The sequence below is a fragment of the Ammospiza caudacuta genome, chromosome 3 (genome assembly GCF_027887145.1).
Source record: "Ammospiza caudacuta isolate bAmmCau1 chromosome 3, bAmmCau1.pri, whole genome shotgun sequence".
Lineage (NCBI taxonomy): Eukaryota > Metazoa > Chordata > Aves > Passeriformes > Passerellidae > Ammospiza > Ammospiza caudacuta.
In genome coordinates, this window is record NC_080595.1 from 21,824,913 (window position 1) to 21,897,001 (window position 72,089).

At 42.2% G+C, this 72,089-nt stretch overlaps 1 long non-coding RNA gene across 1 annotated transcript; it reads left to right on the forward strand.

Annotated features, from left to right (window-relative positions):
- Window positions 1-31,092: 31,092 nt before the first annotated feature.
- LOC131555789 (uncharacterized) lies at window positions 31,093-58,204 on the forward strand. The gene is made up of 3 exons (XR_009274552.1): window positions 31,093-31,174; window positions 32,090-32,195; window positions 58,138-58,204. It is a non-coding gene; the product is annotated as an uncharacterized LOC131555789 (long non-coding RNA).
- The last annotated feature ends 13,885 nt before the right edge of the window (window positions 58,205-72,089 follow it).

The following is a 72,089-nucleotide window of genomic DNA, read 5'->3' on the forward strand; positions in this document are numbered from 1 at the left end:
AAATATCAACAAAAAACTCCCCTTAAAAGCATCACATTCATAATAGGATCAATTCAAACTTCATTTTTAACTTCTTGTCTTCACTTAGTGATTTTCACTTTCTCTGATGATGTGATTGTGTGTGTTTCTGGATGCTCAAGCATTTTGGAGTTGTTCAGGATGAGGCTTGGGTGCCGAGACTGGTATGGACTCTCAGTGGCCATTGTGGAGGCAGCTGTGTGATCAGGGAAAAGGTGACTGGGTTCAGATCCTTAATCTACTGAGGTTTTATTCTCAGGAATGATGCTGTGGTCAACGCTGGTAAGTTTTAAGAGTAATTTCAGACTGTTACACATAAGGTCAATACATGGTCTGGAGTGCACGGCTGAGTCATAAAAGAAAGAAAAATATTTCAAACCTTGTTTGTTTCTGGGTTAGTGCTTTTTGGTTGTGCAGAACTGCTGTTTCTTGGACACATCTCCATCTTCTCTCCAGATTCCTGTTGAGCTGTACTCACAGGATGATGTGAATGGGTTTTTCTGCCACTCTGCCTTTCTGAGCAAGTCCCGTAGTTGTCTGCTCTCTCCCCCTCTTTTTCTTTTATACCCACATGTAAGCAAAAAGTAACATATTTCATAAGTAGTGAGATTTCTGCTCTCACAGACCTTCCTCTGCACTCATCTTCTGTCTGAACTGCAGTTTGGTCACCCAGGGAAACAAGGCATTAAGGCGAGCTTCATTTATGTGGAGCTTCTAATTTTCCTCTGCAAGCCCTTGAGTTTGTATCCCACTTTGGGTTTGATCCCTCTGCAGGGCACTGCCTTTTTGTCCATCAGTGGGATTTGTGAGCAGAATTGCTTCTGATCAGGCTGGATGTGACCAAACACTTTGGGAAGTAGCAATGTTAAGAGAATTGTTTTGGTTGTTACCCTGCAAATTCTGTGACTTTTCAGGAGCAAGTCCTTTGTTCAGTCTTTCAGTGATGAAAATCCAATGGAAACCAGTAAGGCTGGGTAAGGACTGCATAACAACTCCAATTTCTTCCTTTGTGTCTATTTGTTTTACTGTAATTTTTCTGCACTTTCTGGAGTGCTAAGCAACCTCAGCTCCTTTAGATTTAGCATTTTACAAGATTCTTTTCCCTCCTTCCAGCTTGACCTCACGATCATTTAGAAGAAGGGAAAATGGCGCCAGAATGAGATATGAAATGCAAAGTCTTTGTATTATTCTATAAAATAAATAATTTTATTTTAGCAAGGCTAAGAATCAGTAGAGTTGTTCTTATAATTATTTAGGTAATTTCTCCTATTAGACATTTAGAGTGCTGAAATGCTGTATTAGTGCTAAGCACTAATGATAACTCTGCTCTGGTTCTTTGGACCTGGAAAATCATTTGGAGGCTAATTTGTAAGGGTATGGTGATGTTACAGTCTCCTAATCCGAAAAGTCACTGCAGGCTCTGCATTTGCAGAAGCAAGATGGGAACGTGCATTTTCATTTTTTTCCAGAGAGGATGACTAGCAATGCAGTTTTCTCTTTTAACACTCATTACTAATCCAGAATGACTGTCCCATAGGGAAGAGGGTTTCTTGCCATTTCCCTGCTTCCCTTTCCTTCCATTACACCAGCAAATGTTTGCCCTTCAAGCAACTGGGCTACATGGATTCATGAACTTGAGTGGCTCACAAATGCTTTTAAGGTCATGGAACTGTTGGCTTGTCAGGAGCAAAATGCTGGACAGCAACAGCGAGATGTGTAAAATCCTTAATGGCAAGTATGTGTTTTGATGCCACTCCCTGGCATCTCAGACTGTACTAAAGCTTGTTTACTATGCCTGAAAGAGGAGACTTCCTACCTTGGACAGTCTTTGGGTCTGGCAGTCTGCACTGTGCTACCATTCTCAGGGCCTAATCCCACAAACTGTGTTCCTTATCTCTTTCTCTGGCTATTCCCAGGCAAATGAAGTTTACAGTGATGCTCAGCACCTTGCAGCCTAGGATTCTTAATGTAGGTATACAGTTTGTAGTCATTGAGAGTGGGGCTGTGGCCGAGCCTCGTTCCTAATGGGCTACATCTGTGAGAAGCAGGTGAGCAGCACTGAAAGCAATGAGACCTGGAGTGCCAGGTGCACTGACCAACCACCAAAGGGAACACAGGGCACACAGGTGCAATGCATGAGCATGAGGGGTATAAAAGGCTGGGCTAAAGAACAAGAAGGGCAGATGCTTGCAGCCTTCTGAAGTGATGTTGCTCTGTATGGGCAGATGCCTGAAGCCTTCTGATGTGGCATGGTGTTACTCTGTTTAAAGTAACAGATGGGATGCTTAAAGTCTTCTGAAATTTTATGGTGATTCTTTGTGTATTGTGCCATCTCAACTGTGACATGTGCTGAGACAAAAAAACCTGTAAAATCCCAGGGAATTTGAGTTTTGGTAATTAACATAACTTCTTCCATAATTTCCACACTAACCATCACTCTTGTTTTGTTACAGCAGGCACCCCAAATGCTTGTCTTTATCTTTTCATTGTTCAGATCAATCTAGTCAGAGCTGAAGAAAATGTCTATGGCATCTTTAAAGTAAGCAAGGAAAAAGGCATGTGTGCTTATTCTATTTTTGTTATCCTTCATCAGCAAGTGGATTATGAAAGCCTCATCTTTACCAAAGAGGGGGTTGTTTGTATGGATAAGAGAGAGGCTGTAGAGGGGAAGGCAGGGTGAACTATATGTCAGGATAAGACACAGATGTGATGAGAGAGGAAGGCTTGCAAGATTCATTCAGTTTTTCTAGAACTGTGCCCACTTATTGCTGTAGAGGCTGTCAAGAGGCACTTGGATGTTGTAGCACAGGATTTTGGAGGATCTGCCTTTGGGAAGGTGTGAAACTGGGGACACTTCCACAGCAATAACCAGCAGATGTGTTGTGTGACATCAGCTCTGGAAGTAAAGGCTGATAATGTGCCTGTAGAAGCTAGAAATGGGCATGACAGCTGGAGCTGATAGAGACTTAGGTTTGATTATTAAAGAAATTGAATTCACATGCTGCCTGTGTATCATTGAAGATCTGTGTGGATTTAGTTTCCTTGGGAGGCAGCTTGAGAGCCAGGCCTTGTAACTGAGATGTCTGTAAGCAGTACATAAATCTGTAGGATTTATCTGGAGAACTGCAGGCTGACTGCAGTTCCCTCTGTGTGTGTACATATATATATATATATATATATATATATATTTCCCTGTGGCCTGTATCTTGATCTTTACTTTTCTTTTTTATTATTTGAATAATTTCAGTCTGTGATTCATTTCATGGAAGAATTCCTCACCTCCTACTGACTTGGAGTATTTTGTTTGACCTCCAGACAAGATGTCAGCGAATGTTGATATTTTTGCTTTCAACCCAAAACAATGATGAAACTGAGAACAGGGCTGTCAGCTGAGGACATTTGTATTCCCAGCAGCTGTGGTCAATGAGCCAAACTTGTGCAAGCTCAGTGGTTAATCAGTTGGGGGGAATCTGTATATCTTATTTACCTGAGTCAGCTACCTAAATGATTTGCTAATGGCTAAAAGTTTGCCTAAATCATTGGGCTGCTGGGTGCAGTAAGCATCTGTTCACATCCTGGCTGCTGTAATTAAAGAGACAGGGATGTGCTACTTAAAAAAAAAAAAAAAAAAAGAGGAGATGGCAGTGCACGGCTGGACTGTGGGTAATTTTTTTTCCAATGTTGTTAGTGTTGTCTCTTGTTAGTCCTAGTGTCAAGGCTATTAGCTGTGACTGCCCATGATGTATAGAGCCATGTTTGGGGATTTTTAGCTCTCAACACTTCCTCCTCGGTTCTTAATGAACAGAGGACTAATAAACTGATGGATAATGATTCTGTCAGCAGTGCCATCTAAAACGCCAGGAACAGGGCCATCCGAGATGAACCTGAAGGGTAACAATCATCCCTCAGGAGGGGCTGCTCTGAACTGCGAACCATCAGCTTGGGGCACCGGTGAATGAAGTTCAAATTACAGCAATTTGTAGACCTCAGGTGTCTTTAGGTTCATCAGTCATGTCATGCTGCCCAAGTGCCTTACTTGTAAACTAGGAATGATGGAATATCCCAGTCTCAAGGAGAGGAGTTCTACAGTGAGATTTCTGAGCTCCTTGGGTATTGCAGTCCAGGAACTACAGCTTGACAGATGGAAGCTGCAGGATAAAGTGGCCTCTTCTCTGAGTGTAGGTATAATATGCAGGTATTTGGGTGTTAATGGAAGTTTCTGCTGCTGATAAACTCAGCAGATGGACTACTTATTGTTGGGGGAAAAACAGTTAAACCAGACACATTGTATATTGTCTTATTTGAAAGCTCTAAAAAGACATTTGATTCATAAACGTAAAAACAATGGATAGCTCTGAGTTTCCATGGGAAGCAAATTTTTTTTCTGAAGTATAAATAGCATGGCGAATCTTCTAGAGTGTGGTTCCACCTGTTGTCTCCTTTCTAACAGGAAACGTGCTCACGAAGTCAGATTTTCAGTGTTGGTAAAACACTAAGTTAATAAGAAGATAGTGTTTTTGTAGCATTGATAGCCTAAGGATATGAGGCAGATAAAGTTTTATTAGATCCACTGATCCTCCTACAACAAAATAGATCCTGTAGTGTCGGGTCCTCTAGCTGGTCAGAGTGACCCCAAGAAAAGTTAGAAAGTCTCTTTTCCCTGCCCGGTGCTTGAGGAAGGAGTCAGGGCTCTTCATTTGTCAGTCTCAAGGTTGTTTATTGTATCTCATCTATAAAATTCTTTCTCCTGTCCTGTCGAGGTCCGCTCAGTACAGCAATCAGAGGTATTCTGCCTGCCCCTGGGGTGGTATTACATCTTTATACTAAAAACTATGTATACAATGTTTGCAATTACTTTCCAATACCTATCACCTATGTGAGACAGTGAGCTTCTACTCTAAACCAATCTAAAAGTGCCAACAACACAGCAGAAGATGGAGGCCAAGAAGAAGAAAGGCTGGACATGCCCTGATCCCTCCATCTTGCCCACTGAATCCCCATTCTAAAAGCCCCAAAATCTACTTTTTCATCTTGTGATAAATTCACTATCATTCTACTTAATTTGTCACGGCTTGCAAATCTTCATCTAAGGTTGCTAACTTGCTCCACAGGTCATAATCAAAACCATAGGCATTTTGGGCTCTGTGCCAGGGTCTCTGAGACTGCTGGCAGGGGTCTCGGCTGCTCAGGACAGCCAGAGGGATGTCCTGGGTCCCGACACTGTAGAAGGTCTAAAGCTTTTCTGAGTTTTCCTGACTGCCATTTGGCCTTATGTAAGCCTTGAAATCTCCCTACTCTGAGCTATTCAGAATACCATTGTCAGTGCTGAATAAAAGCTTTAACCAGCATCAAAACTTTTTAAAATTCCCTTGGGAATATTCTTATGATACTTCTCATTGCTTCTTTCATACTGAGATATGAAAAACCACAATGGACTGGGGCTTGTGGTTTTGTGCTGGCTTGCCAATGCTTTGCTGTGGCTGCACATGGAGCAGCCCTGACAAACGCCCAGATGCTGTGACGGCCTCAGACTGGGGCCCGATCCAGTTGTTCTCAGTAGAGAAACCCATCCACAGGCTGCAGTGCTGCAGCGGTCCAGCTGGAGAAGAATTGTCCTTCTCGGATGTCCCGGCTAGCTATCCAGCACCGCTAGCAGTACAGGGGCACTGTCCCAATCTCTGTGGCTCGGGACAGCACCTAAGGCAAACGCCCTGTGCTACGACAGCAGTGCTTCCTTGTGGTAGGACGTGGCTGGGCTTACGGCTACAGTCAGCAGAAATAAGAAGAGAGTGCTCTCCAGCTGTGGCGAATGCAGGTTTATTGAGTCCCAGGGGAAACTGACAGCCGAACAGAAAGAGCGGGAAGTTACAACAGCTTATAAGGAGGGAGGGACACAGGGGAGGAGTCAGCCCTTGGATGAACAGGGTTTCAGAGGGGAGTGGGATACAAATGATTGACTTAGGGAGAACACCAATGGGGATAACTTGAGGGTGGGGCCCCGGCCACTGAGCCAATCACTCAATGCTCTAGCTGAAATCTTTTAGAGAGTTCCAGAGAGAAGGGCGGGAGCACTGAGTGACAGACAGGGCACTGGGGAGGGATTTGAGAAAGGGTACATTAATCTCCAAGGCAACTGGGGAGGAGTTGGGATAACTGGCAGCACAAGGGAGGCAAGGGAGAACCAGGGCAGAGGCTTTACGTGATAGGGGGGAACAGAACAGTCCAACTTATACAGACACAACACAGTGCCTTTTGGATGAAGGCAATTTGTTTTCTTTTGAACTGACTCCAGAGCATGTGTGAGACTAGGGGATGACACATGACCTAATCCAGCTACCATGTGGGTGTCTTGAGAGAGGTGGCACTTACATGGAAATGATCTGCAGATTCCAGTTTGTCTCAGCATGGCTATAACCTATTTATCTGTGTCTTAGGCAAAGAAGTAGCCTGAACTGTGAGCACACACAGCTGGCAGATAGCTGGGTCTGTATGTGAGTGTCTGAAACTTTTGAAATTTGAAGCAGCAGCTTGCTGGCTGCAGTTGGTATTACTCAGTTGTAAATTCTGAGACTATGCAGGGTAAAGTAGAGTGGCACATCCCAAATCCTCCAATTAAGAACCCAAACACTACCATTAATAAGCAGGCCTGAGAAAGAACCAAGGAGGCTGATCAGATGTGCTTCTGCCGTAGCCTGTGTCCTGGTTTAGACTGGGAGGAACACACACTTTGGTGCTGCAAGGAAGAGGAAGCCAGGAAAGTGACTTCCCAAAAAGAAGTGACCTTGAAAAGAAGATTACATGAAAAGGCAGCGGGGGAGATTCCGGTTGGAGCACAGATCCTGGACTGTTGAAGTGAAGGGGAGACGACCATCCTTTAATGCATCGAACTCCGATTTATTGATCGATCAGTCACTTTAAATAACAGTGTTAATTAACTTCATGCATATTCCAAAATCCAAGCTCATAATAGGCTAACAGAGAAAACTCTAACCACTCCTTTTGTTTTACAATACCTATGATTGTTTATTAAAAACAGAACCAGTGTTCCCACTGTGATATGAAAGGTTCCCAAAACTTCCATATCTGTTCCCAGGGTGCCATCTTTTCCCAGAGAGGGTGATTCACTTGTTATGGGAAGACTGTCTGAGAACCTTATTGTTTATAACGTGATGCATGAGAGAGCCTAATTGTTTATAGAAATCAGCCTGGGAACTGCTTTGCAACTACCTTTTACTGTTCTCTCAATGTTATGCCTTCATGGCCTTTTTCTTTAAGCCATGCTTGAAATAAACTCTCCACACTGGGCATGTGCACAGATTCTGGAAATTGATGAGCTGCATGGAGACAAATGCTTGGGGGCAGGGACCCTAGCCACTTGTGTCTGAGGCTAGTGGCTGCAACAGCTGCTTAGCAAGAACTGAAAGTTCTTTCTGCCTACTATGCTCAGGCTAGCAATGATCTTCCTCTGGGGAGGGGGCAATCAGGTCATAGTGAACCTATAAAGCTTGGAGGAGAGCAAGTGAATGCATGAGAAATAGTCAGACTGGTAAAAGCTCTTAAATAAACCCCAGTGTCTATTGCTTGTTCTTGTTTACTGTTGTGCCAAGGACAATCTGCTATGCTCCATGTGTAGTGGGAAAGAAGTGGTCCCCTCACGGAATGAGGACAGGCACCATTCAGGTTTGGCATTTGTTCCTGTCACTGTAATGTTTTTAAGAAATAAATGTATGCAGTTAATTTTAATGTCTGTGCAATGTGCTTGACAGTTCAAAGGGAACAGCCTCTGTTTTTCAAACAGTTACCATTGTAATTGGGAAAACCTAGCAAAATCCATAGAATTAACTTTAGGATGGTTAACAAGGATGTTATTTGGTATAAATGGTATTCTTTGCAATGAAAAACTCTTTTCTCAAAATAAGCAGGACAGAGCTCTCAGAGTTTTTGGAGAGACATTCAGTATGACTCACCTGGTAGGAATTTGAAGTGAGAAGCTGGAGAAGAGAGCAGAAAAGAGAATGTATTCAGGTAGTTTCTTCAAACCCTTTCAGTTTTTAGGGTAGGATTCTAATTTGCAAAATGCTGAGGATCTTCAGAAATGCTATGATGCACCCCCTGTACGTGGGGGAAAAACCCTACTCTTCCTGTACATAGTAGGTCTTCTTAGCAACCTGGAATTCTTTTACATCACTCCACAGCTCTTAAATACCATTTCTCTGTATCTAGGCATGGCATTAAGGCTGAAGCCAGAGCCCAGCTCAGCTGTATTGGATGTGATCAGAAGACCAGGATTCATTAAACCACTTTGGTCAGTGGGAGCCCTGGGAACTAGGAATAACATTGGTAGTTCACTGCTCCCAGCTTCAGCCTGGTTTGACCTGTCCTTGCCTCTGTCACAGTGGAATACTTCTTGCAGGTGGCAGCTTTTGCTGGACTCACCTTTTTCAAGCAATTCTTCATCCATAGCTGTGTATTTTGGACCGTAATATGGGCATGTACTCAGGGCTGATATTGACTGTTGGAATAAAGTTATCAAACACAGCTTTGAGAGCTGCTAATTAGAGTTTAGATGCAGATGACAATCCATTTTGGAACCTATGCAAGGTTGGATATTGAAGCGTAACTTGCTGCTGGCAACCATCCCTCAGGCTTTGGCCTTTGTTGAAGATCACAGTGAAATAGGTTTGCTGGTGCAGAAGATGAATATTGCTTAAAATGGCTTGCAGCATTCATTGAAAAATTTCAAAATCTTTACAGAAGTGAGCTTGCCATATGTTTTCCACTCTCCCCTCTCCACTGAAAAAGGGGGCTGAGATGAAGTTCACTGGATTGCCCGCATTTCTGCAGTTGGCCAGCAAGAAAACCAGTAAAGTAATCAAAGAGTCTTAGATTTTAATGAGGTGTTTGTTTGTTTCACATATAATTTAAGAAATGCAAGCCATTTTTATAGGCTATTTTTCAACATCACTGTTTTGATGGGACCTTCTCCAAATGTCTCCCTCAGACCTCAGTGGTAAAACCTTCATTCCTTGTGCACAAGAAGACATGGTAGACATCCTTTTCTGTTTCTTTCCTGTTATCCTGGTCTTTGACTTTCTAGACAAAATAATTAAAGACGCATTAATCCATCTGGTTTTCAAAGGAATATTTCATTTCCTGCCTCTCTACAAACTGATAGTGAACAGTGAAAATGAAAAGAAAAATAGAAAAATCTCCAAAGTGGGCAAGCAGTTGGATGAAGAACATGCACAAAATGTGGCACTTGAAAGAGGAACATCTAGCTGGAGTTTGTTGAGGGAGTACATCAATCATTAGTTTATTTCTGATCTTGTTTATCACTTTCATTAGCCACCTTGGCATAAAAAATGGATAGTGCTAATGAAGTTTCCTGATGATGCTCCACTGGGACACAAGTCACAACTCCAGCCTATCTTAGTGGCATAATTTAAAACTCACCTGCCCTTTCTGAATACATATTTGTATCTGCTTTTAAAAATTTCAATGGGAAAAAAACAGTCCTTGTGTAACTCCATTTTTTCTCTCCCTGGACTTATTAAAGGCTTAGTTTGGTTCAGCTACTTGAAAAATTTATAATTCTTTAAGGTGTGTATCAAGCTGGAATTCATTAATTTCTCCTGCCAAAACCCAAATGAATAATGTAACTTAATGAAGGAGCTCTAAGTGAGGGTTACAGATAATTATTGATTCTCAAGACTTTGGCTGTGAATCTTTTCTACTGTGCAGTCCATCTGCTTATGTAGCACCACCAGCTTCATATTTCTTTGTTTCTGATGTAAATAATTTTCAACAATATAAATTGTAAGAGGGAATATATTTGACCAAAAGACATGAAAATCTTTCAAAAGCCTATAAAACGAGAGTTAGAGGGGCATCTAAGTAGCAATTAGAATCCTTTAAAAATTGATTCAGATTTAGTGAAACATTGCTGACAGTTATTCATAAAAATAATTGCCCTGTGCACATGAAAAATTTAAATGTGGTAATTTAGTAATGAATCTGAGCTGTCAGAAGGCATTTTATGGGTAATCAGACATTCCTGAAAGCACAACAGTGACTGAAGAAAATTGAAAAATAACTTTGTGGAGGCAAGATTATCTAAAATAAGTGTTTTTTCTGGAAGCAAACAAACCTATGATTTTTAGAAATGTACACTGTAAGTCGATAAGGACAACCACTGGAAGCAAAGAAAGAATCAATTGTGGAGTTACATTGGTTCAGATGAATAATTTCAAGTAGCAGTCTTTGAGAAGTGGATACTTCTAGATTCCCAGATACTCTCCCGATAATTCAGATGCATTATCCAGCCCCCAAGAAGGGGAAGCCGGAACTCTCCCTTACAGTTTGCAAATCACGTTTTCAGTTCTGAAAGAGAAAGCTCAGTTCTCCTTTCATTTTACTTGGATGAAACTGCTGACTGTACTGCATTTGAGTTCTGTTTCCTCTGGAATAAGGGAGAGTGTAGCTGGCTGTGTGTTTTTGCATATTGGGGACATTCTGGAAGTTTAGTGGGAGCTGCTGATGCATAAGGAATGCAAACCCGTGCCTTTGGATGTGGTAACAGTTCACTCCCACCCCGTGCAGGTGTTAATGGCCTGAAAATGGAGAAGACCACCTTTAAATCTCTTACATCACTCTGGGTCAAAGATCTTGTGGTGTTTGTCTCGGTTGTGTTGCTGCTGTTGTTTTTGATCTTATCTAGGTGTTTCTGGGGGATTTTGAGGTTGGGAAGAAAACTTTTCCAAAGATCAGATCTGATTGGGATTGCTGCACTGTTCAAATATCTGTTTGTCAGAACTGATTTGCCAACTTACCAAAAAGAAAGATTCTTGTATTCTAGTTCATAGAATTGTTATGAATTCAAACGAGGCCAGATTTTGTTTTAATAAACAAGAATCTTTTTCCTTCTCAAACTGTTATAAACAAAAATTCAGTTGATTTTTTTCTGTGAGAAAAAAAGTTACCACTACTGCTGGGCTGCTGGCTGTGTTATGCTAATTACGGGTCGTTGTCGTTAATGGTTGTTTTTGTATTAGTAAAAGCCCTGGCTGGGGCGAGTTAATGGCCCTTCTCCTGAGACTGTAACGGGTGGGGACCTTCCCGAACAGTGAGGAGAAGAGACCTGGAGGGGGGGTTATGCAAAGTGACTTCCAGGACCAGAATGCTTTGTGGGACCCCCGACTCCAAACTCACGGAGAAAACCCCAAAAACAACGAGCCAAATAAGAGTTGAGAGACTGGAGTGACGTCTGGACATGAGGAGCCGAGTGCTGAGCCTGCAGAGATGAGGAACACCTTCGGAGCCTCTTGCCCTGACCACGGGAGTTGTCCCCGGAGATGAGGGCCTGCTAAGACAGCCAGCAAAAGCAACTGGAAGGGATCACCATGTTCTAAATGCGCGCACGGGGATCTGATCCCCAGCCCTGCCCCTAGTGGACAAAGCTGCGAATATCCTCCTCCTCTGAGTCGTCCTGGGACACAGGACGGGGACTACAGCCCTGCCGAGCTGCCCAATCGTGAGCTGATCACTTTTAATAAAGGCATTAAAAAGGAGAAGAAGTCTCCTGGCCCTGTTTATTTCACAAACTACAGAGGACAGGGGGTTTGAGATAAGCACAAACTCCCACGCAACAACCCAAAGATAACGTGTCCCAAACATGCTGGGTTCTCCCCCAAAAAGTAGGTCCCTCAGAAGGAGAAGAACCCCAAACCCAACCAAAACCCTCATTTTTTAACCCCTCTCAGGTCCAGGATTGGTGGGTTTTGGATCTGCGCGTTGATTTACTGTTTTCTGGTGTTCTCCTTGGTCCTTATCAATATTCATTCCGGACCAATAATTTTCTCAGGGCGTCAAATGATTGGTCAAGTCTCCTGTCCTATCACCTCCCGCCCGCCTTTGACTATTGCCCCCACCAAACCCTGGACCTTCCCTCCCCAGGACCCACAACAGACACCCATCAACTCACCCCAAAACAACAATTCCCAACATAAACTGAACACCGTTTATAACAGAGAGATTGTTTAAAAATGCTCATCTCAGATGCTATTCCAAGTATTTAAATAAATACCATGTCAATTTTACTTTCTGTTTTTTATGCATGTGGTGTTCCTTTTCCTAATTTCTGCTGTTTACTGAGTTTATTGAATGCTAAATGGGGCTAGCTCAACTCATATTTCTGGTCCACTTTAATTTATGATTTAATGAAAGGAAGTTTTCAGACAAAACAATAATTTGGGGTTTTTTTCAGAACAGAAAATAAAGCGTATTTCTGTTAAAGTATGGATTTTTTAATCACAACCTGGTTGTGTTCTCTTTATTTGTTACATGACAGTTTCTTTGTAGTGCTGTGAGAATGAGTGTAAAATCTTTTGGAAAATTTCTACCATTAAAAAATCATTAGACATAATTAGCAAAATAGTATCTCTCATGAGAAATGATAAGGTGAAATATATAATTTGGCAAGAAGTAGCTCACTCTAGTGTTAAAGCTTTTCAATACTGCCTCCTTTTCCTATAGATCATCTAGAAGACTGATCACCTCTTGGAAGGAGCTGTGATACTGAGTCTGTTATTCTGCACTCTGGAATGGGGCCCTGCTCTTTCACCTGGCTCTCTGGTATGTCTTCCCACCCCAGGCAAGAAAATAAGGATAGTGCTGAGAGAAAGCACCTTGAAGATAATTTCTTTTCATCTACAACTTCAGTGTTTGGCTGTTCCAAGGTTTGCAGAGCTATAAAACATTTGATAATCCTAAGGGTGGGGGCTAAACTGAAGGATGTCTCTTGAATTTGATGAAGCACTGAGGAAAAACAACAGTGAAAACAAGGACGATACTTGCCAAATCAAAACTCAAGTTTTAATTGCATCTGTATGCACTGTAGCCATGTTTAATAAAGACTTAAATGCAGTATTATTTAGCTATTTGATTTGTTAGCATTTTGCCTTTTTTGTGCAAAACCTGGCTCATGTTGATGTGATCAGCTATGAGTAAGAGGATGATTTGAGGCTGAAAATCACTCAAGGACATTTTCTCATCTAACAGAGCCCTTTTAAATTTGTTGTGGTACTGTCTGCTTGTGAGGCATTCTCTGATGGTAACAGACTGTTTTGTGTCGTCTGACTGCCATGGTCAGACAGGAAGACCTGGTATTTAAAGGGAGTAGGGAGTGAGCAGAAGCCCTTTGGTGTGTATGGGAATTGAGGGGGTGCTCTTGGTGTATTTTGTTGTGCTTGGGGTTTAATTTCTGTCCATTTAGGCAGAATGATCAACATTAGCACTTTACCAATCCAGTTGAACCTTGTAAGTAATCTTGTCATTTCAACAGAGACTCCAAGGAAGTCATGCTGGGCTTGAATTCCTGCCTCTTTTAGATGCTGTTTGTCTAGGTCAGGGTTGAAGTTCTTGCTCAGAGAACTTCCCTCTCATTGCTGTTGGATTGACAGAGACAGTTTTCAGTTTCTAGCCCTCAAATGCTGCAAAACAGTGGCACCTTTAGGATTTATCTAAGGTCAGGGCAGGAGCCTCTGGTCCTGCTTTCAGTCCCTGTACATGAAGTTTAAGAGGCAAATTTTTGCTACAGACTTAGGCCTTTCATTTTTACACTCCTTTCTGTCAACATTCAGCGTTCAATAGGTTTCTCTTTGACCTCATGTCTCCTCTCCACCCCTGCAATTCATTTTGGTAATTTGAAATCCTGTGCCACTTGGTGCATTGCTGTGCTGAGAATGACTTGTGGCTCCCTGGATGGCAGCCCTCACAACTGTGCTTATGGAACAAACAGCTGGTGCAGGTGTTCAGGTAAGGAGGATGGGATGAGAGACATCCATTTTTGTTCTCCCTTGGACACAGGTGGCTAAATAGGGACCAAAGGGAGTCAGAGCCCTGAAAATATACAACCTTTCTTACCGTGCAAGTCCAGTCAACGTCTGAATTTGAATGGTCTGCAAATTCCCTTTCTTTTCTATGTTGGCTGATTGCAGCACGTTTTAGAGCAGAAGGATGCACATTCTGTTCCATGGCTGTTTGCTGTTCAGTCACTGTCATCTGGAAAACAGCCAGGGCATTGACAGGGGTGCTGCTTTCCTAAAGTTCACCAAGGTCTGTACCCCGGTTTCTGGGAGCAAATAGTCAATGCAGTTTTCAAACTCATTTAGGAATTACAGCCTGTATTCTATAATGAGGACCAAATGAATGCTGTTTAAAATTGGAGCTGCATTGTGTTGCTTTCCTCAGAGAAATATGTCTGCTCTGGATTGGTGTTTTTTCTGAAACTGGCACATTTTTTTGTGTTGCACAGGGAATTGGGTATGTTTTGAAGCTAAATCTTCCCTACCAAGCAGCAGCTCTGGCTCAGCTTTGGTGGTTATTTAGAATCTCAGAAGAGAATCGTCAGCTGCTCCAATTGTACATTCAAACACACAAGGTGATATGCTAATTGGGCTTTCATTAGTGTCTGGCTGACGTCACCAACAGAGTAAAAGGGGCTAAGCAGATGAAGTACTTTTCCACTCTTGAGCTGGTACTGATGCAGCTATGTACTACAGCTTCTTCTTTTTTTTTTTTTTTTGGAGAGTTCTAATTTTCTGTGTGACTGCATCTGTGCACTGTAGCATTCAAATATTGCCCTGGTGTATTATAGTCAGAGCTGAGCTTTTTATGAAAAAGGGAACAGAGGCTGTGAAATTCCTTTTTTGTCTTTAGTGTTATTACTGTCTGAGGTACACTCAATTAAGTTAGACAAGTCAAATTATGAAATTTTACTTATCACTGCTGTTCACATATGAGTTCATATCTGCATAGTTAGGCAGTTTGTGTCCTCTGCGAAACACAGATACCTTGGAAAATAAACAGCTGGGTGTCATTTAATGAGCAAGTGAGAGGCACAGCCCTGTTTTTCCAGGAGGGTGTCCACCATGTGAGCTCAAGCAGAAACTGGAGATTAATTTAAACAGAATCTCTTCTTTTTTTCAGAGCTGCCAGTAGAAACCTTTGCAAACTGAGCTTTCACATAGCAAGGAGCTTTAGCAATAGAGTACACGATGGATCGATATTCACCATGTGATCTATGTGGGGTATGGTACAGCATCAGAGTCCATCAGAAGGGCTGTGTTCCTATTTTCATCTTCAGAGGTGAAGTACTGCATCTCTTTGTGCCTCTGCTACCCCATTACCTGGACAATAAGGACAGTATGTGTACCTCCCTTTGTAAAATAATTTGCTATGACAAGCCTAAGATGAGCTAAGTCTACATCTTCAGGAATTGAAAAATTGCATTTTGGTCATGATAACTACTACAGGTAGCTTAATGAGGAGTAGATTTGCTTCATACTATTTTTACTCAGCTCTAAATGAAATAAGTTGATATTATTAAATGTAATCAAATACAGTTACTATTGAAAGTGGATGCTTGTGAGTTGGATAAATATTTTTGTCTTGTAATTAACTCAAATGTAATGAAAAGGATAAGGACAGAAGGGAACTATGATGTCAGAAAGGCCATAGCAATACTGTTAGGATTGTTGTTGGTTTTTTTTTAACCAGAAATTGAGAATGCAGAACTACTTATTGCTATAACTTCAGTAAAAAAGTAGTGACAGCAGGGATCTTGTTAAACTAGGACACATATTTCAGTGACTAGAAACCTACTGTAATCACAATTACAGAGATGTGATCTTAGGCTTTGGTCCATGTGTCTGTCTTAAAGAGGGTTATTAATGCTGTTGGTTTGCATCCAGCTTGCAGACAAAGATACTTAACTAAATATTTTCTTTTTGCTTCTGTTGTTAGCTGGGGTGCATAGATGAAATGGCTGGGGCTGTCTTGCTTAGTTCAATTACTAGACCTGTGCTGTTTCTCATGTGTAAAAAAAATCTGACAATACAGGATGAAGAATTATTCCAAAGCCTATCACTGGGATGAACAAACAAAATCCATCATGAATTTAAATGCAGCCATGTATTATAACCTCCTGCTTTTCACTGGGCCTTTTTCCTATGTAAATGCTGTATTTTTTTGAAAGGTGTAGGCAAAGACAAATTCAAGGAGTTGCTGAATTCTTTGTCATGAGCTCCTATTGTAGTTCATTTACTTCTCATCCATCTTGCTGGGGAAGAGCTAGGTAAGTTCTTTATTGAGGAAACATGCACAGTGGGAGGGCAATTTATAACTCCTTCCATTCTTCCAAGCAGAACCATATCCCTGGGTAATGAATGCAGGGAGTGAACCCAGTGATTGCTGTGGTTGTGCTCAGCAGTAAGAGCAGACAGTTCTCATGCAGGTGTTGTGTTTGCTCCACTTCTGCCTAGGAGCTGTTCAGGAATTGCTTTGTGATTGCTGTCACTGGGGTACTCAGGGTCTCAGGAGAAGTGACTGTTCTTTGGGACTGTAGTTTCCAATTGTCTGGGACCTGTGAAAGTAAACACAGGTCTGTATATGAAATATGAATAGAAAGAGATCCATAGGAAATTACTCCAGCCAGCAGTGATGTGTTTTAATCTTTATAAATGGAATTCTTCCCAGGAGAAGCAAGAATTGCTGTTAATGAAGATGGTCTTCCTTAATCTCTTCTCATAAAAACCACCGACAATTATAAGGGGAATGGCTGTCTGTGAGCCAGGAGCAGCTTGCCTGCCCACCAGATGGAGCTAAGAAATTCTCTCCAGGCTGGCCGGGAGCTAGTGAGTGCTCCAAGATTTCCTGTCCTTGGGTCCTGCAGTGTGCTTAATGCCAGAGTTTTTTGCCCCTTTCGAGCGCCTCCCTCCCTGCTCGAGGGTGAGGGCAGCCATGCTGGGCTCTGCCAGCAGCTGCTGCAGGGACACACAGGCTCTGCTGTGCTTTAGTCACTGTTTCCATGTCAGTTTATGCTGGGTTTTTCTTCATAACGCTGGTATTAGCTGTACAATTTGCTGAGGGAATGGGTGTGGGAGGTTCACTTAATACAACAGAGGAAAGGTGCTGTGTCAAGGGTATTGGAGGTTTATGAAACCTTGGTGGTCCTTGGAGGTGTGCCATGTCTCCTCTGAGGTGACAGCTGTTAAAAATGATCAAATCGGAAACCAAATTTATATGAAAATATAGCAATGATTTATTAGATTGTTAACAAGATAGAATTTCGAGAAAAACCACCACCGCCAAGGCAGCGTCAACCCCAGGTGTCGGCCGCTGGGTGAACCTGGATCAGACCGACAAAGTGTCAGCGTCTCCCTGCTGGTTCACACCGACTGCTTCATGCAGCCAGCTTATATACAGTTTATTCTGCCTGAGGCAGAGATATCTGAATGTTCCTTTGTGTCCCTTCACATGTGGAACTGGGACCATACATGTGCAGGGCCATACATGTACAAAAGTGAGTCCAGGTGTGTAGATGGTTGTCTGAACACTACGGAAGAGTCTGCATTCACATGTAGCAGAGTGATGCCGGTGCTTGAGTGAGGTAGATGCAATCTCCCAGGTGCAGGTCCCTCATGAGTGGCCCTGACATTCCAGGGAAGTCAGCAATCATGGCCCGGGAAGGTTTCATTGATACGTTAACAGACTTGGTATTATCTTAATGTTGTCCGGGAACTAATTGAATAAACATAAGACTCTGCTCCCAGCCGGGTGGTCAAAGACATAGCTTGGATTTTGCAATATTATATACAAAAATAGCATGAATTATCTCTACCATATACTACAGTGGGATGAAAAGTTTTAAAAGAAACCACCTTTAATATGATGAGGTGTGAATACAGCCAAATGTGTTAAACCATGGCAACAATCTCAATTTCCTTCCACGTTAGAATAGCAGACAATTTCAATAAGGAAGTGGCAACTTGTGTTTTCTCTGCAGGAGAGCTTCTTGATACTATTTAGAGTAATATTTGCTTTTCCTAAGTTACATAATGAGAGAAGTCTTATGAGAAGAGGCTCTAAGAGTAGTTATCTGTGAGTTTCTGTGAAATGGGGAGGATGCAGAGAAATGCAGGAGTGCATGGTGGGTCTGACGCCTGTCAGTTCAAGAGAACAATAATTTTTGTGAGGAAGTAGAAAACGTGTACTGCATTTCTAGGCCATGAACAGCAGGAAAGGCTGGAAGCACTTTGATGAAAGGATTAACAGTTAAAACAATCCTGACAATTAGAAGAATTCATTTGAATTAAGTGGGATTCAGTTCAAGGACAGGCACAGAGTCCTGTGATGGGTTATAAATTTTGTGTGACATGAGTAGATGAATGAAGAGCTAGGGGAAATCTCTCAAGGAAGGACATGGGGTTATGGTGAATGACAAACTGAGCAGCAGCTGAGAACATCATAGTGGGGCAAGGTAACATGAACAAGAACAAAACACCAGAAACAACTTTGCTGCTGTGATTGGCACTGGTACACCTGCAGCATTCCAGACCCCAGACAGAGGTGTGGAGTGAGTGGAGGTCAGAGACCTGGAGAGCACAGGCAGCGAGGAAAGGCTGGAAGAATTAATACATTTAATCTAGAGATAAGACAGCTGCGGAGCTGTGAGAGTTTGTAAAATAAAATAAAACGGCTGCCTCAGAGAAGTGTGTGGCACACATAGCACAAGAATGGTAGGCTTAAACTCCCCTGGAGGAATATTGTATTAGTAGGAAAAGATTCCTATCACCAGGGCTGCATAAATTACTGACATAGGGCTTTTTATATGGACAGGGTAAATAAATTTCTGAGAAAAAATTTATGTGTACCATTGCTATTGGAATGGGACAGAGAATGAGTAAAACTGCCCTTGATGCTTTTCATGAACTTGTTTTCTTTAGGTATTCCAAAAAAGAGCCACAGGCACCAGTCTGGGCACCACAGACACGTGAAAATACCCAGTTCTTGTGTTTGGTTTTGGGCAAAAAAAGCAGTACCAACACCGGCTCCTTCTGTCCCTAAGCCGGTGGGAGACATTCAGCCAGCCTGTGAAACTTATTTTAGTAAAGGGGTGACAAGAAAAACAAGAGAATGAGATTTTTCTCCTGCTGATAGTTGGCCTATGCATGCACCAAGTGAATCTGCCAGTCTTTTGCTGCTCCAGTCATGGTGATTGCTTGTTTTTTCATAAGAAGATCTTAAATCCAGGTGCTGCTTTGCAGGGTCAGCTCCAGAGTTCTGCAGGGCACTGTGCATGGCATGTGAAAAGCAAGCTGAAAACAAATGTCCAACATGTAAGTTGTGATACTTCAAGTCAAAGCATGCCCCTGTGCTGGATTTCTAGATGTTGAAAAGGTAGGATCTTCTGCTTGAAATCACAGAAAATCCCATTACGACCCCAAAATTCACTATTGTTTTCGAAAGTACAGGGTATTCAGTAGTTATGAGATAAGAGATCACCTTGACTGCAATTATATTAATCAAAATTAGATTAATCAAATAGTTCCTTATGATCCTTGTAGGTAAGATGCTAACAATCACAAAGCTCTAACAAATGTAAAGAGTAATTTAACTGATCATAATGATGTATTCCAGTGTGACTATACCTTTTTAGAGGCGATACGTTATACTTTGCTTCTGTGTTGAAAGAGTTCAATCAGCTCAGAGAGAGCAGCTGAGAGTGCCAGCCCTGTGTGCTGCTGGACTCTACCTGTAGCTTACCCTGCGTGTTTGGAAAGCAATCTGTCTTTTTTTTTCCCTTTTGAAAAATGAGGTACAAACAGTAGAAATTGAAGTTGAGTATATTTAATAATTGGAGTAGTCTGAGAATCTTGGATTAAAAATGCTGTGGAAGCTATGGAAGCCAGTTTTCTTCCTCCTGGTTTGTGGGAAGTGTGTATATATATATATATATATATATATATATATTTATTTATTTATTTATATGTGTACTTTTTCTATATCCTATGTCTGAAGGGGGAAAAAATGATGTGTGGATAGCTCAGGTAGATGGTCTGGTAAAATGGAGAATGATTTCCACTTAAAAGAACTGACTAAAGATGTTTCTTAATATAGGGCCATCATGTTGGATTAGTCTTTTGTACTTTATAATGGCTTCTAGAGAAAACAACCCTTGTGCAGTGTAAGGTAAAGAAAATAATGGTGGACATGTTGTTTTAATCTATCATATGAGTTTATGAAAGCTCATTACTCCAGTGTTAAAAATATTGCCAAGTAGCCCTTTTAAATCAAATCCCTCTCCTTCTGATAGTAATCCATCAGTCTGAAGAATTATATAGTTTTTGATGATGATGAGAAAAAGAGTATGGAACCAGAGGACCGTTTTGTTTTGAAGTATGACTCTGTAATTACAGAGTGAAGCTGTAAGTTACAAAAATCAAGGAGACAAGGGGAGATTTCCTGTTTGGTTCCCACTAGAACAGTTTGTAGACTGTTAGTATTTCTCTGGCTATGGAGGATGTACTGTAAGAGATTATTTTCTTACAGTATTTCAGGAAGTTGGCTTCTGGCATGGTAAGTCAATGGGAGTTGTACCATGGACTATTGAGTGCTGCTTGTGATCAGGATATGAAAGGTATACAAGTGATGGGGAAAAGGGCAGCATGAAAATATGAAAAACTCTACCAAGTTCTATGAACCCCCAAACTGTCATGTTTAGTTTGCTCTCATTATGCCTGCATGCACCCACAGTTTTCTGTGCTATTTTGAACGTCCATATGACACAAATGGAACAGTGTCATGAAACAGAGAGCCGTCTTTATAATATACTATTTGCAAGTACTACCATATCTCCCTCACAAGGGAGTGAGAAACAGAACTTTCTATACTTTTCTATGGGTCTTTTTCTTTACACTGTGCTAGAGTGAGATAGCAGAGCTGCTAACTGTATGTATGTTCAAGTGTGGGTTGGAAATCAAGTCCAGTTAAGTAAATGAGACTATTTAAAATGAAACACAGTAAAGGATTTGAAATTTAAATTACAACATGGCAAGAATTCGATGGTGTTTATTCCAAAAGGAATTGTTGAAATGAGGAGTTTGTTAGAAGCTGGGACTGTAGCTCTGGAGAGTGGAGATTAGGTCGTGGCTCTGCCGCATGTTGGCTTGTGTGGCAAATCACTTCTGAACTTGCCATGGATTTCTGACTTTATGCTCCTTGGTGTAGACACCAAGTCCCACTGCAAGGGTTTTGGTGTGGGGCACAGTGGGGCTTCTTCTCACCTGAGGTCTCTGAATGCACACATAGTTTGGAGGATAAATGATAGCAATAATCAATGTGCCTGAAATTCATTCAAGAACTCATCCAACTGAGTGTTTTGGACTATCTGGAAGGATGGCATGCAAAATGATTTTCCAGTGAATGAGAATTTTGGTTACCCTGTACCATCCAACTAAGCAGCCAGAAATTAGTGCTCTCAGAAGGAAAAGGGGCAAAATTAGAGTGTTTGCAGTAATGACTAAATTAAATGCCACTCCCATTCCAGAATACTGAGAAACTTTGGAGGACAGTGATAAATATGAGTCCAATTTCAATGCTTTGATATTTGTTTCCTATCCCTATCCAAGATCTTGAATGTGAATGTCCATCAGATGCAGTCACTTTAATGTAAATATTCTGGCTTGACTGCATGGATAACCTCAATCTGCCTTCAAACTGTCTCTACTCATAGTGGATTAAACAATCAGGCCAAGGCCAAGCTGTTTCAGCACCAGCAGTTAAAGATGATTAGGAAGAGTTTGCTGTAGTTTTAACTACAGGAGGTAGAACATGATTGTCTTCTCTGGCCAACAAGACACTTTCTCGATTACAAATATCAAGTAGTCTAGAAAGAGGAGCATTTCTCATTACAAGGCTTGTAGTAGCTTAATCTCTGTCCATGAATCATCTGTACTCTCACTCAAATAACTGTCTTTTTCAAATATTAGTTGCTATTAGTGTTGAAACAGTACTTCTTTCTTTATGGATTATTAAATTATTTATATGTTACTTTGCAACTCTACCTTGGTGTGGTGGTTTGACCAGGAAGAAGTGGGAATTCTGGGATGTTGTGGTCAAACCAATGGGTGCTTGGATTTTGATATTGGCACCTGGTGTAGCCAGTGGGACTTTGGACACGCCTCTGAGAACACACAGGGGTTAAAAGCAGAGCTTCGGGCCTGGGATGCTCTCTTGGGACTTCGAGGGACAGAGGTCGGATCTCCCTTCCCCCGTCCAGCCGCTGCTGCTGGACGGGGGAGGGGCAGCCATGCGGTAGGCCTGGGCCTGAACAGACATGGGAGGTGAGGAGGCCTTGGATGATGGAAGGGTGGAGGAGCCCCAAGAGACATCGGGCAGCCATTCCCCCCCCCCGCCCCTTGGAGACAGACAGACAGAGAGAGAGTGCAGCCTGTGTTGTTATCTTGAAACTCAGTAAACATGTGCTGGCAGCAGGCAGCCTGGCTGAGGAGATTGGGGGGGGGTGCAGCCAGGAGTCCAGCCGCTTGGAGGAGTTTTTAACCCTTTTTGGACAATGAAAACCTTACAGAACATTAACCCTTCCTAGATGAGTGATAAGAGTGGAGGAGGACGAAGGAAATGAACGAGTGATGGAGGTCTGGACCAGAGAGAGAGAGAGAGAGAGTGAGAGATGTTGAAAGAATGGAGAAGATGGAGTGGCATTTTATGCTGGACTCTTTCGTATAGCCATGGAGAGAGCCATGTTTCCGTGTGATACAGAGACTGAGTCCAGGGGGAGAAATGTCCCAGTGCCAAAGAAGATTCAGTGTGGGTACCCCTCGGCCCCAGGGGGTATATAAAATATGGGGGGGACAGATGTCCCAAAGGTGAGAAGGTGAGATACTGTGCTTTTCTGGAACTGGACAAAGCATCCTTAAAAAGACAACCCTGGAAGCAGTCCTGATCCCTGTTCGGTGGTGAGAGCACTGGAACAAGGACGGAAGAGGCCACCACGACACATGGAAGGACTCCCTCTCCTCTTGAGGAGCTGAAAGTTTGAGCAATCTAAAGGGTGGTGTTGGACCCAGAACTGGTGATTTTGGAGGATGTATTGTATTGGGAATTTAGGGGGGAGGAGGGGGAGAGTGTTTTTTGTGAGGTTTTCATTTTCCTCGTGTTTTCTTTTTTTTCTTTTGTGTGTAGTTTAGTAATTGTTTGTGTGTAGTTTAGTTAATAAACTTTTCTTTATGTTTAAGCTGGAGCCTGCTTTGCTTATTCCTGGTCACATCTCACAGCAGACACCGGGGAGAAGGTGTACTCATGGGGGCTCTGGCTTTGCCAGGCCAAAACCATAACACTTGGTTAGCTTGAAGTTGTCAGGACAGATTTATCAAGAAGAGGCATTGGATAAATCCAGTGATATTATCTAGACACAAGCCTGACCCAATCCAACATGACTGGATAATAATTGATAACTTTTTTATTTTTTCAGTGTCTTGTGTTTGTTTGCATTCAGTTTTATGACTTGGTATTAACTAGTCAAATTTATGGATAAAGTTAATGAATTTATTTAAATGAGAATCTGGAGGATTGGCCACTGTAGGGATTCTCTCTGCTCACTGTTTGTATGTATAAAGAAAAAAACCCTTGATAAAGTGAGCAGTTTTGACAGGCTCAGCCTCTAATGCTTTGAAATGTTGATGACTCTGTTGATCCTACATTATTAAGGAACTATAGTAGCCTACTCTTGGATGGATAACTGAAATTTAAAAAGTGATGCTTTTGCATCCTTGGGCCGTAATGGGTTGCTATTTCACAGAGAGATAAGTGAAGGCATTAATCCAAGCTGCCCAAAAGAGACTGAGGCTTTGCAGCAAATCTGTGGCTTGTGAGGTTTCCTGCCTCCCCAGTTTCTGTTTTTGTGGGACCAAACAATAAAGGATCATAGTTTCTTTCTTTTGCTGCCACTTGGGCCAAAATGTTGTAGTCTTCTAAATGTAAATTCTAAATGAATTTACAGCATGCCCACATTTTCATCTTTCAGGTTAATGGGTGAGGTTCGTATGGATTTTTAGATTTATCACAAGCTTAGTGGTATGTTATGAGCTCCTATGTGAAATCTATCCACAGTTTAAGATTAAAGTTGTGTTGGCAGCAGTTGGGTTCTTCTATGAATTGTATTGCTGAATGATTTGCTCCTTAAAAATCTGTCCTTGTTTAGGACAGGTAAGAATTCAAATTCTAGGTAAGAATTTGAGAGTCTGCAGTTGGGCACACAATTACGAAAATAAACAGTCAAAATTTAAGTAAATTAAGAAAGGTTAATTATAAAGGAAAAAGAATCAAGCTTGAGGTTAAAGAAGGTGCAAGACAACAGGTAAAAAAGGGACAGAAATTGCTAAGTAATCCAGGAGTGACCAGTGCTTTTAAAAATACTAGATTTTAAATCAAGATCTCTGAAATAGAAATGAGGAGCAATGCTTGCAAGTTTTAACTGTGTTTTCTGATATTTTTTCTTTTGTGATAAAAGTTATATACTATTGATTAAATTGTTTTAATCCCATCTGGGGTTAAAGTAACAAGTCCAGTGAAACCCCATTTTATTTTAATCATCTGTGTGGTGAGTTGGGTCAGAGCTTATTTCTCCTCCTTGTCCCTGGAGAGCTGTCTGTTTTAATATGCTTGTTTTTCCTCCCAAGTTTGCTCTGAAATATGGGGTTTTTCAGCATGGGCACCTTTTTCAGTATTGCCTTGATGTCTTGATAAGATCAGCTTCATTGGTTAATCAGGTTGGAGAAAGTCATGATGTAGAGAAATTAAGCAATAGGAAACAGATCTGCCATAAGATTAAGGGCTTGGCAAGCACTGCTGTTTTCTGTACTGATAACCAAAAAGCTTTTTGTTCCCAGATTTAAACAAGATCCATGTTACAGCCACACCTGCCTCATAAAGATTATTTTTGCCATCATGTTAACTAGAAAAACAGTTTTGTAGGATTGAAAAGTAAAGTACTCTTTATCAACAATTTATGTTTTGTTATTGCATATTTATACTTTGACCCAGTTTGCTATCTTACCAGAACAGCTGAAGAGCTAGTGCAAGGCAAGAGCATGATTTAATCTGAAACTATGGCTTAAGATATTTTTAACTTCATGAACTGATTGCCAGACAATCAGTCTGGTCACTGACGTACTCTGGAGTATCAGAAAAGCTCTGTTTGGACACGGCTGTGGCCAAGGGAGGTGGTGCTTTCAGTTGTTCACACAATGTGTACACCCCAGGTGTGTCCTTGACTACTGCTGAGTGGACAGGTAGCTTAAATGGGAATTGCAAATACCTGGCACATTTGAGATTTTGTTCACGGTAAAATCTGGGAAAACATTTCTTCACTGCCTTCTTTTTTCATCATCAGCTTGAGGCATCTCAGTTCTGTGGACCTCTGAGAGTATGGATCAAGATTTAATGCAGGTCCTTCTCTTGTGCTTCTCCAAACTGTGTTCTTTTGTTTTGATTAAATACTTAATCTATAACATTGAAAAATAACTATATAAAAAGAAAATAGCTTCCCTGGGGGTTCTTTCTGCTGCCACACAATGTTCTATAAGCTATCACTAGGAGAGCAGTGCCAGGATGATACATGGATCTAACAGATCAGCATGATGAGTGGGAGCTGGAAGAGAGAGGGTTGGGTTTTTAATATTGTCTGTCTTCCTACATTCTGGTTTCTAGGATAATTTATTTGTGAAGACCTGGCCAGTATGGTCAGATTTATACAGGGCTACTAGGAGAAAAAAAATATTTTAGATGCTTGAGTTTATTAGCATGGTACATTTCTGTGTTATTTTTTCCATAGCTATTGAGATGCCTTAGGATCCTTTACATCCATTCTCAGCAGAGGTAAAGGAACTTAGTTTTAGGGACTTATATCAATGCACATCATTTTAAGCTCGTAATAGTTTGACTTCTGAAAATGGTACAAACACTCCCAAGTGCTTAAGAAAATATGACGACAATTCTCACTGAAAGTCAACAGGATTTAGAATTTCAAAAGGCAAAGTACCTTCTGAAAATGAGCCAGTTCTACTTCCTGTATTCAGGAAGCTATGGCTTACTTGTCAACCTGGTTTTGCTCTAAGAAGATCAGAAGTCACACCGGCCCTCACCTGTTACCAGGTTTCACACATGAAGATGAAATGTAGAACATCCAGTTAAAATGTGGTTTTCATTTTCAGTGAAGTCTTATTTTAGTCAAAGTGAGAGAGGCCAGTTTGACCATGCATTTTCTCAGATCACATTTTTTTTTCAGATCAGTGGGCCTTTGTCCACCATCAGAAATCCCCAAGAACCACAGCAACCCTTTTATCATGACTGTTGTAATCAAATTGTAAGTCATGTAAGTCATAACTACTGATTACTTGCATGAGGGGATTGAGGGTACCCTCAGTAAGTTCATGGACAGCACCAGTTTGGGTGGGAGTGTTAATATGCTTGGAGGGCAGGAAGGCTCTGCAGAGGGAGTTGGATCAGTGGGCTGAGGGCAGGGGGATGAGGTTCAACAAAGCCAAGTACCAGGTCCTGCACTTTGGCCACAATGCTGTGCAGAGCTATGGGCTGGGGACAGAGTGTCCTGGGGGAGCTGGGTGGCAGTGGCTGAACATTGGCTAACATGTGGCCAGTGGCATCCTGGCCTGTGTCAGCAACTGTGCGGCTAGCAGGGCCAGGGCAGTGATTGTTCTGTGCTTGGCACTGCTGAGGCCACACCTTGAGTGCTGCGTCCAGTTCTGGGTCCCTCACTTCAGAAGGGACACTGAGGTACTGGAAAGAGTCCAGAAAAGAGCAACAGAACTGGTGAAGGGTCTGAACCACAGGTCCTATGAGGAGCAGCTGAGGGAGCTGGGGTTGTTCAGCCTGGAGAACAGAAGGCTCAGGGGTGACCTTATCACTCTCTACAACTGCCTGACAGGAGCTTGTAGCCAGGTGGGGGTTGGTCTCTTTTCCCAGGCAGCTGGCTACAGGACAAGAGGACACAGCCTCAAGCTGCACCATGGGGCATCAGGAAGAATTTTTTCATAGAAATGGTTGTTGAGCTCTGGAACAGGCTGCCCACGGAGGTGGTGGAATCACCATCCCTGGATGAGTTCAAGAAATTACTGGATATGGCACTTAGTTCTATGGTCTAGTTGCCATGGTGGTGCTCAAAGGCTGGACCCTGTGATCTCAGAGAGCTTTTCCAATGCTAAATTATTCTGTGATTACGGCTTTAGGGATGAGCTGCAGACCAGTTCTCATTACTTCCTGCACTCCGGTCTCGATTGCTTTGGTTGAGATGTGGTGGCTGTTTGATAAAGACAAACTTGCTTTGTGTCTTCATACATCAAAGAGTGCCAAATGGAAGACCCAGATTACAGGAGGAGAGACTGTAGGTGCAGACACATGGAGAAGATCATCTGAGCAAATGCTCCTGATGCTGACACTGTGGTATGATGTCATGGGCAGAGGACTTCCAATAAGCAAATAATGTAAAATGCTTCTTGTCATTTACAGTGAGATTAATCAGATAAGAGGCCTTGCAAATTGAGGATGCCCTTTTCATGAGCTTTGAACCCAAATCCTGGAGCCTTAACAAATATCACTGCAGGCAGGAACACCTTTGGAGCACAAATACATCTCCACAGTAGATAAGATTATCTGATTAATTTAAGCTCATAAAACAAAGGTCCTGTTACTGTAAAAACTTGTCATGGTTGATTTTTCTGAAGGTCACTTTCTGCTATGGCAACAGAGAAACTGTGCTTGTGAAAGGAAGAATCATGTTTGAATGAGAAGGCTACACAGAGGCATAAAAAGAGGCATAAAAAGCTGCTCTGGCATTTGCTGAAGGTACCAGCAGTCCCTCTAGAGAACTTTCATGATGGACCCTTCTCCCCCATCTGATCTGACTTCTCTCTCTTGTTATGTTTAGACTTTTTTTTTCCAGATGAAGTTGGATGTTGCTCAAGTTAAGCACAAAATAATTGGTTAACTTGAAGGAATTGAAGTATTTCCAAAGCATTTACTATTCCTGGTGAAATACACAGGCAATCAGAAACCACAGTGCTTTGTCACATTGCATTAGGATGGATTGCATGGAAAGGAGAGAGCTGCCCACTGATACACCAGGGCTGCTGCTGGTAGTAGGTGTGGATGGGACTTCCATACAGGGGTTTTGTTCAGATATTTTCCCCAGATTTTGTGTAAGAGAAAAGCAATCCTATCTTGAAAGATACAGAATAAAGGAGAAGATACTAGATGATCTGATGGTCTCATTGGATCCAATTCCAGACGTAACCCATGAAGAGCTGGGACACCGATGCAGATGAAACAATATTGGGGTTCTCTATTGTTGAATAATTCTCTTTACGGTGATCATATTCCTGTCCAGAATAGGTTAAAAAACTGAAGGTTATAGCAAAATAATTGCTATATATAACTTTAACACAGAGTAAGTAACACATTTTCCTTTATATTTGCCATCTGATATGACTGCTTAGTTAAGGCCAAGTCACACTCTTGCATTTGTTAGGTGGAATTTCATACGTCAAAGCCCAGAGCTGATCCATAACCTAAACCTTGTGTTAAAGTTCGCTGCTAAAAGCATTATTCCTCTGATGATTTAAATCACCTGATGGCTTCACAGTGTAGTGGCTCTATTTACAGCGTGTTACTCTGTATTAGGTGCTGCCAGCCATCTCTAAAGTGCACTGCAGCATGTTACCACCTGCTTATGGGCATTAAAAAGACTGATGGACCAGATTCTTCTTTACAGAAAAGCCCCTTTTTGTCACTCTGTGTGGTTTAAAGGGACTCTGAGTGGCAATTACTATGATCTATTTCTGCTTTATGGTCCATCTGTACTTCTGCATTGTGTAAGGGACCCCAGCATAAACGAAAATGAGGTCACTGGGAATCTGCTCATGTTCAGCTGCAAGGTGGACAAAAGATCTCTGTAAAATATTAATAGTAATGCACTGGTCTATTGTGAACACCAACCTTAAATTTGTAATCTATCTTATCTGCCTTGCAGATGAGGAACTCAGCACCCAGAGGGAATAGGAGATGTGCCTGCATTGTGGAGCAGAATCTGAGTCCTGTCACTAGAACCAAGCAGAAGTATTTATATAATTGATGATGAAAATGTACATACAGAATAAAGGATTTTTTTGAGCAGAAAGCAGATGTTTTTTTCCACTGAATTTCCCCCAGAGGGAAGTATATCTGATCAGAGCACACAGTTGTGGAATGCTATAGGACAACCCTCTTGCTGATTCCCTGGCACTGCAACCCTTGATGTCCTAAGAATGAGGGCATTCTGCATGGCTGTTTGCTGTGGAAATTCTAGGGTCCTGAAGCCTGAACTCCCAGACAGCAGGGAGTGTAGGTGCTGCCAGAAATTTGCTAACAAACAAAGTTTTTGAATTTTTGAATGGAAATCGCCTGTTAGTTATAGTTGCATTGGCAAAACATGTCAATTTCTGCAAAAGATTCATTAATTTAGTGAAATCTAATAAAATGAGGAGTTTCTTTAGTTATCCTATTGGCGCTGCTCTCAGCACTCACTTCCTGGACTTAATCACCCAGGAGTCCTCTTCTTTCTTGCTTGTGACTCTTACATGCGCTGAGGAGAAATGCTTCAGTAGATAACTGATTTTTTTGCCTCCTGTCAGATGCTTCTTTATGTCCTTCATAAAATTGTTGGAGGAAAATTGCCAAATTTTAGCACTCACTTGGGATTACTCCATCATACACCTCAGCTGCAGGGAACCAAATCCCCACTGTACTGAGTCAGGAAAGTTGTACATGAAATGCTTTGACATAGCATTGGTGTGTCTGGAAATTGTCACACACCTTGGTGACTGTGATTCTTGGGAGATGACAGCAGTGGTGTAAAAACTTTTTCAGTTAACTGTTCACCCATATGGAGAATTCCCTATGATGCTGCTGATGGATCACAGTGTGTCATGTCTGCAGTGCTTCACACAGCAGAGCACAGTCAGGGGACTTGGGAACAGCAGTGTGAGCATTTTTGTTGTTTTCAAGAAGTCGGATGTCAGATCTGGAACATCCCAGGTCGGAGCCAGCTCACCCTGGCTAAGAGTGCCTCCATGCCCATGCTGCCTGTGTGTCACAGCACTGCTCTGCCCTGCCCGGGGCGCAAGGGACTGGGGGTGTGCGGACAGAGAAGGGGAAAGGACTGGGCAAACAAGTGGAATGCATGCAATAAAGCCCCCCTGTGCCTCATATTTTTGCTTTCACTTTTGCTAGTGGTGCAAGTTAAAGCTGCCTATTCACACCACCCTGCAGGCGCCTTCCCTTCCCCACTGAGGAGTGCTTCCCCGGGCAGGTGCTGCTGGGGTGCCAGCTGACCTGAGAGCACCTCTGCCTCACGCTGCACTGACACTCCCCTCAGCCCACCAGATGCCCGAGCCCATGTAACAGCCGCCTCACCAGAGATGAGAGGACTCTCCACTTGGTAAAATCCACGAGGGTTTACTGAGGATCAGGGTACAAACACAACCACTGGTGAAGGGACCCAAGGCTGCAAAGCCTCAGGCGAGCCAGGGGCTAGGATATATAAGTGGGGCAGGATAGGCGGGGCCAGTGTATAAGCAGTCCAATGGGGAGAGGGCCCAGGAGAGGAGCTGGAGGCAGAACCAATAAGAGAGAAAGGGAGGAGCGGTGTTCTGGTGAGAACCAATGGGGAAACTGGGAACATGGAATATGCTGGAACCGGGGGAGTGAGCAACAGCTGACGGGCAGAAGTTCATTTACATGGAGGTGCAGGCGGCGCGGGAAGACTGTTTCACTTCCTCACCTTGAGTTAAACAAGGGTGTTTGCTCATGGCATCCCAGCCCTGTTTTCCTCATGGTCGTCTCCCACACCACTCCTTTGTCCTCACAATTTTTAACTTAGGGCAGGGCTGGAGAGCAGAGTGTGATCTGGTATTTTTCCTTGTTGCTCTTGGAATACTCTAGTTATTATGTTTATTCCCACTTAATACACAAAACCAAAGTGAGTGTCGTGGTTTGACCGGAAATGGGACATCTGGGATATGTAGTTTTTGCTGTGGTCACCAATGGGTGTTCGGATTTTAAGATGAGCACCTGGTTTGACCAGTGGGGTATTGGATCCACCTCAGAGACCACAAACGCAAGGAGTTAAAAGCAGGGCTCTTCTCCTTCAGAGCTCTCTTTGGATTTCCGGCGGGAAGGAGTTGGGTCTCTCCCTCGGCCCAGTTGCTGGCTGGGCTGGGGGAGGGGAAAGCCACGTGGCCCATTTACGGTAGGCCGGACCCGGTGGAAGGGTGGAGGGGGCACCGAGCGACCTGTTTACCACCCCCCCCCCCCCCCCCCCTTCCTTTTGGAGACCGAGAGAGAATGCAGCCTGTGCTTGAACTGTTACCTTGAAACTTGATATCATGTGCTGGCAGCAGGGCTGGGAGGAGAAGGGGGTGGGCAGTGAGCAGCCCAGCCGCTTGGGAGAGCTTTTAACCCTTGTGGATAATGAGAACTTCACGGAACATTACCTTTCCTAGGAAAGGGATAAGAGTGGAGGATGAAGGAAGAAATAGGCCAGTAAGGGGGTCTGGCAAAGAGAAAGAGAGATGTTGAAGGAATGGAGGAAGATGGAGTGGCAACTTTGCTGGACTCTTTTGTTGTATATCCATGGACTGTTTCCTGGTGATACAGAGGCTGCATTGCAGGGGGAAGCAGAGGCTCGGAGCCAAGAGAGTTCAGTGTTGAGAGCCCTTGGCCCCAGGGGGTGTAGAAGAAATGGGGGGGACAAAGGTCCCAGAGATGAGAGTGTGCTCTGCTTGGAACGAGACAAGGCATCCTTAAAAAGGTCCACCCTGAAAGGAGGCCTCTGCCCCATCCCATGCCTGGTAGTGAGAGCACCTTGGCATGGAAAGAAGATGTCACGAGATAGCAGGACTCTGGGCGGTGCTAATTGTGACAAGAAGTCCGTGGTACAAGGAAGGACTCCGTCTACGCTTCATGAGCTGAAGATTTGATTTTCTAAAGGGTGGTGCCAGACTGAGTGTGGATAATTTTGGGAAATGTAAATGTACTGGGGATCTGGTAGGAGGACGAGGGGGAAGTGTTTCTGTGTAGTTTTCATTTTCCTTGTTTTGTTTTGTTTTTTTTTCCCTTTGTAGTTTAGTTAATAAAGTTTTTTTTTTCCTTTTTCCATAAGCAGGAGCCTGCTTTGCTTATTTCCGGGTACCACCTCACAGCAGATGCCAGGGAGAGGGAATTTTCATGGGGGCACTGGCATTGTGCCAGTGTCAAACCAAAACAGCGAGGTAGGGGATTCTCTGTCTGAAAATGCCTATTTTGAAAAAATAACATTCGTCTTCTGCAGTTGCCTGTGGTGCACTCTATTAAGGACAGCATAGAATAAAACTTTCCAGGACACTGATTTGGGGATACTTGTGTCTCAGCAACACTTGAAGAGGCAAATCAAATGTTTGCAGTGATTGGGAAAGGCACAGAGAGCAAAATTGAAAATGTCACTATGTTGCTATATATCTGTGATTCACACACGCTTTGATTACTCATTTCTAAAGGATATATTAAAGGTAGAAAATGTTCAGAGAAGGGCAGCAGGTATGGAAGTGTTACCATAGATATGGAATAGCTTCTGTGCAAGGAGTGATTCAGAACACTGTCTTTTAAGTGTGGAAGAGAGGAGAGATAGGTACATAATGTCTGGGTAACTGGCTAGGTTGCCTGGGTCCTGCTGGTGGTACATGAAACCAGAATCTGCCAGCCCTGGCTGAAGAAGGGGATTGATTGATTGATTGATTGATTGATTTCTTCTCTGTACTGAGGTGCCATAGGAAATCCTGAAGTACTGCTTAGGTGCTGTAGCAGTTGGATTCTAGTTCCTTTGTTTGCAGAACTCCTGTAAAAGTGCAAGGTCTCCTGCTGTTACAGCTCGTTCTCTGGCTGCTTGAACAGGGAGGTTATGCATATGGATTGTAGACACATCTGGAGGCAACATGACCATTTGCTTTTTTCCCTGTCAATTCTTTTTCTTTTTTGGTATTAAATTGTGCTGATAAGTCCCTGCAGGCAATTACACCTGTATGTGGCCAGTGTAAACAAAGTGGAAGGTTACTGAGGTGGAACATTAGGTCAGCTGAGACAGAGATATTTTTTCTGCATTTTACAGAAATGATTGCTTCCGGTTCACAAGGGAGTTTGGTTCTGGCTGTAATCAGCAGTGACCTTCTCCTTGCATTCCATTACCTGTCCTTCACAGCAATTATTTTCTTGCTTATTTCTCTTTTTGTTATTACTATTTGCATTTTTCACCTTATGACTTGAAATTTTGGAATCTTCAAAGGTCCATGACTGCTTTTGCTGCATGGCCTGCCTCTCAGAAGTGCTGAGACTTAGAAGCTGCTCTTGAGCCCAGTGGTATGTTTTGTTGCCCATCATTTCTGAAATGATGTTACTTCCCAGAAATTGTGATGCTTTCTGCCACTACAGCATGCTCTGTTTTTTAAAGAGCATTTTTCCCATAGGAAATGTAGGTAGTAGTTACCCACAAACTTCCATCTCATGGTGTAGCACATTACATTTATTGCTTTACTGGTCTGGTTGAAGGTTGCTGCTCTCACATCTACTCACATCTACTCTCATTTCCCATGTTACAAACCTGGGAAATGTCTTGATTTTCCCTCAGTTTGAATGGTGCATCTGTATTTTGGAGAAAGCATGGGAAAATGACTCAGTAAAAATAAATGTCACAGGAAAGGATGCATAATGCACAGGTAGGGTAAATCCAGCTCTCTTAGCCCACAGCACATGGGACAGTTTTATTTGTCACTATCAGAATCCATTGCCGGGTCAGTGCTATGCTTAGATCCTGCTCCATCCTGCCATGGCCAAATAACAAGGGAAGCATCTCAGAGAACAGTGTCCAACAATACTGAAAGGCAGCTGGTCCCAGTGCTGCCTATTTGATCCCTGAGTAGCAGCACATGCCTGCCATTGGGCACAAACAGCAGTGTCTTGATTGTCCCTTATTTTGCTTTTGACAGAGCAGCTGTCTCTTCTGCCTGAAAAAAAGCTCTTGCCTTGATTAATAAACATACAGTGAAGCCACCTGGACATTTAGGAGGAATTATCTTTTTTGCACTTCCACACCTGTGTCCCTGCTGCTTAACAGCATCACTGTGCTGCATTCTGTCCTTCCTCCTCCCTGTGCATCTGAAACAGCTCACCCTGGGTAGCTGCAAACTTCTCTCTTTTCAGCAGATGAATAAAACATCATGGCCTTACGTCACTGTAAAACCTGCCCTGATGTGCTTTTGTTAATCCTCTGCTTATTTATTTACTTATCTGCGACATGCATCGCTAATAGAATTTAAATGTTATGTTAAAGACTGATGTTAGGAAGGTTTGGTTTCCCCCCCCTTATTGACTGGCTTCTGGATACCACAGGGAAATATTACAGCATATATTTTATTATTCAAGATGATGCTGACATAGAATTTCCCTGATTCATCTCCCACCATTCCTCTGACGCTCAAGAAATGTCTTGCCTGCAGCCAGTGTGATAAACCTTTAAAGAGTTACTGTTACAATGTATGAGATTATAGAAATACATTATTATAAACCAGTGATCTTTTTTGGTTAGATTATGTAACTCATAGTCTCTGTCAGAGTGAGTGAGTCTGTGCTCCTAGGCTTTGAAATGCTGAACACTGTAATTCAGGAGAGAGTTTTTATGGCCATTTTATTACTATTGTATCTCAGGTGAGACGAATGAATCACAATGAGTTACTTAGGATGTGCTTGTTCTTGTCAACAAAGCAAAACATGGTTCATCATGGCAAAGGCTGACTGACCCAAAGGCTTAATCCCTATTTCAGAGCAGGATGATGAATCTGGAATCAATAAATAGTTGATGTATGTTTTAATGAGGGGGTGTCACTAATGTCGGATGGAATCTCCTCTGGTTCCTGAATGCAGGAAGTATGTATGTTGTTAATAGTTTGAGTTAGAGTATTTTCATTTTTGGCTGAAAGTTTGTAAAATTTTGGTGGAATTTTTCTCTCTTGCACTGTCCAAATTTTATCACCAGGTCCACTTGACTTCTCTTTGCTTGTACCTAAGTCATGACAAAATTCAGAGAATGAGTTTCTAATCTTATGGAAATCAATGAAAATGTCCTGTTGCCTGGAAAGATACAGATGTTTCACTTGTATGCATCTCTATATCTTACACCAATCTCAGGTTTTGTTCAGCTATTTCCTGTAGTTTTCTTGTCTGTGGATTTTTGCTGTTTCTTTGTCATTCTGCTCATTTGATGTGTCTTAAAAATAGGTTTATATATTTTATGGCACATTCTGTGTCTTTTCAGGGATGTTCTAGTCCAGCTTTGTCCAAGACAGCAGAAAATTTAGGTAGGAGATCCAGTTTCAAAAACAACTTCAATTAGTAAAAGTACAGGCTATACATGTTCCCATATGCAGGGTGGAAAAATCTTACTGAAACACATAAAGCTGAAAAAAAATAATGATCTTGTCCAGGTTTGGGTCTAACCCCTCAAGGCCTTCAAAAGCGTAGTTTGTGTTGTTTTTGACACTGTAAAAATGCCATATATCTATATGCATACACACACATAGATATACCTATAGATAATACAGCTATAGATGGTATAGCTATAGTCAGGTTTTGGCCCTAAATATGTAAGTGTAATTTACCAAAAGGATGGTATTAACTTCTTTTGGAAATGCAGGCATGAGCCAAACAGAAGCCACAAGAGGGAAAAAGCAGAGCAGCTGGTGGCTAGGCTGAGGGATCTTGCCTTGCTTCTGAAGTCATTTGGACATGGAGGAAGATTCCCAAATCCCTGTACCAACATTATGGCAGAGGCAATTGGAGCACAGCCCTTTTTGCTGGGTGCAGGCACTGTTCTTTGTGTATGTATCAAATTGTGGGGTTTATTAATGTTAGACTTTGAAAACACTTGGCCTAGCAATGTGCTTTTGTAAGCTCGGGGGATGTTTAAACTGAGGCCAAGCAAACAAGTGAAGTGCAGTGAGAGTTTTGTTGGACCAGGTCCAATTTGGTAAGAAGAATGAGATGACTAAGCATGTGCTGAGCTTTAATACTACTCAGTACATCATGATTTCAGTTGTGTCAGTGTTTCTATTATAAATATCTCTTCTCAGGGGAGCTCAGCTGCACATCTTGTTTGGGGCTGGAAAATTCCATTTCGAGAATGCTATTAATTATTTAAAAATACATATTTGCTTTTTAGGTCAAGATTTTTGAAGTAGTGATGTGTGATACTTAGCAGGAGACAATTCAGAGGCCTGGTTTTTCAGGTGGTCACTAATGAGAAAAATAATCCTCCCTCTCTGCCCATCCCATTTTCAGATACAGGTGCTCTGGTTAAATTTCTCGAGTATTCATAACTGCGTTCTATTTTTTCTTCCTCTTTTACTTCTTGATGATAACCAGAAGCTTGAGATGGGTTGATGGATTGATTTACTTCTCATTAAGAAATAAAAGGCCTAAGATGAGAATGTGAGTACTCCTTGGAATATTATTTGAACTTTTTGTATAAAATAAATGGCAATCACACTTATGTCCCTTCTGCTGCCATTTGCCGCTTCTGCTTGACTGTCCTAAGGCAGTGCTATGTGTTTTGTTAGCTGTGTTGATTTGGCACGAGTTGTGCCAAAGACCAGGTTCTCCCAAGCCTTGTACAGGTTGGTCAAGGCTTGTGTTGTTCTTCCAGAACTGTGTATATATCCATGTGCTCCCTCACAAATGGGTGACTGCCTGCAGACAGCGCTGCCAGCACTGAGATTTTGTACCTTCTCACCTCATTGTCTTCCAGACCAAAAGGACAAGCCTAAGAAGAGAGGGGAATTATTGTGTAAGCACTTGCTTCTGGCAACACAGCAGGTGCTGGGCACATGGCAGCATTGCTAAATACCAGAGTCTGGTCAAACCATTACAGCTGGTTAGGTTATCACACTCTATGTAACTGGAGAACCATTTCAGTGGCTGTGGGTGAGCGGGAAACCTCTTGGCAGACAGCAGCACTGTGGGATAAGCTACTAACAACTCAGTGGAAGTGATTTTATGACATGCATCGCATATTTTTCCCAAGCAGCACTGAAAGGCTGTAACCCCAAACCATCAGAAGCAGCCCAGGCAGCGGTTCTTTGCGTGCAGCAGAAGCAGATTAGCAAATGGCATTTTCTGTCCTTAATCTACAAAGCACATTGGAAATATAGAAACAGATCTACGTGCCTTTAAAAAGACAATATTGTGCCTGGTAAAGCATCTGTCTCTTTGCTCAATGGCATTTACATAAAAGAAGGTGCTAGAAGAAGTCATTGGCCAATATTTTTAGGAGCAGCCCCATCCAAAGGTTTAATATACTAGAAAAAGTTCAGGGATAGTTGTTAAAGAAATATTTGTAGCTTGGCACATAAGTCTGTAGGATGCTATTTTGCAGTGAGCTTTCTTTTGACCAGAGTAGCAGTGTGCTTGCTTGCACCTCTGTCTCTGCCCCGAGGTGTGTGGGATGGTTCTGAGCAGCCCGAGCTTTGAAGGATGAGACTGGACTTTTCAGTTTTCAATTTTCAGATTGTTTATTATTTCTTATCTACAAAGTTTTTCCTTCTGCCCAGCAGAGGTCTGACCAGCAAGGCAGCCAAGGGCACTCTGACCCCCTCCGAGGCGGCAGCGTTGTATGATATACAAACTATGTATATCATATTTACTTTTATGTCCCAATACCTATCACCTATGTTAGAAAGTGCACTTTTACTCTAAACCAATCCCCAGGTGCCAACATAATCACAGAAAATGGATGGCACGAAGAAGAAAGAAGGACGAGACACGCCCTGATTCTTCCATCTTGTCCCCATTACCCTTTATACCAAAAACCCTAAAATCCACATTTTCACCCTGTAAATATATCATTCCTGCACCATTCAAACCCGAGTGTCTCTCATGTCCTCATACACAGGTGGCCCATCCCTAGATGGATCAAAGTCAAGCCACCAGGCGCTTCGGGCAACATTCCAGGTCTTCCGAGCCCCCCAAGAGGGTTCTCAGCAACTCTGGACATCCGGAGCGATGTGTTGAGTTCCCACAGTGCCCCAGCACTGACACACAGCTGTCTCACTGTTTTTTTTTTTAATGGCTTTAACAGTTTACTAGCAGTCTACTATTAAAGTAGCAGTGAGATTTTATCAATTCTGATAATAAAAATAACACATAGGTTTTTGCAGTGTTCTCCTCTTGTCCCCAGTGTGCATTCTGGAAATTTGTCTGTAGCAGCATCCTTTGAGAACTGTGGTCAGGGAGAATTTTGAGGCTACTGAAAGTAAAAGATGGGTACTGTATGGTTTGTTTCTTGGGCAGTAGCTGAATTAGACTGATATATTTTCCAAACCTAGAGATTTCCTGTATTTCAAAGTAATACCTAACAGAAAATGCAATCTATTGGTCATCATCGGCAGTGTACAATGTTAAGCAGTGTGCCAGGGAAGTGCAGGATGTCACTCCTGGGAATGGCAAGGGATAGGCAAGGCACTCCTGATAGGCAAGACCTGTCTCAGCTTAGGAGCTAGGGGGAAGCTTGAGTCAAGACAGCTGAGGACAATCCCATGCACAAGGAAAGAGGTGTAAAGTCAGCTCTGGGGAGGTGGGAAACATTGCTATCCTTTGTCAGTGGGAACAGGTTAATGTGCTGAAAGTCCTGAGATCAAAGCCCCTCTCTTCCTTCTGGTCTTGGTACCTTTGACTCTCAGTCACACAGAATGTGAAGAACACAATGTAAAATGCTGTTGCAGTTTATTATGTTGTTAATATGTAGACTAGAATCGTTTGTCTCAACCAGCAAAAAAACATTTGAAGCAGAATAATGAAGCTAATGCTATCTACACCCTTATGAGCTTGTCTCTCCTAAATTTGAAATAGCATTTCCCATTTTAACTTGCAGGCCACTTCTTTAGTTATTCCTGAGAATAATTATTTGTATTTAGGAGGCAAGTCTCTGATTTTATGAAATAGGAACTGGTTTTGGGATTGGAATGGCAAGTCTCTGTGATTTTACTTTAAGGACATTCCAGTCTCAGTTTTTCCAGATGTAACCCAATGCACTCAGAGTTGGAGAAAATTTATTTTTATCTTTAGTACCAGAGGTTTAGCTAGTCAATGCAGGTTTCAAACTGCTTTATTCTTAAAAATGTTCAGCACTGATGGCTTCAACTCTCTTCATTTTGATTTTGGTGGGTTGTTCTTTGACTCAGCAACATAATAAAAATGATCAGCTGCTTGATAATTTTTCTTCAGATGACCAGTTTGGGATTAGTCCTGTAAAATGTTGTTAAGAAACAGTATTCTTATGTTATAAATCATATAAAGAAAAGATGTCTTTATGGTGCTAGGCCCATGTTTGCACTGGAAATTGTCAACATACTTTATATGCTTTATTGCTTAGATTAATGCATTATTTAAGATTGTAACATAGTTCTTGTGGTTTGAGAGTGCATTTATTTAAGTGATGCATGTAGAGCTGTAACTCCTGAAAGAGACTTTTGCCTAAGCAAGGAATCAGGGGAAGTAATTGCTGGACTGAGCAGTGAGCTGACCATACAAATCAAAATGAAGAACTAGACATGAAGTCTCTTCTATTCTCTTTATCAGAAAATGGATGAGAGGTGATACTGTGTGAGATTGGTGTCTGAAGCGGTGGAGAAGGTGTGGAAATTCAACAGAGGCAAATTCAGGGTCCTGCAGCTGTGGAGGAACAACCCCAGGCACCAGCACAAGCTGGGGGCTGACCTGCTTGGGAGCAGCTCTGGGGAGAAGGACCTGGCAGTCCTGGTGGACAACAAGAGCCAGCAGTGCTCAAGTGGCCAAGAAGGACAAAGGTGTCCTGGGGTACATTAAGAAGAGCATTGCCAGGAGGTTGAGGGAAGTGATCCTGCCTCTGCTCAGCCCAGGTGACGTACATCTTGAGTGCTGTGTCCAATTCTGGGCTCCTCAGTATGAGAGAGATGTGGAGCTGCTGGAGCAGGTCCAGTGGAGGGCTATGAAGAGATCAAGGGACTGGAGCTTCTCCCTTCTGAGGAAAGGCTGAGGGAGCTGGGCCTGTTCTGCCTCGAAAAGAGACGATGGAGAGGGGACCTCATAAATGTCTGTCAGTATCTGAAGGGAGAGTGCCAAGAGGAAGGATCCAGGGTGTTCTCTTACCAAGCAACAGAACAGGAGGCAAAAGGCAGAAATTGATACACAGGAAGTTCCACTTGAATATGAGGAAGAACTTCTTTACTGTGAAGGTGACTATGCACTGGAACGGGTTGTCTGGAGAGGCTGTGGAGTCTCCCTGACTGACGATATTGAAAATCCTGGACACAATCCTGTGCCATCTGCTCTGGGATGACCCTGCTGGAGCAGGGAAGTTTGGCTAGATGACCCCACTGTGGTCCCTTCCAACCTGACCCTTTTTGTGATTCTGTGTGATTTTTGTGATCCTGATCAAAACAAGACTGTGGACATATAAAGTGGTGTTCCTGTGGTTGCTTGGCTGCTGAAGTAGATAACTAGCTTCCCCAGAGGGCTGGGAGCTCTGGGATTGCCTCTGATGGGCTTGAAACACTGGAGAGGATTTAGGAAAAGAAAAAGGTGACTTTAAGGAATTGTGTCCAGAGAACAAGTTGGTCACAGTACCCCAAGAAAGGCTAAAACAAGCACATATGCAATTATCAAATTATCAAGTCTAAGCAAACTTAATCTAGGAGACAAGTGGGAATGGTGGAGTGGTGGAGTCCTGATCTTGTCATTCAAGAGTAAAGACATCACAAAGGGTATACAGAAAAATACCCAAACTGTGGGCAGCAGAGTGACAGGTATGGGAAATTATTATGTTTTATTTCAGATGCAAGGAGAATGCCCCAGGGAGGGTAGGAGAGAGCACCAGGGTCGCTTCCAGTGCTGTGTGGCCCCAGCAGCCCTAGTAAACAGTGACCGTGGGTTGGTAAGGTGTGGCTAAGGACAGAAGCCACCCTACGGGATGGAGAAACAGCAGTGCTACAGAGACCACCTCTGGCAGAGACTCCTGTAGAGAATATCCATAGGATTCTGAGGAGGAAAGGCTTTTGGGAAGAGCTTAGAAAATCTCCAATTTGCAAAGTTTTGCAAATTACTGGATCTATTCAGTGTCTTATTTCCCTGCTGTTTAACGAAGGGAAAGATGCACATTGATTTGGTATATTTTTGTCACATGTTTTTGATAGATATAATATGGATCTTGAAAGATGGCATGACCCCAAATGAATAATTTTGCATCTAATTTCCATAAAAGTAAGTAGAAGTCAGACCCTTATTGCTTAGAGTTAATGTGAGAGTAATGCATTCTTTCCACACTATTTACCTTAGTCATGCCTCAGGGCAGGCAGGGGCCATCTCAAAGAACATGTTTGTCAAGGCTACTCTTATGTGTTTTTAGTGTCCTGGATGTGATGTGGAGGCTGGAGAACATGCTGCAATAAAAAGAAACCTTTATTAATAATATAAAGGAATTCTGCTAAAACCAAAGAATTCATTAAAGATTAAGCTGGTATTAGTGGAGAGGGTGTGTCTGTGCTTTATGTGCATTATTCATGGAGACCCTCACCACAGAAGTATATGTTAATTATTCCTAACTTTTCTCAGAGGTTGGTTTTCTGTCTTATGATAAAATCTCAAGGTCAGGAAGGAGGGATTTTAGTGATGCTCACGCAAATGGCATTGTAAAATTTTATTTCTAAGTGAGGTGGTGCTAGCGGAAAGGGTGATAAATTTTAATTTCTATTAAATACTGGTGCACTGGCTGTAACTATCTAGTAGGACCTGCACATCACTGTTGACAGGCTTGCTAATGGATTAAAGGGAGCTGATGTCATGCTAGCTACAGAGTGAAGATATAAGCAGAACATGTAGCTTTCTTGTCTAGTACACTGGGGAGTGCAGACTCATTGCCAAAATTCTGGAGAAATCTGAACAGTTCATCAGTCTGATCATGTTTCACTCACACATTTTTCAGCTTCAGGACTATAGGGCCTGATCCAGCAGAGAACAAAAGGAGTGTGAGAGCTGATGGCTGCATCAGAGGTGCCCAGACAGGTGTGTAAAGTTAAACCCAGAGTAAACAGTGATGGAAAACAAAAGCAAGTAAGATTTCAAGGAAAGTAGTGCAGCTGGATGTGTGTGAGGAGGTGGGCAGCTTGAGGAAGGTAAAAATGAACTGCAAGTTGTGAGCTTTGAGACAGGGAGTGAGCCACTTCCATGAGCTGTTTCAGCACAGCCCAAGTGGTGGGAGCTGCCAGGGGGCACATCCAGGACAAACTCCAGGGAGCTGCAACTGTAGGTTCTGTGTCTTTGTTAACAACAAAAAAATGTTCGTTTTTTTTTTATTGGGTTTGCTTTGGTTTATTTTGTGTGTCCCCCTCACCTTTTACATTTTTTTTCCTCCTGAATTCAGTAATGCATAGAAAGTAATTAAACTCTCTTGCAAAGAAGCACAGAGTAAGAGCCTGAATGAGAGATGTGGGACTCCAGGCAGCTCTTCAAAATGCAGTTTATTACACCCAAGACGTTACCCAAGCAGTCCAGGGTCATGGGCGACAGAGCCTGTGCCTACAGCTGTCAGCTCCAGCTGCAGGCAGGCCTGGAGACCCTTGGTTTAGGTTACTAATGCATTATATACTTTTCTTTGCTGAGCATCTTAATACAGTAGAACCAATCTATACCTTAACTTTTATCTATAGCCTATCATAACTACTATAATTACCATATTCATGTTACTATTCTCCAATCACTAAATGTTAGTACATTACAGTTTAAGCAAGAAGATGTTTTTCAGTTTTCTTGCAGTGGAAAATTCTGAGACCCTTTTTCAACTTGCAACATCGACAGGCTTGTTTGCTTGTGCTATTTTTCTGCTTGCTAAAAACATCTTGTTTGAGGTAGGTTTATCCTTTGCTCTAAGTCATAAAAACCCCCTTCTAACTAACAAACCCTTTGCCTCCTTGGTTATCCAATAAGATTGGCTCAGCAATTCTTTTCTTCTATATCAAAACTTGCTTTCATTTCTATTCCTTCTTCAGACTCTACATTCAAAAATCTTTCTGCCAAGCATATGTTTCTGTGAGACTTGTCAAACTTTGATCCTTCCCAACAGCACAGAACTTGGAGATGCAGGATGTTGATTTGTGGCTATTAGAAACTCTTTTCTGGGTGAACTGGCCCAAGGGATTTTTTGGAGTGTGTGCCCTGAGTGTGTGCATATGGGGATAGCAACAGGACTTAAGATTTCTGGAGCAGGTTAAACACTGGTAATTTGGGACATACTGTGCTAGTGATGAGTTCTTTCCCAACAAACTTTAATTCTCTTAAGATTTCAGCTGTCCATTTTTTAATGGCTAAGAGGCTGTCTGAGAAGCATTATGATGCTGATTTGGACTACTTGATAAATCGCAGTGTTTGGGTTTTCTGTTAATAAAAGAGAAAAAAATGTAGGTATGTCAGATGATTGTGGTGCTTAGATAATCTCTTCCTTTGCTGTTTGTCAGTGCAGTGTTTTAATTAGTCTTTTGCATTTTTCTTGTCTAATTCATCCCTCACTGCATGCGTCTTATCGTGTTCTAGAAGTAAGTTGAAACATTAATTAATTTGAGCCATTTCAAAGAGATGAAGGACTCGTTCAACTATCTTTTCCCTTTGAATTCAGAGGCCAAGCAGATAGTACCTACTTGCTGCCTTTGTGTGAGAGCAGCCTCAGGCAAAATTCTTCACCTCAAGTGAACTTGCAGATGTGTAGTTTCTTGACTGGGACCTGCCATTTAGTACCTAAATTCTCCATCTGGAAATGCAGAAGTGTTCACTATGTATCCTTAATTGTGCATGGATTAGCATCTGTGTCTCTGGATTCTACTTACACTCCCTTAACATGTTTCATACTTCAGATATGAATACAGTGTTTTTAAAAACTACCATCAACCCCCTATATAGTGTATTTTATTGTAATTTCTTTATTTGGTGCTGAGTATCTTCTTACAAGCATTTCCACGGACATGCAAAGAGTACCTGCTGTTCCTTGCAAGATCAGTTTTTAATCCTGCCTGCATTATGGATAAAATCCTTGTTTCAGTCAGGAAAGCATCCTGCTGCAGATATTGGCCTCTGTGCCAAATGCTGGGTTATAAGCAATCAATGCAGTATGGGAAACAGAGGTGTAATATGATTTTTAAAACCAAGGCAAAATTGACACTCTATAATCTGACACATTGAGTCGTCAAGATTTAATGAAAACCTAAAAATGAGGAGGGGAAACTCTGAAAGACATTCAAATACATCACGGAAAATTCAGATACCAATTCTTCTGTCTTCCTGTTCAGCTCTGAAGGCATACTCCAGCTCGCTTGGCCTTCATCCTGGTCTAAAACAGGTGAAGCCCTGTGATAGCTGGCGATCAAAGCCATGCCAGTCTCAGTGTAACCTTTTCTCCTGTTTTTACACCATCATAAAGAGCTGCAAGGTAAAAGGCACTAGACACTTTCCCCATTTAATATTAATTTGGTTGTCCACTTCTGGTTTTATCTGTGGCCAGTTTCTCATAGTTGTTATATCCAACTCAACAAGTGCTGACATTGTTCCCCCCATTCTTCAGACAATGCTGTGAATGGATTTATGAAACTGTCTCTCCTGCTTTGTGTCTTATTTTATATCTTGATGGATGGGTCAGTTTTCAGAATTACGGGATCTGCACAGTGATGCTGGTTTTAGCTGCCATTTTTTCAGGTCTCCCTGACAAAATACAGGTGAGTGTTTTGTAGTCAAAAGGGTTTGGACATTCTGCTGACTGATTGCTTTTAAACAATTTGGTTATTGCTAAATTCTGTGGGACTCCAGTGAAGTTAAAGGCAATGGAGAGTGCATTGTTATTGGAGTAGCTTTGTGTTTAGCATGACTTGCTTCACACTTGACTGCTTTTCAAATTTGGTTGTCTGGAAAAATACTCTGGGAAATTTCTGATTCCTTCTTCTATGCTGTGGGAAGTGAATAAAAGTGAATCTCATTTGCCTTGTGCCAGTGCTCAGTGCCACCCATGTGCTTGTTGTCTGGAAGAGTTTTGGACCCAAGTGTCAAAATTATCATCTCTGCAGAAATTTACAGGGTCACAGGGAATTTTTCCTTGTTCTGATAATTCTCATGGCTTACAGCAGAACTGTTTACTGAGCCCTGCACAGCAAGGGTAAGATGTCCTATGTGTTTGGGAGTACATAAAATGTTCAGCCAGGGAGTTCCCAGTATGGCAGGCAATGTATAATCCACAATGAAACCATCCTCCCAGCATGTTTTGTTGCTCTTCAGTTATTTCTTACTGTCAAAATGAAATGTGATGTCCTAATGAGGCTGGAACACCACTGAATGATCTCTCTTGATTCATACATTACACTCTCATTAATGCAATCTGATGCACCACTTCCATGTGCTGGACAGCTTTGCTAAAGATGGATATTTACAGACTCTACTTGCATTACTCCTCCTTTGCTGCTGCAATAAAATAAAATGCAATTACTTTAGCAGTCCCTGTAGCCTGAAGAAGTCATTAAATGTTAACCAAAATAGTTTCTTTGCTGTCTTTAATACAGATCTGGAATAGTTTTGCCAGGGGAAGAATGCTGTTGTTTTTCTTCAGAGCTGTGGTTTTGCCTAGATAAAAGCACTAGATATGAGATCCTTAAATTTTTGTACCAGTTTGAAATCTAAAGGATGGAACAGATGCCTCTTTTGATGGGAAGAAACAAGTGCCTGGTCCTGAAACTGGATGTTGCTGAACTCTAGGAAAGGCTTGTACATGGACATAGAGTTGAATTTGCAGCTCAACCGTTCTTTATTCTTACAGAGCCTCCTAACTAATCTGATGGCCAGCTTCTCAAAAATATTAATCATTTGCTTTTGTACAGAAAGGCCTTCATTTGGAACTGTGAATGTGCAGTAAAGAGCTTGTCTGAGTCATTTGGGAAGTCAAATTTAAGTCCTTTAATCTTATATTCCAAAGTTTGCCTTACTCTTCTCCTCTGAGCTCTTTGTCAGCTGTTCAAATGACGTTTAAAGTAAGGAGATCTGTGGATGTAAGTGAGAGGTCTGGATTCTGAAACACCTGTGCAAGCTGTAGAGTTGAATCTGTTAATCAATAATTCAGAATTTGACTTGCCTTATTTTGCTGGACTTTTTATTTAAAAAAGCTGGTGTAATTTTTCCCTTCGCAGTACCCCGTATGAGGAGAAACTCAACTCATAAATAAGGGTGAAATGCCAATGTATCAGTGCAAAACAAAACCTGAAGAGCCGTGTCTGTGCTTTGTGAAAGCAGCAGATGCCTTGCAAGTGTGGAATCCAGTCTTGCACTTCTTTGTCATTCAATACCCTTCACTGTATTATATTACACTTTCAGATGCAGGAAACCTTTCAGGCTGCCTCTGATAGTGCCAATCGAGTGATAAATATTCCATGCTGAAAATACTGTAGGTGCTTCTCATTCATCTTGCTTGCAGGAAGCAGATGGGATAGTCAGTGCAGGCTTGGCTTCTCTCCTTCTCATCAGCACCTTGTAGTTTTTAACAGCTGCCAAAATAGTGAAAACTTGGTCAGAATGAGTGAAATAGATAGGGTTGAGAGACTGACAAAGGAGTCCTATATACAACCGTTAAATGGACCAACCAAAGTGGCCATAAAACAACAGTAAGAACAAGCCCTGCTTCTAACTTACTCATGACCTGACCCATTGGTATAAATTCTCTGCCTACAGCTGCAGCACATGGCTGGGCAGTTGTGTTGTTTCCACAGGTACAGTCAGGATGTTCTATTACTACACCGAACTGCTTGACAGAGCCTCCAGCTTAACCATGGCAAGGCCGGCTGCAGTACCTGGAGTCTGCTATTCTGTTATCAGGCTGCTGGAGAAGGGTTTATAAGCTAAAAGCTTGTACTCAGTGAAGGAAATAGCAATTCAGAGCAAAGATCATTTGCTTAATTACTATTGACTTTGTCACCTTCAGTCCTGATGGTTTTTTAAAATCTGTGTCGCTTTTTCTCCTATCATTTATTCTGGTATCTTCCTTTAATTAATGAGAAAGGACAGACTAACTTTCCGGTGGTTGCCTGCTTTCATTTACTGCACTGTGCTTGCCAGGACTTGCAGGTGTGCTGCCCTTACCCTGAGCTGAGAGGGAAACTCTCTGTGCAGAAGGGGACCGTGGATTCAGGTGAATCCCACATATACCACCACTGGAGAAGGACTGGCTGGAAACATGTTCAGCATGTGTAGAACCTAATTTAAGGAAGTGTACTGACATAGTTTTTTAATATGGTCTGGTTTCTTTTCCTAGCGTGTTGCTGAGGAGGAATTACCTGAGACACTTCCCTCCTAGAGTCACAGTGTAGTTTCAGGACTGGCATTAAGTGATGTCCTTCCCCTCCCTGTACAAGTAATCATCCATTTATTACTATGATGCATAATAACTATGCTCTGAAAAATGGAAGAAAATATGCGGAAATACAAAATTACCGGGAAGCGCTCAAAAGAAGTTAACAATTGAAACTACAAATCTATCATTAAATTTCTAAGGTTTATTCCTAAAATAAAAATTGTCCTTATAAACTATTTCCAAATGATGAGTTCTTGAGTTCTTCATCTATCACATTGAGCAGTGAAACCATTTGAGAAGCTCAGAATGTGCAAAGTAGGAAACAGCTTCTCTGGAGCAAAGTAATCCTGTAGTACTACTGCAGTCACCCATCATGGATGGAGGAGAAGTCATCCACTTTTTCAAATGGTCTAGAATAGATGTGTGAGTAGGTTCAAATTCTTCACAACCACCTGCGGAATTTGAGAAATAATTTGTGTTAATGTGCTGATAAGTTTCATTTTTCATCCACCTGACTGGCAGCTGATCACAGAAAAAATACAGCAACTTTTCACAGTCCAAGACATGGGTAGCCGTGACTGTGAAAAGATCCATTAAGGAGTTTTGCAATATATCATTCACCTATTGGATTTATTTTGCAGCCTCATGAGAGGTTTTGCCTGAAGCACTGAGTTCAGTGGGTGATAAAATCCCAGCATTTTAACTGGAGTTGGATAAAACACACTTGGTGCAAGACTCAGGATGCTGCTCCTCCTGAGATGTAGTTCCTGCACAAAACTAAAGTTTGCATGTATTCTCCCTAGTATATAACTGGAAATAATTCTATTGAGGGTTTTCCCTTCCTCACACCCTTTTTGTATCTAAGTTTCTTTTGTGCCAGCTAGTGTGGCAGAGACAAGAATGTGCTGAGAAAAGATCTCAGCATGGTAAACTTGGCATGTTGAGGTTTATTTAACAGCTGGGATTGCCTTATACTGTGTGTCATGGACATGATGAGTGAAAGGAGGCTGCCCTTCCTGAAGGAGTATAGGGAGTATAAGACTTGGAATATAATATCCTTTCTCTTGTAGTGTCAAAATGATCCACCTTTCAAAGGAGGGATTTGCTTGGGTACAGTCAGACCCTAGAGTACACAGGCCAGTTCCGAGAATGGATTTTCATTCTGTTTCACTCCTGTATTTGCATGAACAGCACTGGGTGTCCAGCACAAGGCATCCTTGCTGCCTGCTCAGAAGATTTCTAATAGAGATATTTACTTTGAACTTCAGTATTTTCACTTTGGAAGCCTCCTGGGGCCAGGATGTTAAAATCATTGACTGAACTAAAAAGTGTATACTTTTATAGTATTACATGCATGAAAAAAACTCTGTGAAACCCACTTGGCAGATCACACATCCAAGACTGAAGCCTGCAGCTTCTTGTTTCTTGTCAGCATTTCCCAAAGTGTGGTGGTGCAAGAAGTACTTGGAGCATGAACCTAAAACCATGCAACCTAAACCAATGTGGCTATGAATAGCCACATTGGTTTAGGTTGCATGGTTGAATGATGATGGCCATGAACAGCAGAGCTCATGATGCAAGGCGGGTAGAGGAGTAGGTAAAACACACAGGCAGCACTCCTGAGCATCCTGAATTTCCCTGGATTTGATTTTGAAGTCAGGCTATGGGCACATCTGTGAAAAGACTGATAAAAATGCAAGATATAAAGTAGATACTGAAACTTTCTGCAGTGCATCTTATAAATGAGCTTAAAAGAGACATCCAACTTGTCTTAAGTGAGAATTCCCAGTGGCCCTGCTCAGTGTGACTCCTGCACTGGCCACATTAACTTGATGAAGTGTTCTGGATCCCTGTGGCATTCTCACACCTGCTCACATGTTATTGTCTTCTATAAAAAGGGAGAAAAGAGGAGCATTTCAAAAATGGCTTTTAAATGTCTCAGAGGATTTAGTCATAAAGATGTGCTAAACTTCAGAAAGGTGTTATTTCAGCACTGGTCTGGGACCAGGTGTTTCTGACAAGGGTGGCTTTGGTCTTTGTGAAACATCATCGGGGGTCCCTAGATCTTCCTTGGGTTGGAAGGGACTGAAGACTCTGCTGGACTCCTGTTGTGGATAGGTGTGGTGCTGTATTTTGACAGTTCTGCCTTTCCTTGGACCCTTTATTTGTAGATCTATTTCACTTGTTTCCCTGACAATCAGGTTCTTAGTGATGCTGAACCATACAAATGAAAAGAGTGGTGTGAAAATAGAAACAGAGACCTGAAAAGAAGGCCATCCTAATCTTTGTTCAAAATCTAAGTATTCTAGTCCCTCTTTTCTGCAGCAGCCTTTGCTAATGGAAATTATCCTGAATCTAGAGGATCTCTGCTAGGGCAGAAGAGATCAAAAACCCCCAAAATATCAGAGAACAAATATATCAATACTCTTCTTAGAGGAGGAGAACAAAATTAGAGTGTCCTTTTGAATCCAACTAGACTTTTCACCTAAACAGAAAAACCTTTCCACATAAAGAACCTTCAGGAAGTTAGTTAAAATCTGCTAAGATAAAATATATACCGCATCTCATTCTCCTCAAAAAGCCTTGTTATGTTCATTCCTATTAACTCTCTCCTCAGGGTATTTTGTGTGTCTGCAGAACATATTATGGCCATTTGGTTCTGAATGGTTTTGCAGGACTGTCACTGAATTTAAGTCAGAAAATGTCTAAAACTGTGAACATTGCAAAGATTATAACAAGACTGTTTCAGTAATATATAAGTCAGCAGATAGAAATGTCTCACTAATTCCCTGTCAGGCCAGGCACAGTTAGAGCTTGAAGGAGAAGGTAAGACATATTTTATTTGATGAATTCTGATAGAGCCATATCCAAATGAAGCTCTGCCAACATTTTCAATTTAATTTTGCCTTGCAGAACCCTTCTGAAAGTTGCCTCACTGCTGTTCAGTCATTAATTTCTTTCCAATAGCAGCCCTTTCACACTCAAAGAGAGAGCTTGAAAACTGGCACAAACTCTGCTTTATGCATAATTTTCATGTTATTTAGTCTTGAAAATCTGTGTGGCATCTCTGTGAATGTCCAGCTTCCTCACAGGTAAAAGCTTTATTCATATCCCTGAGGAAGCAGAATGGGTGATTCTTCTACCAAGGAAGTACTAGAGGGTGAGGTAAAACTTCTTCAGGGACACCTGCAGTGGAAGAGTTAAAAGGCTTTGTGCTTATTGACTCAGATGGCTTTTAGATCTAAGTAGAAATCCTTTCATTTTGAAGTCCGGTTCTCTTGCAAAGCTGAACATTTTATCCACGAATTTCCTACTGGACAAAGAAATGGTGAGCTCCTGTTTCTCAGGAAAATTAGTTGCTGGATTCATTATTGTCAGCTTTGTGCAAAATAGTTTGCCAGACATTTCAAGCATGAGGTAAAGTCCCTCCTGGGCCTGTGCTGCATCCTGCACAGTGGGGGAAGATGAGCTTTTGAAAAAAATTCAATTTTTATTCATTAGCATGTATAAAAATAGGACATTTAATTAATCCCAAAGCAAACAGCCTGTGTGTACTGTGTCACCCAGCAGGAGTACAGGACAAAAGGGCAGAGATGCAAGACAGCAGAACCACATAGCTTCAGAGCAAGGGTCACCTGCCCCAGGATCCTCTGCCAACAGTACCCACTGTCAGATGGTTGAAGGACAAGCAAATGTAAGATTTTCTGCCACCTTTATTATTTTTTCACATCCTTTTTCTCTTCAGTACATCTCTCAAAGTGTCTCTTCAGTACATCTCTCAAGGTGTTTTCTTGAACCCCTTAAAATTATTTGGAACAACAACATTCCTTGGCAAGGCTTTCCACACACTGACCACCTGTTGCATTAACAACCATCTCCTTTACCTCACCTTGAGCCTATCCTCCTTCTCCTTTCATTTTATGGCCTTACATTTTGTATTAGATGTTGAGTAATTGACGCCTGTCTGTTTGATCCTGGCCACTTTTGTTTAGTGGATCAATGTCCTACTTCCACTAAAATAACCTCTTTCCAAATCATAAAGAGCACAGGAAAATCCTTCCACATGTGGAAGCTGTTCTGTAGCTGAGGTCATTGTAGTTGCCTTTTTCTGAATGATCTTGGTTGTAATCCAGCCTTCCTCAGGTGAGGGAACAAGAACTACAGGCTATATTGAAGATGTGGAAGAGACAGAGATTCATACAATCACATAATTAGAATTTCTGTGTTGTTCCTTTGTTGTTGATAACATGTATTTTATTTTCTTCTGTTTTATTTTTGCTATTTTGACTCTTATTGAGCTGATGTTTAAATGGACCTAAAATTAGAATATGCTAATGATAATTGTTAGGTTTCAGTCCATAGTTTCCCTATGTGAAGTTAAGACTGTTTTTTTCCCATGTGCATTATTGCCTAAATTGTCATTCTTTCTCATATTGCCCTATCACTAAATTTTGCATGGCCCCCTAGCAATTCTGCCTAGTCTGCCCTCATTCTTACTGTCTTGAATAATTTTTTATCAGTAGAAAACTTTCTCACCTTTTGCCATTTATTTATGAGTGAATTGAATCTCAGCACAGTTCCCTGAGGAAATCAGCTGATGATCTCGCTCCACTGTGAATGCCCACACTTTGTTCTTTGTCTTGTAACCAGTTATTTTTCTTTGAAAGGACTTTTCTTTTACTTCATAGCCATACAACATTTGCATAGCAATGATTAAAAAGAGAAAAATCAGAATAAATCATCACCAGAAGCAAAATTTCTGCAGATCAAAAAACCTCCAAGCTGAGCCCAAACAATAAATGCAGTCATACAGCAGTTGTCATCAATGTCCTCCCAAGAGAATAATTGAAATTCACACAACCTGATCTCAAGATGTGATTTGTCATCCAGTACTCCACACAGGGCATCCGCTGGGCCATGGAATAAACTGCCAAGCATCTCTAAAGGGGCACGGCTACCCAGCTGCAGAGAAGAAAAATACGTGGGGGTTGTTGAGCAGTTTTGAGAGGGGGGAAGTTTGTATAGTTGTGGGTTTTGTTTTTCAGTGGGTTTTGTAGTGTTTTTTTTTTTTTTTTTTTTTTTTTTTTTTTTTTTTTTGGTTGGTTGGTTTTTTGGTGGGGGGGGGGGGTTGCTGTGTATTTTTAAGTTCCCAAAACCATCTTCCTGCTTCAGATCTCTTAGTACCAACCTGAAGAAAAATGCCAAAATCTGATCCTGATTCTGAAACACAGAAATTCTGCTGCCTCCTCTTCTTATAGCTCAGGGGGTATTTCTTAATTGCCTTCTTAATTGTCTCTTCCAGCAGCCTGTCCCCTTGCTGTCCTCTTGGTACATCCCATTTTCTCTATCTGTTCTAGCAACCATTTTTTCCATACTGATCTGGGGGACTTATTAGTCCAGATGTTTCAATCATCTATACAGTGTCACCCACAGAGTTTTAATTAATTTAATAAGAAGTTTAGTAATTTAATTTGGCATTGAGTCTGGCTAGAAGCCTTAGAATCTAGTAGGCAGCTAAGATCTACTGGGGTTTCTATAATGAGGGAGATGAAAGCTGGACTTCCAGTTTTCTCAACCATAAAAGCTTGTGTTCTAATGTTTAGGAAAAAAACGGTTTGTGTTGAATTCCTGCAAAATGTTTGAATAGCTGCAAATCCTACAGAAATCATCAAGCAGAAGGATGCAGAAGACAATGTAAGATAAGAAGCTGTGCTAAATATGCTGGTGTTGTAACGAAAGCCAGAAGCAGAGCGGGGCGGGGGGTGTGGGGTGTGTGGGGTGTGTGTGTTTGAACTGGAGTAGTGGCCACAGTCTGCAGTGGAGGGCAGGGGAAGGTCTGGGGGAGGTTTGTAAACTCATGATGTGGGAGAAGAGTGTGATTCCTGTGCATAGACCTTTCCAGTAGCTGTGCCTAGACCATACATTGTTTGCAGTTTGTTGGCTGCCCAAGTAAATGTGGAGATTTGAGCCTGACAAGGTGTGTTTTCCAAGCTTTAGCAAATGGTAGACTGCGCGAGGGCGTTCACGGCCCCATGTCCGGCTAGCAGAAGGGGTGAGAATGGCCGACGCCCCTATGCATCGGAGGCCAGCCCCCCTTGGCGTCTTGGCCTTGGGCTGGGCTGGATCTCGGAATCGGACTACTTGCGCTTGAGAGCACGAATGAGGTGACAACCACTTGCTAGGGGTATCATGTCGGTTTATTGGAGAATCCCACAGCAGAGCGCAACTTACTTACAGTAGAACCCCCAGCAAATGGCAACAAACAGGGGAAGCAACAAGGTTTTAAAGGGAAGGGGTGGAGAAGGGAGGGAAACCCGGCAAACCAATCCGTGAATAGGTAGGGAGGTACACAACATAACTGACATAAGGATATAGCCAATAAACGTAAAGCAGAGGAGGGGCCCCGGGACACCAGCCAACCACAACCCCCAGAGAGAAGAAGTTTCTCGAAGCCTGGGATGAGTGGGGGGTGATTGACTGGGCCCAGGGAGGAGGGAAGACTTACTTATAAGGCAAAGCCTGGGAGGGGAAATTACATAACATAAGAGATTGGCAGTGGAGGGGAAGGGGTATCCATGGTAACTTAACTGTCAGGTCCACAGTGGTGGGAAAACTGTGTAGGGAGGAACCATTTAACACAGAACACAGGGGGAGCATACATAAAATAGGGGAGAAAACTGGAGAACTTAAAAACACATCACAACAGTAGACCAAGGCTGTTCCTTTCCTGTTTAACTGCTTCCCAGTAAAACTCAATCTGGCTCACACTTAGCAGAGCTGTGCCATGTTCTTGTGGGTCTTCTGCTCAGGAGTTGAGGTGGGCGGAGCAGAAGGTGGATGTGGGTCCTGATTTTAGTTGGATTAGTAAGACAAGGATGTGGCAGAGCTGGAAGTGGCAGCCAGGCTGCCTCATCTGTGGTCAGGCTGGCTGTGGGCACCAAGCTCTCTCCAGTCAGGCAAAGCCCTGTAAATCTGCAACCAGCTGGAGCTTGTTGGTAGGACAAACTTCTGCCCTGCTCAGTCCCTATCCTGATCTCCACCCTCAAGCTAAAAACATGAGCACCAGGCAGAATTTCTTGTCCAGATGGAGGTACAAATAATAGCTGTGTCAGTCCACAGGCTCTTTCAGCTGTTTATTTTCCTGGGGGAACACTGGAGTCTCAAAAGTGTTGACTCTTACAAGAGGAAGTACTGGGCATGCCCGTATGAATAAGTGATCTGTAATTGTGTGCCAGTGCTTCTACTGGCTTCAAGTGTATTTTCGCAGGTGCCCCATCTGGGGAAAAAAATGGCCATGAATGAGACCCTAAATCATGCTAACTATTGCAGACAGCATATCTGTATGAAGTATTTAAAGATTAAAAAAAAATCCCGGATTCTGAATTTACAAAACACCATTTCCTCCATCTGCACTCAGTGCTCATAATTTTGTTACACAACCACTTCATTCCTTCTCTGCTAATAGCTCCCTTTGAATGCTGAATTGCCTCATTAAGGTCTTTTATCCCATGAATGAAATTCTTCCTCTGAGTCAGACAGGCAGTCCTTTATTTTTCCCATTGATTTTTTGTTAAATATATCAGTCTGGTTCTAAGCATTCAATAAAGCAGTGTGGGAAGACTTCTGATCTTTGAAATTGTGTGGAGTAGATACACCCTTTTGTTTTAATGCTTTTATTTCACGAAACCTGGTGTTTAGTGAAAGCTCTTTGCCCCGGTTTAAGTGTATGGCTATGCTGTTTTCTTTCATGCTGTTTTCTTTTTGCAGTTTGTTTTCATGAACAGTAGTTGATATAAGGAAATAGTATTGGCTTACAGTTTAGAAAATCTAGATTTGGTAGGAAAGTTTGGAAAGATTGTTCTGTCTGCTGTGCTTAAGTCTGGGATCACTAAACAAAAGACTTCCCTCCTTCCAGATATCATAATGCTGCCCCTTGCAAACACTGTTGTAGCAGGATGACCCAGCTCCTTCTGGAGGTCTGCAGAGTAGGATTTATTGTCCCCTCTCTGTTTGCTGCAGCAGCACTTAAAGTCTTTAGGGCTTATGTCAGCTTTATGTTCATGTTGTGCCCCTTGAATCCCGAGTGAACATTCAGATGGTTCATACTAACTAAAAGGTTGCTTCAATGAGAAAACAACAAAGTCACCATTGCATAAATACATAGATCTCTTCTCTTATGTTTCATGTTGGCCTTTGGCTTGCACTCATCACCGTGGTGTCCGAGTGTCTGGCAGCAGAACATTAAACTGTGTGGGAGTAACATGATCGGTGGCTTGGCTTCCTCTTCTTCCTCATGCATATGAAAAGGACCACTTAGAATTTGTTATGTAAACACAGAGTTGTATGTTTATCTTTGAGAAGCAGTTTTGGTTTTGCATTTGCCAGAGAAAGTGATGACATTTGCAGTTGTGTGGGTCATTTCTTATGAACTCTGTTGTGAAACTTGTCCCTGGTTAAATGAAGCTGACAAAACTCCCTAAGCTACTGGCCTAGTTGGCTTTAGCCTTCTGTATATGTCATTGGCTCCCCTAGTTTGGAGGACTTGATCAGGGAGGCAAAGCCTCTCCCGTGTCTCCCCATCCCCCTTCTTATTGTCCCCTGTGGATATATTGAAGGGAAATGCCATTAAAAATCATCTCTAGGAAACTTTCCACACCTTTACTTCTTCCTGCAAGCTTGGCCACAGAGGTGGATGGAGCCAATTCAGCTTTCACCATGCCCTTGCTCAGAGCTGTGCCTGCCAATGAAGGACCCCACAGGATTTGACTATTGTGGAGTAGATGCATTACTAGGAAAAAAGAGACAGGTTTTACGGGAGTGAGGCTGTATCTTTACTGCTCAGTCACTTGGGAAGTCTATAAAAACTTTCTGAAAGTACCAGGTTCTTCCCAAAGCACCACTTGATCTAGCGTATTTTCAGATTCAAAGTGAGTCTATAAAACTTATCCCTGTACAAGGACCACCCAACACTAACAGTGTGCAGAGAAATTTCTTTTTATAGTTTAGTGCAAGGGTCAGATGGTTTTGCTATGGTTCAGGTTATCCATCCAGAGCAAGCATGCTTTTTTTCTAAGCATGGGACACATTAGTTCTTTCTATTACCCAGACCTCTAGACAGAACATAAAATAGACGGCATGAAATAGCATTAAAGATATTAAAGATGGAGGAAATTAAGTCTTTTCTGTCTTGCATTCTTGAGCTATAGAGTAATGGATTTCTAGTGCAAGTTCAGCTGCTAATGCACACATAAAAAGGGAGGGCAAGCAGTAGAAACCTCAGACTTTGTCCTGTAAGATACAGAAAACCCAGTCAAGGAAAAAGCAACGCAGAAGTGCTTTTGCAATATATATTTGGTGATTAATTTCCTAGCAGGGAATTAGCTTTTATCTACTTCTAGAAAATGTTAGTAAACTGGATTTAACTTAATCTACTTAGAATTTGTGACCCTGTCAGTATCTGGCATGTTGCAGGATTTTCTCTCTTTGTTTGAGAATGACCCATAAGACCTTAAATCTGTATTCTTCCTTTTTCATATTTACATAAAAAGGAATTCCTGTTCAACTTCTGCATTCTGTGCTATCATCCGTCTCTGTTCAGATTCTATGGAATAGCTAGGGGATTAAGAATAACAAACCTCACACTTACTTAAACCAGAAAGAAATTAAGTCTCTCCCTTTTTTGAAAGGCATAAATTCTGAACATTGGATTCCCTCAGAGTTGGGATTAGATTATTTGAAGGAGTGCCTTGTAGCATTGTGTGTTTTTTAATTTTAATACATTTCCAGCAGTCAGTTTTGTAATCTTTCTTATTTTGTACTGTTACAGCATATTTTATTATTGATGGATTGCTCCTTTCCCCCCTGTTGTTTTTCCCCAGCTGTCCATCTCTCCAAAGATCTGCCCCTCTGTTCCCTCTTCCTCCTCCTATTGAATGTCAATCCCTCCCCAAGCCTGCCTCTTTCTCTAGAAACTTCCCTATCAATCTTGTGTCCTTCGAAACTCCATTGGTTTGTTTAAATTATTCCCCTCCCCGCAGCTCCCTATTGGTTTAAACATTGTATTCCCCGCCTTGTGTTCCACCCTCAATTTCAGAGACTGCTTGTAAATGTACTGTCTCCCTTGAATGCTTAGGAGCCCTTGCATTTGGATTCCTTTTTTAGGACGTTTTCCACTTAGTAATTAATATTCATCCTTATATAACACTTGTGACTGAAAGCACAATGTAAGGGTATAACAATGGGCAGCCTGCCCTGTTTAAAGGAGGTCTGATGGACCTGCTTCCTGAAATTCTGTAGTGCAGAGGAAGTTAAAAGTTATGTGTCAAATATTATACCCTTGGTCTGTTGCATTCTGTGACTATAGCCAGTCTTTTAACTATTATAGAATTAAAGGGTAAGTATTTTTAGCAGTTTTTATTGATGGCTTTCTTAAACTTCTCATTCAGATGTTTTGTGATCATAAAGAAAGATGGAATGAGTTTCTATCTGATTAGTGAATTAAAATTGTCATATGATCATGCATATGCATGCATTTAGGGCCAGTGCATTATTTCCAGTAACTAAAGGTTGCCTGACTTTCATGATTACTCTGGAAGTCAGAACACTTCCCATTTGTTGGCTGAGGAAAATGAATATATTTCATTTGAGCTGGATTCAGTCTTGACATGTGATTTATCATTGCCCAAGTATTTTTTTACAGTTGTTAAATTTGTGAAGTCATATCAGTAACATAAATTAAAAGCTTCAAGTAATGTCTCAAATTCATGGATATTATTTTATGTCTACAGGAAATGCAAAAGAAAGAAATGCAAAATAATAGAGATGGAAAATCCCATTACTTGACTTACCCTCAGCAACAAAGTAAGTTTCCTTTCTTTTACTAGATGGATGTAAACTCAGTCCACAATCCAGCTTCTTGAAATACTCAGTAGTTTTGTTTTCTGTATTTTGCTCTCTGAATGTACACACCATTTATGTAGCTCATTATGTGTGTAAAAGATCCTGGGAAAGATTTGAGACTGAGTGATCCATGCCAGCTCTGATTTCTGCATCAGTAAATTAGTTGGGGCAGAGCTGGCATTGAAACGTGGGATGTCTGTATTATCTGAAGTGGAGCAGTCTTGGTTGTTCCTATCTTGAAGAAAAACCAACAAAACCCAGGCTTTTGAAAGGGCAACTGTTTTTTTCAGTATTTTGTTCTGGACATCCCAATATCTCTGTGTGTGTTGGCAGCAGAAGACTCTGAATGTCTCTTTTGGAGACCTCTGGCAGAATTCTGTTTTCATTGCAGGTGACTGAGCCCAGGACCAGCATGAGGTCTTGGTGTCCTTGGCTGTCTGTGATTGAAGTATTGTGAGCTGTAAGCCTCTAGAAGGTTAAGGAGGCAACTCTGCTCTTCCCTACACACTCCTCTGGTCAAGGAGTTCAGATGCCAGCATTGCTGCAGCTGGGTATGATTCCTGAGGGAGGTGCAGCTAGCAGGGGAGCACAATATCAGGACAGCACAAAAGGGAGGACAGGTAGAAAGACTGTGACATACACCTTTTCCTGATGGAATAGGGGAAGTTGTTCTGAGTGAAGAAGAAATGAGCTTAGCCTGCACTCTCTAATGGCAGGTGACCAGTCTGTAGCACCTGTTTTTCAGCCTGGTAGTGCCACAAACCAGCTCTCAAGAGATCCATACCACGGTATGGAGTCAGACTTTTCCCTGATGTATCCAAAGCTGTCGAGGGAATGTGGGTTCAGGACTGAACATGGGACAGAGATCAGGGAATTCCAGGTGAGTTCACCTTGTGCCCCTACTTGGCTGCTAAGGGTCCCTCCTGTTCTTCTTTATCCTCGGGTGACCAAAAGGTTCTGGCCATCTACGCTTTTTCTGACAAACCCATTTACTGCTAGGAACAAGAAAGAAACTATTTATTGCACAGTAAAGAGAAACTCGGCCCTCTATACACAAAATTATTTTACTGTGCCTCAAAAGATAATCAGATTTGTGTTTTAAAGGAGGAGACTGGTGGAAGGGGTTTCTCTCCACAGCAGTCTCTACCAGGCAAGTACCATCTGCAGTCTTTTCCACTTCCAGCCCCTTCCACCGCTTTGCATAATGAATGGCATTGTCAGGAACAGTTACCTGATGTTGTATAGTACTAAGGAAGAGACTGTCTTCTCCTATACTTAACCTTGGTGATTTTTAACCCAGCCATTAGTCCTCACAAATGATATTGTTTTCCTTTTTAGCGTGAAGTAGGAAGGCCTTTTGAAAACCACAGCATCTGTTGTAAGGATGGACATATTCATCATTTAAGCCTGGGGCTCAGCTGTGAACACAAGAACTTCAGAAGCCAAAATATATTTGGGCAAACCCTTTTGTGTAATGGTTTCCTCAGAACTCCAAGCTGCAGTCAAACATTTCATTAAAATGCTCTGGGAATGCACAAGAAAGCTCTGGACTATAATGTTTGCCTAGGGAGTTTCATTTGAATCTTCAGCCTAGATTGTCCTTAAAGCCTACTGTATTGCATGAAAGGTAGCAGAGTACCTCAAGGGAGGGTCACAGGCAATTCAGATTCACGCTAGTGAGTTCCTGCACCTCCTGCCTGGAGCATTCCAGCAGCCACAAACTAAGCTGGATAATACCCTTATTACTCCATCTCCTCTTCAGCATGCATGTTGCAGCCAGCAGACACTACTTGCCCTTGTGTTGGTTAAAGTGGCATTTCTGGTACATGTCCTCAGAAGCAGAGAAAGTGCCTTGATGATTTTGTTAAGAAAAATGATGCACTGATGTAATTCTTACTGTTAGTTTAGCCACAGCCCTCTCTTACCAGCCTAACTGCCAGTTATACCCGTAACACCCGTCTGTCTAACAATCCGTCCATCAGTCCTCTCCTCTGTGGCACCCATCTTTTCTGACACTCCAGAAAGACACAGGGACTTGTTCTAGCTCATGTTTTTACCAGGGCAGCAACATTTTATCCTCAGCTTCCCTTGGACTTCGTTCAGTGCAGATACCTGGTGCAGCACTGACAGGAGGAAACAGTCACAAAGCCAGAGCTCAGATGCAAGAGCAGGTCTTGCAAGCTCCAGCTTTTAGTCTGGCAGCACAAAGAAATGTGGTGGTTCAGTTTTCTGTGACTATGTTAATTTGTTTATTAGTAACCTGGGCAAACTCTGTAACTCTATTAGTAACTCTGGACAAAGCATTTAGTGTAAATTGATTAAATAATGGTGTGCTGTTCCCTGGTTATCTTGGTCACATGATAGGCAGGCTATTTTCAAGTGACTTGTTCTTTCCCCTTAACAAGCAGAATAATTCAAATTAATTGCTTCCAGAAACAAGAGGAACTGTAGTGTCCCCAGTTATTCATACTGCTCTTCCATCTGAGCATTGCTGTCGTGGGCGTGCAGTTGTTCTACATATAGGATATGTTTTCTTTCAGGACCATTTTATCCTTGGCAACTCGTCAATCACCTGGAATTAAATCTCTGTTCCACTTTCCATTATTTCACTAATCATAATGTCTTTTCTAGATCCATAATTGTTCTTCATGGGTTATAAAGCCAGCATAATTTGCTACATTGAAAAACACTGATACTGATTTGTGTGCTTTCAGTTATGCACTGTGCATTTCATTTTAGGTCCAGTCTGGGGGTAGAAACCTCTCCAACCTGAGCATGTGCTGTACACAGGATCTCTGCTGCTTTTCTCTTACTCCTGCTATAGAGATAAGTATGTTCACTTTCAGAAATGTTTCTCAGGCTTTGTTTTTTCTTGACACTCTGCCCTCCACAGTCACTTCATTGCCTTGTGGCATGCTGGGGCTAATTTCATGGCTTGTTCTGTGGTTGTGGAATATCTGCTGTTTCCCAGGATGTCTGTAAAACAAACTGACAAACCATCTTGGTGCTTAGCACACCCCACAGTTTGCTTCTGTGCTTTGGCAAGTAGCAAAAGCTACTTTAGTAGCCTTTGAAACCCATTAATGTGCACCTCCCTCTGATCAGCCCTATTTGTGCTGTGTCTGTGTACCCCATGTTATGAATAAGAAGCTTGACTAGGCCAATATTCAAGCAGCAATCAATTTATTATTTAATGTGGTAAAGTATGAGCAATACAGCGCTGGGTACAGTGGGGGAAGTTTTCCCTCCAACTGCACACCGATAATTGATGGTTACAGGTATTTACAGGGGTACTCATTGGGTTTTTTTTCAGCAGTTTCTATTTCCAATCTTTTACTCATCAGCAATTTTTATTCCAAATTATTACATCACAATTCTATACACTATTGTGATTTTAATTTCTCAGGATGTATCTCAAAGGATTATCCCCAGATGGTGACAGTCCAGTTTCCGAAAGAAGAAAGACGAATCCCATCTGGTGGGGTCCAGCTCCCCAGATGTGGGTCCACCTTTTAATTGCAGAGACTATAAATCTCATAACAGTGATGTCCAGCTTCCCTTTGGTCAAAACCATAAACCCTGAGGTGATGTTCATCTTCCTTTCTCAAGCTGTTTTTCTCTGCTTCAATAATGCATGAGATAAGCATATTTCCTTTATATATATTCCAAAGCTACAGTTTCAAGGATACAAGTAATATTCTAAAATTATACTTCAAAAGGTTATTATTGCAGAGCTTTTTATGGATTAAATGCAAGCAAAAACAACATCTTTAACACCTTAATTCCAATGCTCCTAAATCAACCAGGGTTAATTGCAAACAAAAGATAGGTTCAAAGGCCTTTTCCCATGCTTTATTTTCCTCAGTTATTATTAGAATTCACAGCTCTCCCTCCCATTGTCGGTATCCACACATTTCGCATTCACAAATACACATGTCGCCTGTTTGTACCTGGCACGAAATGCAGCTTTGCATCTCACACCCATAATCAATATTAAGTACAAATTTAATTCCATATTTTTGTGAAATTACTGCTCTGACTTGGAGATGGTGCTGCAAATCCTGCTTGTGTGGTTGCTCTTCCCTGCTGTTTCATAAAACCCAGTTCCAACCTGCTGAAATAAACAGGCCAGGAGGCTTATTCTCTTTTTTAATGCCTTTATTAAAAGTGATCAGCTTAGGATTGGGCAGCTCGACAGGTCTGCAGCATCCCATTGTCTTTCAGGGCCACTCAGAGGAGGAGAATATGCACAGCTCTGTCCACCAGGGGCAGAGCTGGGGGATCCAGTCCTCGTGGGAGCCTTTAGGGCGTGGTATTCCACGCCACATGTTGCCCCTCCTACCCAGTCGCCTGGTCTCAGCGCCGGGGTCAACTCCCGTGGTCAGGGCGAGAGGCTCCGAAGGTGTTCCTCATCTCTGAAGGCTCAGCACTCGGCTCTTCACGTCCAGACGTCACTCCAGTCTCTCAACTCTTATTTGGCTCGTTGTTTTTGGGGTTTCTTCGTGGGTTTGGAGTCGGGGGTCCCACAAAGCATTCTGGTCCTGGAAGTCACTTTGCATAACCCCCCCCTCCAGGTCTCTTCTCCTCACTGTTCGGGAAGGTCCCCACCCGTTACAGTCTCAGGAGAAGGGCCATTAACTCGCCCCAGCCAGGGCTTTTACTAATACAAAAACAACCATTAACGACAATGACCCGTAATTAGCATAACACAGCCAGCAGCCCAGCAGTAGTGGTAACTTTTTCTCACAAAAAAAATATTAACCGAATTTTTGTTCATAACACCTGCCACCTGATCATTCCCATTCAGAGGTCGCAGTGGCACCATGGGGTTAAAGGAATCTTGTAATGCATGTCAAGATTTAAAATCCCTGTAAAACAACAGAAAAATATTGTTTCCTGTCCTGACATGTTACTTACTGCCTAATTGTCATGGTTTGGAATGGGAGGAAATTTAGGGAAGTGATGCAAAGCTTTTTGTGTAACTGTCTGTTGAACCACTGAGAAGCTGGACACGCCTCTGTGAAACACACGTGTTAAAGACGTGGAGGCGGATGGAGCCATTTCAGCTTGGCTCCAAAACCCCGGGAACTCTCTTTCCTTTCCAGTTGGTGAGGAGGTGGCGGGCCCCGTTCCCGGCCCCCGTCTCGGCCAGGCCAGGCCAGGCCAGGCCCGGCCAGGCCGGGCGGTTCTGCCGTGGGCTGGGCCCTTTTCCCCCTCCCCGGGCCGTCCGCCGGCCCCCATCGGCTGCGGCCCCAGCAACTGGCGGCAGGAAGGCGGGGGAGGCTGCAGAGCCGTGGCCGGAGGGGGGCTGGCCGCAGCTGTGACGATCTTATCATCAGATCCCCTCCCGCCAGCGCGGCTGGGACTGGAGAGCCCTCCCTGCAGCCCGTGCAAAAAGCCAAAGACCAAGCACGAGGGCGATCCTGCACAGCCAAGCCGCTGCTCCCGCCACAAATTACCGGCGGGTCGTGTGGGCCCTTGGCGGGGTGCTAACCCTTTCAGTGCTTCAGTCCTCCCTCAGTGAGGGAAAGGAACAAGATGCAAGCATGTAAAAGAACAGCAGGAATACATCAAGGTCAGTGAAGAAGTCCCAGATGGAAGGGGAGATGCCTTGTTTTCTGCTGAAATCCTCTTGTAAGCTATATGGAAAGGACTCTTTTTCCTTATAGGACATGAAACTATGGAGAGATGAAAGTGTTCAAATTGATAACGAGCAAAAGCCTCAATGCTAAGATAAGCAGATGTTAAAATAGCTGCGATCCCATGAAAAGTTTGAACAGAGGAAAAGAGTAGTTCTGTGCCTCCAAGAAAAGAAGATGATCTCTGTTCCCAGAGATAAAGATGATTTTTAGAAATAGATAATAAGAACTTTTGCCTTTGAACAGCTCATCTTTAAAACAATACCCCATAATTTGACATAGCCCATCGACAAGCTGTAGGAAGACTTGTGACAATAGGAAAAATTTGACAAGAGCAAAGTTCCCTGGGCGGCTGTTATTTGTGACAAAATTGAGAACCATGAGAAAAGTGTTTTTTTTACTCTTGTAGAGAAATCTCCATAATCTTAACAAGGAGAATTTCTCTCCCTCAGTGAACTGAAGTAAGACTATTTTAGAGGTGGTAAACTGACTAGAAATTTTAAGTTTAGTTTCTTTACATTGTCAGTGGGAAAGAAAAGGATGTGGGGTGAGGGGAGGTGTTCTGAAGGGTTTGTTTTGATTATTACTACTTTTTTTCCTTCTAGTTACTTTTAATAAAATTTTCTTTATACCCTCTTTAAAGTTTTGAGCTTGCTTTGCCTTTCTCCTAATCCTATGTCACAGCAAGAAGTGAGTGTTTTAGTGATTAGCCAACACCGAACCCACCACATTCTTTACTGCATTAGCCAAGAAAATCTCAAAATTGAAGAAATCTTAAATTAGCAAACCCAAACCACTACACTAGTACAAATTTTTATGGGCCATGAGCATTTGCTAAGTTTTAGTCTCTGTGAAATCTAATAGGTTTGTTCAGTGTGGCTTTGGAAAATATGCTCATATCCTCCTTCTTTCCTGGCAACTTTCCTCCTCCATGATGTAGTGCTTATCTCCCAGGGGAATTGGATAGCAGAAAAACCTTTTTTTTTTTTGAAAGCACCATTTTCTTCTCCCTCCAGGTTCTTGAAAAATGGCATTGCATAGACCTGGTCCACTGAAGAGCACATTACTGTTTTTGAGCCAAAATCTGTTGTGTTAAACACAGTAAAGCTCTCTAAGGCAAGCTTTTTCCAGTAGTTGTGCTCCTGTAGGTCAGGAAGGCTGGATCCAGCCCTTTGATGAAGTTGGTGACTCCTGCCACAGTGATCTCTGCCTTGTAGATCTGAGTGAATCCTGAACAGCCCGGAAGTGAATTGGAAGCTGTGGACATGAGACCCCTGGAAATCCTCTTTCTGCTTTTTTTCCCTTTTAAAGTGTGTCTGGGCTAGGAGATAAAAATGTTTCTCAGCTGTCAGGGACTGCTGCCTCATATTTCTGTCTATGAAGACTGTGCTGGTCTCTCACTGAATCTTTGCTAGTGAATGAGGTGCTGTTCAAGTGACCATTTGGGCCTTGGTTTAAGCCACATGCTAAGCTCTGTGTCTTACCTGTGCACTCAGGCAGGGGGAAGGTTCATGTGCACACTTTTAAGTTGATGTCTCTGTTATTACCAGCTGCTTCCCATTTCTTGCATCAGAATAGGAAGAGGCATGAATTATTTAATGGAAAATGTTTCTGGATCCCTTACTTGCCTGAGATTATTGATGTCATGACCCCTGGGGAGGGAAAGCTGAATAGTAGTGGCTGATAAATGGAAACTGTTTCTCTTTCATTCTCCCCTGTCACTTTCTCCCTTTTCCATTTTCCACTAATGCATACAGACAGTTTTCTGAAGCATTCATTGTTACCTGTATTGGCATCTAGAGGCTCTGCCTAAGTTCCTGTACTTCTTGTGCCCAGGTATACATGGGGAGCCTAAGGACTGAACAGGACATAGACAGAGATGGGATGGTCCCGGAAAAAAGGGATCACTATTATGGTTTTATAAGTAAAACACTGCAATAGTGGGGGCATTTTATGATGGATTATCCTAGTTAATTGCTGCTGTGATCAATTGTCACAGACATCTTTTATGGAAGATCCTTTTCTTAGGATTTTTCCCCCTGAGAAGCTGAGAGGCATCAGGGACAAAATGTAAACATTGATTATCTGCTGTGGATGGAATGCAACAGATGGATCTTTGGTTGGCCCTTGTTGGATGTTTGTAATTAATGTCCAGTCACAGCCCAGCTGGCTTGGACAGAGAGCCAAGCCACAAACTTTTGCTATCATTCCTTCCTTTTCTATTCTTAGCTAGCCTTCTGATGAAACCTTTTCTTCTATTCTTTTACTATAGTTTTAATATAATATATATAATAAAATAATAAATCAAGCCTTCTGAAACATGGAGTCAGATCCTTGCCTCTTCCCCAATTCAAAAACCCCTGTGAACACTGTGTCACAGTCAATCATTTATCTACTTGTCTGATGGCAATTAGGAAAATATGGTATGTACAGTAAGCTAAGAACTGTGCTTCAGAAGCCATGGAGGTATCAGAGAAAAAACAGATTATATATGAACTTTTCTCATGCAATTTTCCAAAGGCTGTTATACAATTCCCAGTTCTAGCTCCAAACTCCAGAAATATGATGCTTCTGGCAAAAGATCAGTTTTCTGTTTACAATGAAGTGTTCATCTCTAGTAATGGGACTGATCTGAGGTTGCAAACTGCAGAATCTCTCATCTGAAATTCCCAGGATGAAGGGATCAGGTATTCTGCTTGTGATGCTCTCTTAGTCAGACAAAAGAATCAAAATAATACCAGCTTTTGAGCTAATTTTGTTCCCATTTTCCTTGATTTTAGTTATGTTTCCTTCTAGATTTGAAAGGTTTTTAATTTGGAATTCTGGCAGATATCCTTAGGAAATTTCAGTGGTATCTAAAATATGCTTGAATCTCTTTCTTATTCCTTTTATTTGTGAGGGCTAGTGATGCTATCGAGGCTGGAAGTATTTTGAAATATTCCAAGTCTGAGATGAAACAGTTGTGGTGCTTTTATTGAGATTTTTCTGGGCCAAACCACTATAAGATGAAAAAAGGATCCTATAGGAAGAGTTTTGTATTTTTCCTAACATTTTAGTGCTCCTCCTCCAGTACCACACAGCACCTAGAAATTCAAATTTTCCTTAAAAATGGAACAAAGATAATGACCTCATGTAGGAATTTCACTACAGTGTGGATGAAATATAAAGCAAGGATGAGGAGTATAGTGCAGTGCTGATTCCAAAGGGCTCCTGATTTTTTAAAGGTTTTCTCCTGTGTGTTTGTCTTGATGACACAGCTCAGAATTTCAGCTGGATGTCCAAATTCTGTGCTTCTTACCACCAAACTGCATGTGTGTAAGGGCTGGAGAGTGAGTTACGGACAAGCAAAGGAATCTCGCTCTGGATTTCTTCCAGTGCTCCCCACACATCCTGTTGGCTGCAAATGCCAGTGGGAGCCCAGACATCAGTAGCTCCTCATGCTATGCAATGCATTCCCTAAAAGCCTTCAAAAAACCCTGCAAGAGCAGTGCTTGATGGTTTGCTTCACCCCCCAAAAGTCCAGGATTCACCTCCAGAGGGTGCTGCAAACTTGCTGTGGTCACCAGCCCGCGGTGTGCAGGAGGGAGCTGCTCAATAGGCATTTCACTGAGGTTAGGGGCCATCAAAATATGTAAGTAATATTTTGGCTGTCACACTGATTGCACAGCATGTTGTTTTAGGTATAGCTTGTATGCACTTTGAAGTAAAAAAATCCAGGTGGCAGCTGTCTTTTTTTAATATGAGATTATTGTGCTTGTTGCGTGAACGTGATCTGCATGTATAAGCAGCAAAGGGACAGATCCAAGTCAGTCATGAAAAGAAAAAAACGTTTAATACAATTCTTGGGGCATCTTGCTTCTCTGCTGATTTGCAGCTGAATAGATGCTGTACAGGCAAATATTCATACAGTGAAAATATACAGAACCAGAATTCTAAGGAGTGCTTACAACACTGTGGTAACCCTTTTCCTGACATTACTGAGAGACACTCCTTCCCCACCCTAAGTAGTGTCCAGAGCAGGCAGAAGCATACAGATGGGGAATTAAGGCATGGAGAAGAAGAGAATTTTGAGCGCTAGAGACAGTGGATAAGTTTATAGTATTAGAAAAGTGTTGCTTCTTAGTGTTGTTTGTAAGACCATGTTGGAAGCATGTGGCAGACCTACTGATCTTACAGAAGGACAAGTTTTAGGATGACACTAATGTCATGAGTGTTGCTGTGTTCTTTTGGCCTGCCCGGATTAAAATGGCTGCAGGAGAGCACAGCTGCTGTGAGGCATGATGTTGACTGCTGCCCTGCTGCTGGCCATGTTCCTCAGCACTTTCATGGCAGAAATCCTTCTGCCTTCATGACCCCTTGGTTTTGCTCTCATCCTGCTCAGGATGAACTGAGGGGCTTTGCCAGTACAGTGCTGAATCCCTGTCTCTGCGCTGGAATTGCCCCACTCTGCATACTGGATTTTGTCTTCCTGGCTACCCATGGCTGTTGGTGACAGAATTGGCAGGAAGGGCTGGCCCTGTCCCAAGGTGTGCCCCCCTCCAAGCTCGCTGGGGTCCCAGAGCTGGCCCAGCATACTGCGTGCTGGCTATGCTGTGCTGAGCTGGTGTTAGCTGTAGGTGGATTACTGCCCTCCTGTGGGTGCATCCCTTCCAATGTGCAGGTGCTGCCCTGTGCAGCCCCTGCACCTTCTGGACAGACGTGGTGAGGCTGAGCTTGTGAAATAGCTCTGAGGAAGTCCAATGCCAGGACCTAAAAGTTGTTTTAGCCACAAACAGCTCAGCTGTGCTGGAGTGGGAATGGGCAATTTGCTCCAGGCTGTCTTGGTGTGGGAACCACAAGCAGTGCTCAGAGGAGCTTCCTGCTTGGGCAGGGCACTGCTTTTTCCCCAGTCCCAAATCCAAGGCAGGCTTGACCAGAGCAGCTAAAGCAGTAAGAGAGTGTGTTGCAGCCAGCCAGGGTAAGTGGTGGAGAAGCAGCCAGCAGGTCTTGGGTGGCAGGTCACTGGGATGGTCATGCACAGCTTTTTCATTAGCTGGAATTCAAGTCCTGTGGAAAATGGATGCTTCAGTAGTTGCTTTTGGTCTAATGGCTTGACGAAAAGTGGGTACTGAAATTTATCATTAATTTATGATGTGTTCCAAATGGTTCATTCTGAAAGTCAAAGCATTTTATTTCAGCTTGATTTGACCACATCTGCTGGATCAATCAGTGCCTCAGGCTTCCCTTCTAATTTGTGGCTGGATTCATCTCCGTGGTACACAGCAATGGTTCAGTGGGGGTGACATCCTACAGCATCTTCTCAGATTAAATCCAAGCAGAGAATGTAGGGAAAGGAAGAGATAAAGGAAAAAAGAATGGAAGAACATGAGACATCACTTTTCTGAGACAGCGTTGTGTCTGAGGCAGACAGAGATTAATAAAAAAATTGACCTAAAAAGAAGTGTTCTCAAATAGGACACCTGAAGTGTTTCAATTCAGTCAACAAGACCTGGAACAAAAGCTTTCAGTTTGGTTTTCTGGTTAAAATAATAATAATAAAAAAAAGACAACGGCATTTTTGTTCAGAAGGCATTGGAAGAAAATACCCAACTGGCCCTTCTGCTAGCACAGAAGGAAAGTTTCTTTCTCTGAGCTAGTGGCAAATTTTCCTACACAATTCTGGTCTTGCAGATAAGATTCCTCTTTTGCCTTCCTAGTTAATTTGGGCTTCCTCAGTGAAACCAGTGGCATGGGTTTTGAGGGAGACAGATACAATGAGATCTTGAGATGTTTTTAGCAATCCAGAGTACCCTCCCCTGCCATCTGCACTCCATCCTTTTTTTTTTTTTTTTTCCCCAGCTGAAAATACACATTTTTCCCCCACATCAGCCCTACTTTTTACATTTTGGTCCAGTTTTTTTGTCTCTAGCCTTGAGATTGTCCTTTGAATTAGGGGTCCCATCTGTTGTTATCCTGAGCAGCACAGAAATAGAAAATCCTGCAGGCAAATGGAATGTTGCTTTGCAGGACCAGACTGAGCTCTACATCCAATTTAATGCTTAGTTTAAATTCTGTTGAATATGCATCTTAGATCTTTTTTTTTCAGGGACAATGTGCCAAGTACATGGAAATTTATATTTGACAATTTCCTATTTTCCTTAAAAATAAAACACCTTAGTAATAAGTAAGCTGGGGAATGGGTGGGGGCGCAGGTTTACTGAGAGGCAGGGATGGTTCTATCAGTGCATCTTTTTCTTCTGGTGTGTGACATTTTGTACTCTTAGGTGCAGAACTGGAATCCCAAGGAGGCTGTATTCGTGAGCAGAACTGTGTCCAGCCAGGCACTGAGCTACCCTGTCTTCTAAAACCCATCTGCAAATATTCAGCCTCCAGCCAATTTCAAAGCTCATTTGAATAAATGTTTGTGTATGAAGTATTGTGTAAACAGTTCCTGGGCACAGTAAATAGGAATGGCATAGCTTGGTGCCTATTTGATGGCACGTTTCATGAGGACAACTCACTTGTAAAGCAGTAATACACCCATTAGATGAGACATGTGACTTGGGAGTTAGTCAGGCAGGAGTTCCTTAATATTACAATTCAAATCCAGATCTGAATTTTATAGCTTCCCCGTCCTTGCTAACAGCAGAAGAGTGGTTTTCTGTGGCTACTGACACATCTTTGGTTTTTTTACAACACTCTAATAGGATGTTTCCACCATCCCTGTGCATTGGAGTCCCTTGCTAAATGGATGTGGGCTGGAAAACACAGCTGGCCAGACTGGGATTATGAAGGACAGTGCTTTAGAAGAAATGTTTTTACCTTTCCTTTTGTCTGCCCAAGCTTGTCTCCAGTTAAGAAGGCCTACTTCTTCCATATATCCAGGTACCAAAACCTTCAGGAAGATTCTTTATCTTAGAGTGCAGCAGTACCACCACTGAGTAGAACAATAAGATGATTTTCAAACTGAATAACACTTCCAAAAGGTGGGTCTGGACAGTAAAAATTCTTGATCCAGATTCTCCAAAGCAAGAGGTGTTCAAACCCTGGGCTTAGGTATATGTTGTTGTAAGAGACAAGAGCTGCAAAGTTCAGGTCAGGAGTTTTAGTGAGTTACAGGGATTGTCCATGAAATAGCGGTTACTGTATCTGCTGCTGAATTCAAATCAAGTCATTCTTGAGGAAGGCAACAGACAGCTTATCACTCACTCTGTTTCTTTTGAATTGGAATAGAACTTATCAAACTTCAAAAATGAAGCTGTGAAAACCAGCTACATTTTATGTAGGCTTCACACCCTTTAAAAATTCACAAGAAAGCAAAGGGCAGAGATTTTATCACTAAAATCTGAATCAGATTGATTTTCTGGATTTCTGGATTTTCTGGATTTTCTTGGCTCAGATCTGAATGTGATTTTAGATGCAAAGTCCCCAAAGTCTGCAAATCTGAATCTCTGTCACCCTTGGATGCTACTAGTGTGGGGTAGACTGTATTATCCCATTAGTATGAAAAAGGTGAAGCAAACTTACTTTGCTATTTTCTTTACTGTTCACCTTTGATTCTTTTTCACTGCAGGTCAGACATAACCACTGTAGCTGAAACGCTGTCATGATTTTATGAGTGAGAAAAGAGATTTGTTGGCATGTGGACCAAGGAGGAAAGACCCAGTTCTCATTTTTTTGGGGGTGCAAAAAGTCCCTCTGCAATGGAGAGAGAGAACTTTCTTTTGTTTTTGGGTACAGTGTGATCTAGTGAGCCTCTTGTCCTCCTCCACCGCACAAGGTGTGAGTAGAGCCTGCAGGAAGGATGACAGAGCTGTTGGGTGGCACTGTCACTTCTTGGCAATTCTGTGTTCCCAAAGCATGGGCGTGGCCCAGCTCTCCTGGCATGGCAGTGCTGTGAAGGTCAGAGCATGTTGCATTGGGAAGAGGCATCCTCCCTCCTGCACTGGCTGATAGAAATCCCAGGGAGGATGCTAAGAGATTATTTGAAAATAGAAGAAAGCAAGCAAATTAATCAGACAGCAAAAAGAAAATGGTGTTCTATAAGACTTCAGTGGTTTGGGTTGTGAGGCAGACCTGCAGCCAGAGGAAGTGGCAGGCTTGCCAGCGTGAATACCCAAGAAGAATGTGGAGCAGGACACTCATGTCACTGAACAGGTCACTGCAACAGTGACTTCTGGTGAGTTCTCATGTTTGCAGTCAGTACTAGGAGGGAGGCAACA